Source organism: Garra rufa, chromosome 24, assembly GCF_049309525.1.
Source record: "Garra rufa chromosome 24, GarRuf1.0, whole genome shotgun sequence".
In the NCBI taxonomy this organism is placed as follows: Eukaryota; Metazoa; Chordata; class Actinopteri; order Cypriniformes; family Cyprinidae; genus Garra; species Garra rufa.
In genome coordinates this window covers 36,433,155-36,505,243 of record NC_133384.1, presented here as the reverse complement: position 1 = coordinate 36,505,243, position 72,089 = coordinate 36,433,155, and the positions used below count along the sequence as shown (strand labels likewise).

The 72,089-nt window shown below is 32.5% G+C and overlaps 6 protein-coding genes across 6 annotated transcripts; 2 read left to right on the top strand and 4 right to left on the bottom strand.

Annotated features, from left to right (window-relative positions):
- Window positions 1-555: 555 nt before the first annotated feature.
- Window positions 556-10,514, bottom strand: atp6v0cb (ATPase H+ transporting V0 subunit cb). The gene is made up of 3 exons (XM_073830996.1): window positions 10,266-10,514; window positions 2,784-2,967; window positions 556-839 (listed from the first exon to the last, which is right to left on the bottom strand). Exons 1-3 carry the CDS (start codon window positions 10,336-10,338, stop codon window positions 635-637), a joined length of 462 nt encoding a protein of 153 aa, XP_073687097.1. The 5' UTR covers window positions 10,339-10,514; the 3' UTR covers window positions 556-634.
- Window positions 10,515-15,591: 5,077 nt separating this feature from the next.
- On the bottom strand, window positions 15,592-27,076 carry LOC141300754 (TBC1 domain family member 24-like). Its single transcript, XM_073831052.1, has 6 exons — window positions 26,088-27,076; window positions 24,324-24,482; window positions 22,964-23,027; window positions 21,183-21,278; window positions 19,211-19,451; window positions 15,592-15,913 (listed from the first exon to the last, which is right to left on the bottom strand). Exons 1-6 carry the CDS (start codon window positions 27,065-27,067, stop codon window positions 15,759-15,761), a joined length of 1,695 nt encoding a protein of 564 aa, XP_073687153.1. The 5' UTR covers window positions 27,068-27,076; the 3' UTR covers window positions 15,592-15,758.
- A 6,802-nt stretch (window positions 27,077-33,878) lies between these two features.
- On the top strand, window positions 33,879-34,832 carry LOC141300337 (myeloid-associated differentiation marker-like protein 2). Its single transcript, XM_073830637.1, has one exon. The coding sequence runs from the start codon at window positions 33,879-33,881 to the stop codon at window positions 34,830-34,832; it is 954 nt and encodes a 317-aa protein (XP_073686738.1).
- A 1,898-nt stretch (window positions 34,833-36,730) lies between these two features.
- Window positions 36,731-37,582, top strand: LOC141300336 (myeloid-associated differentiation marker-like protein 2). Its single transcript, XM_073830636.1, has one exon. The coding sequence runs from the start codon at window positions 36,731-36,733 to the stop codon at window positions 37,580-37,582; it is 852 nt and encodes a 283-aa protein (XP_073686737.1).
- Window positions 37,583-39,960: 2,378 nt separating this feature from the next.
- On the bottom strand, window positions 39,961-47,210 carry LOC141300806 (putative protein MSS51 homolog, mitochondrial). Its single transcript, XM_073831102.1, has 6 exons — window positions 46,987-47,210; window positions 45,080-45,223; window positions 44,874-44,998; window positions 41,666-42,229; window positions 40,824-40,914; window positions 39,961-40,745 (listed from the first exon to the last, which is right to left on the bottom strand). Exons 1-6 carry the CDS (start codon window positions 47,001-47,003, stop codon window positions 40,547-40,549), a joined length of 1,140 nt encoding a protein of 379 aa, XP_073687203.1. The 5' UTR covers window positions 47,004-47,210; the 3' UTR covers window positions 39,961-40,546.
- Window positions 47,211-47,849: 639 nt separating this feature from the next.
- Window positions 47,850-67,839, bottom strand: LOC141300746 (putative protein MSS51 homolog, mitochondrial). The gene is made up of 7 exons (XM_073831044.1): window positions 67,749-67,839; window positions 64,657-64,826; window positions 63,539-63,685; window positions 59,753-59,877; window positions 56,932-57,495; window positions 51,884-51,977; window positions 47,850-49,800 (listed from the first exon to the last, which is right to left on the bottom strand). Exons 2-7 carry the CDS (start codon window positions 64,812-64,814, stop codon window positions 49,608-49,610), a joined length of 1,281 nt encoding a protein of 426 aa, XP_073687145.1. The 5' UTR covers window positions 64,815-64,826; window positions 67,749-67,839; the 3' UTR covers window positions 47,850-49,607.
- Window positions 67,840-72,089: the final 4,250 nt, after the last annotated feature.

Below are 72,089 nucleotides of genomic sequence, written 5' to 3'. Positions count from 1 at the left end.
TAGATTTATGTTTATATAAATATCAATTCGAAGGATCCGAGGAGCTTCAAGTACATTTTCATGAACAATAATCTTAATAAATAAAATCAGTGGGTCAACAAAAACTATTCCATTCCACATACAGATTCGTCAGTGCGTTTTTCCACTTCACAAACACTTCTTTGACACCAATGTGGAAATTTGTCAGACTCCCAGATCACGTGACAGGAAGAAACAGGAACCAGCGTTCGTGCGTTTCCCTCTCTTAACATGAAGGGAGCGAAAGAGAACGCGTGATTGGCTAACAGATCGATAGGCAGGAGGGGTGTGGAAACGAACAGAGAATGAGATCTATTACAGCATTATTATTATATCATAATATTTTTTTTCTTCACAGACACAGGACAAAATCACTATATATCGCATTTACAAGAAATCAAAACTATCAAACTGGGACGACTGTACACTTTCAGAGATAAAACCGAACGCAAAGCCCATTACAACGTGTAGGATTATTTCCCCACCTTTCAATTCATCTAGTTTTAGTTTAAGGTACTTTATTTATTTTTTCCCCCCTTTCCCCCTTCCCACTTTTTTTTTTTTGTTCCACGTGCCCCATCTTGCGTTTCCAGCAGCGCCGCATGCTGACTGCCAGTTATTTGGTTGAGAGAATCAGGGCTACGATGAGGCCGTAGAGACCCAGAACTTCAGCGAAGATCAGAATGAGGATCATGCCGACGAAGAGGCGCGGCTGCTGGGCGGTGCCACGGACGCCCGCGTCTCCCACGATGCCGATGGCAAAACCGGCCGCCAGCCCGCTCAGACCCACGCTCAGGCCCGCACCCAGATGCAAGAAACTCCTGCCACACGGACACAACAAATCAGATGATAGTAAAATAAATTCATATATGACATTTAAACAACAACAAAAATTGGGATAGTTTTAATTGTAAATGGAAATAATTCACATCATTAGTAGAGACCTAACCTTGTGCAAATTTAAGTAATTAACTTTTTTTTTTTTTTTTTTTTTTTAAATGGAAACATTTTCAAACACTGGAATTTATTTGCAGTGAATCAGTGAAAAGAGAAGCAATTAACATCAACAAAATAACATGAACTAAAAAAAGCAGTCTCATGTGGGTATATTTAAATACATTGTATGGGTCAAAATGATACATTTTTATTTTTTGCCAAAAATCATTAGGATATTAAATAAAGATCACGTTCCATGAAGACACTTTGTAAATTTCCTACCATAAATACATCAAAACGTTTTTATTAGTAATATGCGTTGCTAAGAACATCATTTGGACAACTTAAAAGGTGATTTTCTTAATATTTAGATTTTTTTTGCACCCTCAGATTACAGATATTTAAATTAAAAAAAAAAACATTTATATTATTTTTCTTTAAAAAACGTATTAATAAAAAATTATAATTTTAAAGAAATACATGAATGTGTTGAATAAAACAAACAATATCAGCAATATGGATAAAAATAGCAAAATACTACTGGAATCAACAACAGAAATTTTAGCGCTCCTATAATACAATATTAAATATATTATGATATAATGTAATATAATTAATGAGTGTTATTATCATAAATATATTAAATAATCATTTTATGAGTTTTTTTATTTTAAATGTTAGTAATTTAGTTTGTCTAATTTGTAGTTTTTTTTAAACAAACAAGTTTAGTTTTTCTATAGAATTTTTATTTCAGTACACCTACAATACCAGTAAAAGTTTTAATGTTTTAAAAAAAAAAGCCTCTTCTGCTCACCAAACCTGCATTTATTTGATCCAAAGTACAGCAAAAACAGTATTTTTTTAAATATTTTTACTATTTAAAATAACTGTTTTCTATTTGAATATATATTTAAACTGTAATTTATTGCTTTGATTTCAAAGCTGAATTTCTAGCATCATTACTCCAGTCCCATGATCTTTCAGAAATCACTCTTTTAAAACACTCTAAATGTCTTTATCATCACTTAATCAATTTAATGCATCCTTGCTAAGTAAAAATGTACTTAAAATGTATGTTTTTATTGATAATAATAATAAATGTTTCCTGAGCAGCAAATCATATGTGACCCTGGACCACAAAACTAGTCATAAGGTTAAATTTTACAAAACTGAGATCAATTTTTTGAAAATTGGGATTTACAAATCATCTGAAATTTAAATAAATAAGCTTTCTATTGATGTATGGTTTGTTAGGATAGGACAATATTTGGCCGAGATACAACTATTTGAAAATCTGGAATCTGAGGGTGGAAAAAAATCAAAATACTGAGAAAATCACCTTTAAAGTTGTCCAAATTAAGTTCTTAACAATGCATATTACTAATCAAAAATTACATTTTGATATATTTACAGTAGGAATTTTACAAAAACTCTTCATGGAACATGATCTTTACTTAATTTACTAATCAATAATTTTGACCCATACAATGTATTTTTGGCTATTGCTACAAATATACCCCAGCGACTTAAGACTGGTTTTGTGGTCCAGGGTCACATATTAGAATGATTTGTGAAGTGATCGTGTGACACTGAAGACTGGAGTAATGATGCTGAAAATTCAGCTTTGAAATCACAGAAATAAATCACTTTTTAAAACATTTTCAAATAGAAAACAGTTATTTTAAATAGTAAAAATATTTCAAATTTTTACTGTTTTTGCTGTACTTTGGATCAAATAAATGCAGGCTTGGCGAGCAGAAGAGACTTCTTTAAAAAACATTTTAAATCAGAATCAGTGTTTAATAGCAGTGCTGATCCGTTCAACTCACTTGTAGAGAGTGATCTTGTCTGAGATGCTGTTGGCGATGAGGACGGCCACCACCAGCCCGTATATAGCGATGATTCCCGCCATGACCACAGGAATGATGGACTTCATGATCAGCTCCGGACGCATCACAGACATGGCAGCGATACCCGTGCCGCTCTTCGCTGTGCCATACGCCGCACCCAACGCTGCACAAAGACACACACACATCCCGCTTACTCTTCATGCATGGTTTCCTTTATTACTGCAACAAAACTGCACTAAAAATATGAATGGAACATTAATAGTGCACTCTAACAGAGAGTAAATATAGTTCCATCTATATTCTCAGTCCAGCTCTAAAAGATGCAAAAACTATTCATTATACAGATTTCATGTATTTCATATATTCATTGTATGATTCATAAGATTGTATAATTTCTCAATGCCGACTCTGCAAAAACAGCATGAGTCACGTCTCCTGCAATATTTCTGTAGTGTTCAGTATTGAAACCAAAAGGGCAAAAACATGAATAAGCAAGATTTTTACACTTCTGAACAGACTGCCTGTGGAAAAACTCACTAAACTCGCTGTTGCTAGGGTGTTTTTAGAGCAGTGCTAAATAATTGCTTGGGCAAAGATGAAAATAAATGAATACAATGACAGCTTTGAAGTATAATCGCAGAACTCTTTAACAAAAGTTTAAAAGTAGTTTAAAAAAAACGAAATGTGACTCTGGACCACAAAACCAGTCATAAGTATATAAGCATGGGTATATTTGTAGCAAGAGCCAACAATACATTGCTTGGGACAAACTTATCAATGGATTTGATAGCTTTTAGATTATGTATAAAGTTCAATTAAAAAAACTACCCTTATGACTGGTTTTGTGGTCCAGGGTCACAAATGAGCAAAAGCAATAGTAAAGATGGATAGACAATAATAATACAATAATTCCATTATTAGTAATGAACTTACTTAATACTCACACAGGAAACAGAAATGTACCATGGAGAAAATATAATAATTTAAGCATCAGTAAATGAGTGGAACTGATCTCAGGTTTAAATCAGTGCTATTTTAGCATCACTGAGATACTATTATAGTTTTTATTTAGATTTTCCATTTTAATTTTAATGTTAATTTTAAATAAAATTATACATTTGCGTAAATAATACATTTGTTTTTATTAGTTTCACTTTTTATATCTACACTGTTTTTTTTTCTTCAGTTTTAGGTATTGGTACTTGATTGGTAATTGGTACTTCAGGTAAAACAAATTAGTTCTTTTAAACGATTAATTGCATCCAAAAGTGAACTGTACTGTGTATATCTTATTTATATATATATATATATATATATATATATATATATATATATATAAACAAACATACACATATACAGTATATATTTTTAATATTTAAATATTTATATTCATATAATTTATAATATATGGGTCAAAGACAAAAACGAGTTTAAGCATAAAAACAATAAGTGTAATACTGCTTTAAATTGTTGCTGTTTTAAAAAAAAAAATGTTTTCCGTTTCATTTAATTGCATATTTATTTTTGTTTTTCTGAGCAAAAATAATCATCACACATTTTTTCCTAATTTACAGAAGACACCCACTTAAAATGTCATTCAGTGTAACAATATTGTCAGGCATATTTACAACCAAAATCTATTTATGACATATTAAAAGAATAATCACAATCACCCCAAATACTAATTAGTTGTAATTCTACATTTTTAAAATTTGCCACTATCCTAGGTTTTGCCCATTTGTCAGTAAGAATATTTTACTCATTTAAAACGCTCATTTTTTACTCATTTAAAATAAAATTTCATATCCTCCCTTATTTTTTATATATATTTATATATAAGTCAGAATAAGCATGTTGTTTGAATTTTTACAGAAATATTGTGTCACACTGAATGACAATGCAACATCATTTTAAACAGATTTTGACATTTTAGTCTCAAAAAACTTATTTGAAACCTTAAAGGTAGACACTTTACGTACATTTAATGTGCTTTCTATGGACATAAAATCACTTTTGTAAATTTCTTTTGATGTGGACATCTTAACATCTTTGACCCATATATAAATATTTTTTAAAAAATATACATACATGTGTGTGTATTTATATAAACATAATAAATAATACACAGTGCAGACACCTATTAAGTAAAAACTTACATTTTGCAATTAATTGTTTGACAGCACTAATATAAATATTTAAATATGTTGCACTGGCATCTATCTGATCATTTTTATATTATTAATAATGTTTATTTTATTTCATTTAAAGTTTATTTTGTTTCAAGTAACTACATTTTTATTATTAGTTTATTTTATTTACTTGTTCAAACCAGGCAATTAAACCATGGGGGTGTTCCATAAAACAAGTTTACAAAATAAGCCAGGCTTATTTCAGTTAGTCTGACTTATTGTCACTTGATTTGGCACAAAATAAGTCAGACTAACTGAAATAAGACTTATTTGGTAAACTTGTTTTATGGAACACCCCCCATGTTAGAGGAGTTTTGTTTATTTTTTTAATTCATTAATGCATGAATCCTAAGTATTTTGCCTCTGGCTGTGATAGTCTTGGGAAACACATTGATGTGTGTAAAGATTCTGTTCACGGTTAACACACTGCTGTAAATTACAGCTGGTTCATTCAGGAATCTTAGTCTAATCTTAGTTTCTGGGATTAAAGGGTAACTCTGCTGCATTATCCATGATTACAACTACTACTGCAGCACAGAATCACCCAAACTAGCCAATAACTGTGTGTGTGTGTGTGTGTGTGTGTGTGTGTGTGTGTGTGTGTGTGTGTGTGTGTGTGTGTGTGTGCGGTAACAGATGGGCTCGTGCGATGAAGAGCAAAATCAATCCTTCAGTGTGCAGATGGCCACTGTCCAAACACTTCACACACACACTTATAAGACCAACTCTACTTGCTTTGGGAACAACACACACACAACGTCAGGTAAAACAATCTGAAAATGGATTCGATTTACAGCTTTTACAGCAGATGATTAGTTCAAAAATTGTAAGTAAAATAATTACTTACCTAATTAAATACATTAATTAATATTAAAAAATAAAAATTAAGATATTTAATGCCATTTCAGAAGCAGCTAAAGCTATTTTATGGCTATTTTATAAAGCTATTTTAAATTAGTTTAAGTAGTAGAAATTAAAATAACTATAATAACAGGGAAAAAACACAAGTAAATTATATAAAATAATTTAAAAATTTTTCCTGAACATTATAAAAATATATCTGTTTCATATTTGTGACCCTGGACCACAAAACCAGTCTTAAGTCGCTGGGGTATATTTGTAGCAATAGCCAAAAATACATTGTATGGGTCAAAATTATTGATTTTTCTTTTATGTCAAAAATCATTAGGAAATTAAGTAAAGATCATGTTCCATGAAGATTTTTTGTAAAATTCCTACTGTAAACCTATCCAAATGTAATTTTTGAATAGTAATATGCATTGTTAAGAACTTAATTTGGACAACTTTAAAGGTGATTTTCTCAGTATTTTGATTTTTTTGCACCCTTAGATTTCAGATTTTTAAATAGATGTATCTCGGCCAAATATTGTCCTATCCTAACAAACTATACATCAATAGAAAGCTTATTTATTGAGCTTTCATATGATGTATATATCTCAGTTTTGTAAAATTTAACCTTATGACTGGTTTTGTGATCCAGGGTCACATTTGACAGCAAATCTAATTTTTAAAGATTCTTTATAGAATTTAAAGCAGGACATTCTAATACAATCATTTAGATAAATCGAATGATTTTGTACAATCCTGAAGAATCAGAACAGACCCTCAATGGGATATGGACATATTAAATGAAGGACAAGACCTGATACCATATAACTATATGCAAAAGTAATCAAAATGGTCAGAATTGCCCTGTATGATGACTTATTTTTTATCTGACACGTCTTAAATATGCAATAATTCTAGCAAGATGCTCAAAACACCCAATTAAATGATCAAAAATGCATAGGATGACTTTAAAAGCACAGCTGAGATAAACTAGATAAACTACTAGTCCACTATTCTAATCCATCCCCAATGGCAATAATTAATAATTGTCATTTTTCAAAATCTTTTTGCCAATAACTAATATTGATGACTGATAAAAAAAAAATACTGGATATGATTTGCGCATTATAATAATATTCACCCAATTTGCACCATTTTTTTTTTTTTTTTTAAATAAGCTGAAGTTATTTACTTGCTTAAAATTTTAAAAAGGCCAAATAGTTTAATCAGCTTGCACCATACTAGTCCTGAAGATAGCCTACCAGGAACAACTGTATTCTGCTATTCTACCCTGCTTTACTAAACACATACATTTATTTAGTAGGCTCATCCTGAGAGACTTACAAATGAGCACAGGACAACATAGACTGAACTGGGACAGGATGCCAAGTCAGATGAAAGACTAACGTCTCAAATTAGCTCCAGCTCTTCCAAACACACAGTGGCATCAGAAATGAGCCTGTTAGTCACAACACTCATCAAATCAGATATTTCACGGGTAAATATAGTGTCGATCAGATCAGCTGAGCCTGAATGAAAGACCTTCACAAAAGAACAAACAACCATTCTGTCTGGATCAACATCTAATTTCTCTCCTGGACATTATAAAGAAATATTTTGGGGTTCTTTACAACATTACTCCATTGACAGCATTTGTGGCCTAATGCAGATTACAAATAAGTTCATCTAATAAAATAAATCAAGGTTACAGTAATGCATCCATAATGGAACGAAATGAGTCAGCACTAATAAGTGCATCTTTGAGCTAAAATAAAAACTCTATCATAGTCTAGACGAATTCAAAAGCCATTTTATTACAATGTGACATATTTATGGGTCAACAGGACATGTAATGTAGGGCGGAGCTTGTTTTATACAACCAGAATTGATTGGATCGTAGAAGAGGCGTTGCATACTGGAATAGAGCCAGATGGTCAGAGGGGAGGGGCTAAAAATAAAGGGCTTGATGATGTCACCAAAAGTGGAAAGTTGTTTGAGAGGCAGGGCAATTTATAAAGACAAACACGTTTTTATAAAAAATAATGTATTAAATGTGCACATTTGTTACTGTTTTAAGTGGCACAGGTATTTGTAGCAATAGCCAAAAATACATCATATACGTTAAATTTATTTGTTTATTGTATGCCAAAAATCATTAGGATATTATGTAAAGACCATGTTACGTGAAGACATTTTGTAAATTTCCTACCGTAAATATATGAAAACTTAATTTTTGAGTAGTTATATGCATTGCTAAGAACTTCATAGTCGATTTTTTTTAATATTTAGATTTTTTTGCACCCTCAGATTCCAGATTTTCAAATAGTTGCATCTCAGCCATTATATTGTCATATCCTAACAAACCATACATCAATGAAAATATTATTTATACAGCTTTCACATTATGTATAAATCTTAATTTCAAAAAATGTACTCTTGTAAATGGTTTTGTGGTCTAGGGTCACATTTAAGGATGGTTTGTGCAAAGAATGATATATGTAACTAAAGTGTATTTCAAAAAATGTCCTGTTAGAACTATAACAGCACACAGGATCAATATACAGGATACTAGTTTGATGAAGGTGGTGAACCAATTGGCAACCAATCAAAATCCATTCACCTTCTGAGCGCCAGATAATTTAAAGCAGTTATTTTTTTCGTAGTATAATAACGTTATGGACTGTTTGCGTGGATAATACAGTTGCTGTTATAGTCATCTTCATACTACAATTCTTGGTGCAAACAGGCCTTAAGAGCTATAACACGAATTCTGGAAGTAACTAAAGTTAATTCATGTTTATTTTAACGCTTTACAAGACGGCCGACAGCTTTTTTCTGCACTTCACATCTGAAGAAGCAGAATCCCTAAAATATATAAATAATAAATCGACTTCAGCTGTTTCTTCTCTGCATTTGGCTTTCATGTTCAGTGACAAAATCAATCTGGTCGCACACTGAAGAGGCCCTTCATTACTTCACTCACAAAAACACGGATGAGAGAGGCATTCTGCTGTTGGTGCCATCCTCATTAGCAAAGCCGTTCAATCGCAAATATACCTGTAAAATGGCCTGGCAAAGCAATTGCATCAGCTGACCTCACTATATAATAAAATACACTCTCTGGAGAGTGTATGTATTTTAGACAAACACACAGCAGCTGCTTTATTAGTTTGTTTGCATTACTGATACTGACATTAACAGGGATAACGTTACAGATAACAAAGGTAACCAGACCAAACAGGCCTGAAGTGTTGTTTAACAGTCCAGCGGAGAATAAACAGCATGACGCCTTGTGCTGGAAACACACACTCATTGCATTTGATGTCGTGATGTCCCTCGCTACTGTAATTTGCATGTACATTTCAGCTCGTCTCTATTTATGCACACAGTACAACCGGTTAAAATTGGTGGGAAATTAATGTCTGATTATTAAAAATGCATCTTTTTTATATTTATTTCTGAATAGTCTTTCATCTTCTTTGATGGATGATACGTGCATTCGGCCTACCGTCACTCACAGACACATTAAAGCTGTTAATGACTAAATAACGATCTTAATATAATATATGACGTTAATTGAATAAAACTTAACAAAAAAAATCAGTAAATATCATTTTGTTAATACAATTATCTAATGCACAACTACAGGCTGCTCCTTAAATTCAATAGTGCAGTCTCTAAAACCAATCAAACCTGAGTGATGATCAATACCTGTGGAAAAAGCAGTTTAACCTGTGAAATAAAACTAGTTTAACCTTGTAAATAATCCCTTGCCCTGAACAAAAAAACTATAATCTCTAAATCTACCAAACCAGGGAATGACTTGAATCCCATAGCTGGTTAAATCAAAGGCCGGTTGGATCCCTAAAGCTACATTTGCTGATATGTACAACATCTATAAAATAATTTCATATTTTATGACTTCAATTTAAAGTATGTGCATTGCAATAGTTTCACAAATGAATCATTTTAACAATAAATGCAGGAATTTTTCTAATAGGGCATAGTTGGATTATGATCACACGGAAATCATTATCTGACAGCAGATTTTATCAAATGTAAAATGTGTCATAGGACCGTATTTAATTATATTTTTAACAGTATTTCATATCAGACCAGGAGTAATAGAACCAGCACTGACAGGATTGGATTATAACGCAGCAGACATCTTTTTTTGATGTCAAATCTGAAGGTGATGATTAGTACGACTTAAAAAAATGTTTTAAATAACGTTAAATAGGTATCTTTTTTCCTAACACTAATGATTAATAATACCACATCATTATGACAGAATGACATTTCCTCAGATCAATGTAACCAACAAAGGGCGTTTTTATTAGAGTCTAAATATAATCATAATCAGATATAATTATGTCAATAGTGATTAATAAATGTTAAATAAATATATTTTAAATAAATTTACCGCTGAAGACCATCGCTGCTGATGCGCCCATCACTGCGAAGAACGACGAGTATTCAGGGCTTCCCGACGACATTATTCCTCTAATTTCACCTCAAAACCTATAACACCGAGCTAATGCTGCTGGACACAAGCAGAACCGTACAAACTGACGGGTACCGGGATCTGAAGGCAAACGGTTTGGTAAAGAACAATGGTTTTAAAGCCCAATCGAAAGATGGAAACTGCTCCTATCGGATCCTGTGCGATGAATCTGCGGTACAAAATGGCCGAAAACGTCACCTGACACACCGTGAAGAAAATCCCATCCGACTCCTGGAGGGGGAGGAGATCTTGAAAATGTCGGAATGCGCTGGTATACTTTTTCAAATACACTCCGAGATTGAGTAATAAATAAAAGCGTAATAAAATCATTCAACAGAAAGCATTTGGGTGCAACACAGATAGTGATTTAAAGGTTTTGTGGTTTACGGTCTCCCCTATTTTTAGAGATAATAGTGCGCTCCGCTGCGGGCTTTCCCTTTAATTCTAAAGATGTTCAAATCCTTAGAATAAAAATCGTGCGTTTATAATCTGGGTGTGAACATGTTATACTCTTAAAATACTCTTTATTTTATGTTTCGTTTTATTTAAATCATTTAATCTTTTATTGCTAAGCCTCAGTGGTAAATATAGTGCGGATATTTCCTTATCAAACAACACGGACGCAATCTAATGTGTTTTAAAAACCCTTGTATTAAGTATTTTTTAATAAAGATCAGAGGGTTTTATGCATTATGTAACTTCTAAATCATTATTTGCTATCTGTCTGCAAAAACACAGCCACTACTCATTCGAAATGTCTAACACTAATATGTATTTAATACATTATATACTCGTATTGCATCTCTTTTCCTCTGTATCTTGCTGAGGTATTCTTTATAAGGGCGTAGGTTTGCTTCACATTGCTTGAAGGCGACATATTTTAAGATATTTAATAATTCAGAAAGACCATTTTGATCTATTTAACGATATCTTATGCTGGTAATAATATCGTTCCTTTATAATGGAGTGATATTATGTCACCCACGCAGTGGAGTGTGATGCAGTGGATGAGGATTCCCGATATGAAGGTCATTCTAGGCAGTGACGTCAACGACAGGCCACGCCCACCACCCTCTGTCAGCAAGAATTTTAATAGACTTTACTATAGACACATAATATATGAACATGAGCTCATATAGTAATAGGGTCTTGCTGAGGATAATTTATTTTTAAATGTAAATACAACATTTTTTATTTGATATGCTATAACTGTATCTGTAATTGCATTGTATATGTATTCAGCTAGTGTAATTCTGCCATATTTATTTCAAGTGCCAGTCTCTGCATGCTTGGTGAACACATGTTGTTCAGGACACATGATGGAAGATCAATTAGTTGGCTCTCATTTAGCCAAAGGGAGAATCTGCATTATAAGGTCAACGATACACGCACGTATCATGACAGCAGAAGAGAGCTGAGAATGTCATTTCTATTAACAGAGGCAGTTTGTCTGTAATTTCTGAATGCAAATCATTTTATATGAATAGTGCACTCAAAAAATGTATTTATATTCAATGACACATTTAAGAGTATGACTAGAAAATGCATATTCACTATGACTTTTCCAGACATAGTTGAAGTCAAAAGTTTACATGCACCTTGCAGAATCTGCAAAATGTTAATTATTTTACCAAAATAAGAGGGATCATACAAAATGCATGTTATTTTTTGTTTAGTACTGACCTGGATAAGATTGCTCACATAAAAGAAGTTCACATACCATTTACAAGAGAAAATAATAGTTGAATTTATAGATATGATCCTGTTCAAAAGTTTACATGCATTTGATTCTTAATACTGTGTTGTTACCAGAATGATCCACAGCTGTTTCTTTGTTTAGTGACAGTAGTTTACGAGTCCAGTGTTTGACCTGAACAGTTAAACTGCCTGCTGTTCTTCAGAAAAATCCTTCAGGTCCCACAAAATCTGTTTTTTTTTTCCAGCATTTTTGTGTATTTGAACCCTTTCCAACAACAACTGTATGATTTTGAGATCCATCTTTTCACACTGAGAACTAAAAGACTCATATGCAACTATTACAGAAGGTTCAAACACTCACTGATGCTCCAGAAAGAAAAACCATGCATTAAGAGCAGGGGGTGAAAACTTTTGAACAGAATGAAGATGCCTAGATTTTTCTTATTTTGCTCAAATATTGTATTTGTTTCATTTAGTACTGCCTTTCAGAAGCGATTGAAGATACTTACATGATTTCCAGAAGACAAAATAAATTAAATTTACCCTGATCTCCAAATTCCAAAAGTTTTCACCCCCCTGGATCTTAATGCATCGTGTTTCCTTCTAAAGCATCAGTGAGTGTTTGAACCTTCTGTAATAGTTGCATATGAGTCCCTCAGTTGTACTCAGTGTGAAAAGCTGGATCTCAAAACCCTACAGTCATTGCTGGAAAGGGTTCAAATACACAAAAATGCTGAAAAACCAAAGAATCTGTGGGACCTGAATGATTTTTCTGAAGAACAGCAGGCAGTTTAACTGTTTAGGACAAACAAGAGGCTCATGAACAACTATCACTAAACAAAAAAACACAGTTGTGGATCATTCAGGAACAACACAGTATTAAGAATCAAGCGTGTGTGTTTTGAACAGGGTCATTTTTATAAATCCAGCTATTGCTTTCTCTTGTGGACTAAATTTTTTATTCAGGTCAGTACTAAATAAAAAATAACATGCATTTTGTACAATCCCTCTTATTTTTGTAAAATAATTAACATTTTGCAGATTCTCTAAGGTGACTTACAAGTTTTCCATGACTGTGGGGGACTTTGATGCATAAAATAGACACAAAAGACTGAACGAAAACTGTTTAATGACAGTTTGCAGTTTTTATTCTTCTATGAGCAGATACTAGACCACTACATGTTTGAGACTAAAGTTTAGGGTTGTTACCTAAATGTTTTGAATGTTTAAGACTTGAACTTCACTCTCCAAACACACATACACACTCAGGACGGCCTGTTCCATCTGAATGAGACACATAACACACAAACACACCACCTGATATGGTAACACTTCACGATGTACATGCACATTAAACACTCGTCAACAACCGGTTTTGATCACTGAACCTCCTAGTCAAAGATATAACGTTATGAGCTGAAGATATTCTAAACTGATACACAGAAACTTAAATCAAACACTATATTACTGATATTACTTCATAACATTCGGCAACTTAAAATACGTTTGATAAGTGCAAAGATAAAGATAAATCATAAAATGTAATACTTCCCACTTAAAATAGTGCTGATTATGCTTTCATACATAGACTTCAAGCAAAGACCATTGAATGATTAACAAAAAGCTTGATCTCTACTACACTTTACATTGTAATTCAACCTGAAAACAATAAACATTCACGTTTAACTCAATAAAAACATGTTGTGCATTTATGCATGGCTTTTTAGGATTTGGACAGGAAATAAAGAAATAAAAGATGATATGAGATGAGAAATAACTCACAATTTTAATTGTTTTTACTTCCCAGAATCATAATTCTGACACGTAATTGCAAGTTTATATCTCGCAAATCTGACTTTATACCGCAATTGTGAGGAAAAAGTCATAAGTGCAAGATATAAACATGCAATTCTGAGAAATAGTCAAAATTGTGAGATATAAACTTTGCGAGAAATGAACTTGCCGTTCTGAGATATAAACTCGCAATTGAGACATTTTTATTTCCCAGAATTGCTATTGTAATTTTATAACATGTAACTGTGAGTTTATCTCGCAATTCTGACACACACGCAAGTGTGAGAAAAAAGTCAAAAGTGCAAGGTATAAATGTGCAATTTCGAGAAATAAACTCACAATTCTGAGAAATTAAATTGCAATTCTGAGATATAAACTTATTTTTTCAGGTTTTATAACCTAACTGCAAGCAAAAAGTCAGAAGGGCAAGATATAAACATGCAATTCTGAGAAATAGTCAAAATTGTGAGATATAATCTTTGCCAGAAATGAACTTGCCGTTCTGAGATATAAACTCGCAATTGTGACATTTTGATTTCCCAGAATTGCTATTGTAATTTTATAACATGTAAGTGTGAGAAAAAAGTCAGAAGTGCATGGTATAAATGTGCAATTTCGAGAAATAAACTCACAATTCTGAGAAATTAAATTGCAATTCTGAGATATAAACTTATTTTTTCAGGTTTTATAACCTAACTGCAAGCAAAAAGTCAGAAGGGCAAGATATAAACATGCAATTCTGAGAAATAGTCAAAATTGTGAGATATAATCTTTGCCAGAAATGAACTTACCGTTCTGAGATATAAACTCGCAATTGTGACATTTTGATTTCCCAGAATTGCTATTGTAATTTTATAACATGTAAGTGTGAGAAAAAAGTCAGAAGTGCATGGTATAAATGTGCAATTTCGAGAAATAAACTCACAATTCTGAGAAATTAAATTGCAATTCTGAGATATAAACTTATTTTTTCAGGTTTTATAACATAACTGCAAGCAAAAAGTCAGAAGGGCAAGATATAAACATGCAATTCTGAAAAATAAACTCACAATTCTGAGAAATAAAGTCAGAACTGCAAGACACAAACGTGCAATTCTGAGAAATAAAGTTTCAAACTCGCAATTCTGACAAATAAACTTGCAATTCTGATATATCAACTCACAATGCTGACCTTTTTGTATTTCCCAGAAACACAATCCAGATTGTACAACACATAATAGAGAGTTTGTATCTCACAATTGTGATTTTAGAACACGCAGAGAAAAAAAGGCAGAATTTTGCATTGGAAAGTCGCAATTATGTCTTTTGTTTTTATTCAGTGGCGGAAACAAGTTTCCATAAAGAAGGGACTGGGACAGAGAAACTTTGATCGCTCTTGGCTGGGCAAGTCATTGAAAATGCCAGGGGTGATATTTCAACCCCATAATGAAAAGAAAAAAATTATATTTTGCATAAAAAACATTTTGATGACATTCAATTTCTCATAAGTGTAATGAGAAAACAATGATACATTGACAGAAAAGACGGTGACAAATATCTAACACTTTGCTGGAATCACATCGATTAAGACTTTTTTTTTTTTTATTTAACATGAAATTCTTCACTCTTCTGGTCCTCTTTTTATTTTTTAGATATGAATCAATATTGCAGTAAATGCAACATTTTAAATTCTTCAAAACTAAACCTTCCTGCATCAGAACCTTTCGATTCTTTGACTACATCAACATAGGCTTTCTGCTGATATGAAAAGATTTTAAATAAACCTTGAGATATGTTTTGAATGGATAAATATACACAATAAACATTAAACATCTTCACTGGAGCTCAGGGCGGATCACATCTCTGTTTCCGCCTACATGAAGGGACGTCTATCACAACACGATGGATCTTACAGCCACAGCATCTTCAGTCGTGGAGATCTTACGAAGCCATGGTGTCTTTGAAGCCCCAAACCTCCAGCAGAGCGATCTGGAAGCTCTCCGCGCACAGCGGCGGGTTGTCGAAGGTCAGGCAACGCTCCGTTCGGCCATGGTTCAGCTCTGAGTCGATGTACAGAGCGTTACCTTCACCTCCTCCTACATTAACAATGCAAAGCACCAGTTATAGAGAATCAAGGAGTCAAAATTTGATTAGGGATGCACCGAAATTAAAATTCTTGGCCGAAGCCCAAGCCAAACAAAATTAAACGCTGATTACCAAACACTTTTTTTTTTTACCATGTATTTGGCCAATCTTTTTTTCACCACTGCATGAATTAAAAATAGCCAAAATGTGCTTATTATATTTTTGTCTTGCTTAAAAAAAATTGTGACCCTGGACCACAAAACCAGTCTTAAGTCGCTGGGATATATTTGTAGCAATAGCCAAAAATACATTGAATGGGTCCAAATTTTTGATTTTTCTTTTATGCCAAAAATCATTAAGAAATTAAGTAAAGTTCATGTTCCATGAAGATTTTTTGTAAAATTCCTTCTGTAAACATATCAAAATGTAATTTTTGATTTGTAATATGCATTGTTAAGAACCTAATTTGGACAACTTTAAAGGTGATTTTCTCAGTCTTTTTGATTTTTTTGCATCCTCAGATTTCTGATTTCAAATAGATGTATCTCAGCCAAATATTGTCCTATCCTAACAAACCATACATCAATAGAAAGCTTATTTATTGAGCTTTCATATGATGTATACATCTCAGTTTTGTCAAATTTAACCTTATGACTGGTTTTGTGGTCCAGGGTCACAATTATCAATTACAAAACAACAATTTAAAAATATTTACTAAACAATGGACATTTTTAACATTCTTGTAGACATTACAGCCTACCAACAAAGCACAATTTAACTTAAAAATAATACGTTAGTCAAATAATATCCAATTTTTTTCGTCATTGGAAAAATTAAAAGCCAGATTTTCCCTGCGCTTTGGACTTGGAAACCCTGACTAAGGAGCTTGTGCAGCACTGTTACAATAAATACAATTTGTGTGTGTATAAGACGACATAACATCCTGTAGTTTATCCACTAATGGTTTAAGGCCATTTGGTGATTTCAGTTATCATACAGTAACCAGCTCTTTCTCTTCTCATCGAAGACATGCGATGGGTTTCTAAATAGTCTCTCGCTGTCGGTGCTTGTAATGATTCTTTCTCAGACAGTTTTAAATGCTTCCACACTGCCGACAAGTTTGCTGCATTAGTACACGCCTCTATTTGATTCCATCACGTCATTGTTCAGTATAATTTATTTGGCCTTTTCGCTTATTCTGCCTAACACCGCTTTTTTTGGCCGCATAATTTCGGTTGCCGTACATTTGGTGCATCCCTAAATTAGATTTTTGATCTTCTTTCTTTCTATACTACACCAAAGAAAACCAAGGCTAATCTGATTTAAGAGGAGACACTGCAGGCAAAAATGCTGCTTTTTCATGCACCTGTCAAATTTGAGATTTTGGGCTTTTTGGTTTTTCATTAAGTGTCTTTTTTAGACTAGTGGAAAGAAAACATCCAAACAACACTGTTAAGTGTTTCTTTTATAGCGCTTTATCTATTTGTGTCAATAGATTTCAATTACAATCCATATTTTTAAAGGCTGTTTTCTCAAAATGAGTTTTTTCTCCTACACTGAGCACTTACACACACCAAACTTTACAGTTTTATTCCTGTCTATATCATGGTTTTTACAGAGCGATTTGTACCTATATGATTTGCTTGATTATATACAACGTTTTATTCTCCAAAAAATTGTCAAAAACTGAGTGTTTCCTTTCTGTTCTAGTTTTTTTCTGAATAAGGGCATGACAAAATGAGATACCCAAAATTCCCTCAGTAAAAGTTTTGACTCTAATATGTCAAAAAAAAAAAAAAAAAAAAAATCGACAAGAATTTTGAAACTTACTTCATTCAGTTTTTAGATTTTTGTGCTAGAAATGTATGCAAATTAGTGCATATTTCATTAAATTAGGGGTCCCCAAACTTTTTTCTGAGACGGACACATTATTTTCTTTTCTTTAATGGGGGGCCATGTCGGTTTATAAAAGAAAATTCCATGGGCCTGACTGACTACTACTATTATTATTATTATTATTTTATTATAATTTTACCTGTATTTATTATACCTTTTAATGCTAGAATAGTTTATTATTTTTTATGCACCAGACAGACAAATGATCATTTATTTTCAAAGGATATCAGGTGCTTCTCAGTAAATTAGAATATAAATTTCAACTCAAATTGTGAAACTTGTGTATTAAATAAATTTAATGCATGCAGAGTGAAGTAGTTTAAGATGATTTGGCTCACATTTAACAAAAACCCACCAATTCGCTATCTCAACAAATTAGAATATGGTGACAAGCCAATCAGCTAATCAACTCAAAACACCTGCAAAGGTTTCCTGAGCATCACCTGTTCGATCGCGATGACACATTACGTTGAATGTACCATTCTGTTGATGAATTTAACAAATAATTAGGCTATGTTAATAACTAAGGGAAATTTTAGTTTTAAGCCAACCTTTATTATCAGATAACGACATGATATAAGTAAAACATATGTGACCATGGACCACAAAACCAGTCTTAAGTCGCTGGGGTATATTTGTAGCAATAGCCAAAAATACATTGTATGGGTCAAAATTATTGATTTTTCTTTTATGCCAAAAATCATTAGGAAATTAAGTAAAGATCATGTTCCATGAAGATTTTTTGTAAAATTCCTACTGTAAATATATCAAAATGTAATTTTTGATTAGTAATATGCATTGTTAAGAACTTAATTTGGACAACTTTAAAGGTGATTTTCTCAGTATTTTGATTTTTTTGCAGCCTCAGATTCCAGATTTTCAAATAGATGTATCTCAGCCAAATATTGTCCTATCCTAACAAACCATATATCAATAGAAAGCTTATTTACTGAGCTTTCATATGATGCATACATCTCAGTTTTGGAAAATTTAACCTTATGACTGGTTTTGTGGTCCAGGGTCACATATTTAAAATTACATTTTCAAAATATGTCTCTGGCATTGTTCAGAGGGCCGGTCCAAATGTGGGCCGCATTAGGCCCCCGGGCCTTAGTTTGGGGACCCCTGCATTAGATAATGCCTCCTTTACATATTTAAACCTTACATTTTGCAATTATCATATATGAGTATTTATGAGTAAGTAAGGTGATAACTATAAGTAAATTTTTTTACCCTATTCACCTGCAGTGTCTCGCCTTAAAAGGAAGTTTCAACTAGTGCTAAATAAACAATATCTCAGTTAGTTGTCACAACATTCAAAACAAACATTATTACTGTAAGAACTGGTGTTTGATTATTAAGTGAAGAGAAAAAAATACAATAAATATCCTATTTGTGAGAATCTCTCTCACCGATAATGATGGAGTCGATGTTTCCTGCCATAAACATGGATGTGTTCCTTGAGTTGAGGTTGAAGTGTCGCGCAGACAGGAAGGGGGACAGGTGAGACGGGTCTGTGGCGGGTTTCTCTAGAGACTGCGGCGCACCGTTGTCAGTCGCTCCGGTCTGATCATCATCTGTGGATTGAGAAGCGTTCGCCAGCTCTGGGTGTTTGATAATGACCCACTCGTAACGCTCCATTTCCGGCTTCATCTGAAACATGCAAGACACAAAATACACACATTTAACACAACGACAACAACCACACGGTTTCAGTGGTTAGTCTTGTGGTCAAAGCACAAGGAAAGACAGGAAGTGAAATCTAAATACATGCTGCGGTGGTTCAGTTGTGGTTAAAGGTCTGGACTGATAAAATCTACAAACATTGTGTCCTTATAGTGGCACTGTAAGTCACTTTAGATATACTACAGAATATGAAACCAATTCACAAGCTCATGGCAAAACAATTTACCATTTTAATAGCTTAACTGATGATCTATAGGAAAGAAATAGCTAAAGCTACATGTAATTTTATATATACATTTAAAATTATTAATTATTATTAGCCATAATTAATAATGTTTGTTATTTATCATTTTCATACATATTTATATAAATATGCTTATATATTATTGTAATATATAAGTAATATGTAAAACTTATAAACACATATTTATATTGTTACTCTGTATTTTCTATACATACAGTATGTGTCTTTTAATCACTTACTCTGTATGCATAAATATATATATACATTTGTATAAATTATTGTTTTATTATTATTAAATTATATTAAACAATTATATATATAATTTTTTTTATTATTTATCACTTTTCATACGTATTTTTTATAAATATGTATGCATTCGATAAATATGTAATATTTATTGTAATTTTTATTTATATATGTTAATTACATATTATTATAATATATATTCAAATGTTATATATATACACACAATTAATCTATATATATATATTATAAATATTTATAATAAATAAATATATATTTAATTTATCTTTATAAATTTATGCTGAATTGCTTACATTAAAAAAATCCTATATAAATATAAATATTTAAATATTTATAATATTTAAAAAATCCTATATAAATATAAATATTTTCATATTTATAATATAAAAAATATATTATTTTATTTATCTTTATAAATTTATTTATGTTGAATTGCTTATATATAAAAAATCCTATATAAATATAAAAAATATATTCACATACATATATATAATACGTCATAATCAATAATATTTATTATTTATAATCTTTCCTATTTATATAAATTTACACACACACACACACATAAATACACACTATTAATTTGTATATTATAAAATTATAAATATGTATTTGATTTTTTAAAATAAATGTATAAATTCTTACTTTTATTTTCTATCACGTACACTGCATGCATAATTATATTTACATTTGTTTAATGACTTAATTTTTTTTAAAGTAATTTATATAAATAAACTTGCTTTTCCTTACAAAATCAAGTCATCTGAGCTGCTATCTACATTAATTTTCTCTTTAACATCACAGTAAGATAACTATGATTAATCTGTGGCCGTTTTATCCCTACTAAGGAATCTGTCCAGAAACATCTTTTGACAAAATTCATTGTTAAAAGAAACATAACTAAGAATTCAATTGCCTCTTCTTGAGTTACCAAAGAGCTATAAAATATTCCTCTGAGAGAGTAAGAAGATAAAACGATGATGAATGAGAGTGAGAGCAACTCAACACACACTAATGCATAATCTAATCTAATACTCCAGAAAACAGTGCCGCCTAGTGGATAAACTCCATATGGATAATCCATAAAGAAGATCCCAATTTGACTATAAATACTTTAATTTTATTATTTATATCCCATATTATGATTTACCTATATTATTATGATAATAAATGATGTGAAAAGAACATACTCTGAAGACGAAACACTCTCCAGTGCCGAAGAAGCTCAGCTTGTTCCCGCCTCTTTTCCGCTCCTCCCAATCAGTGGACAGGAAGGCTCCACACACCTGGAATATGATTGGATGAGAGGCACGTCAATCACAGCCTGAGATCCTGAACAACTTCCCTGCGTCCAAGCTTGCTTACTATCCTACATAGTATGCAAGAATAACCACAGACCTTATTTCACTGACAAAAATTACAACCACCACTGCAAAACCCATGAAAAAAATTTCCAAAAAATAAATTAGTCTTCTGAAATTGGCCTGAACTGACTTAACGGCTCTAATAGAGCTGGCATATTTTTGGATTTCTGCCTATAAACAAAATTAGTTCATCATACATTTGCAGTTATTTTGGGAAAAACAGATTTCCTTCCCAGAATTGGTGCTAAATGATTAAAATTAAGTAAATATATTTGTTGTGGCACCTAAATACGTACTAAAAACAAACAAAATGACAGAAATAGAAATATCTACATATCCATTATAATTCTCTATAATACAATAATTATTATTAAAACTGTTTTCTATGTGAATATATTTTGTAATATAATTTATTCTTGTGATCAAAGCTGAATTTTCAGCATCACTACTCCACTAATGTCTAAAATAAATGAATAAAATAAATGAATAAGTAAAGTTATATTTGGCATTTTTAATCCACTTTTGTGTAATTTTGTGTAGTTTTTTAAATACCGTAAATCAAGCAGGAAACATTTACAATTACTTGTATTTCATGTAATTAATTTACAATAGAGAAATATAGAAAACACTTATTGAAAAGCTATAAGCGATTTATATTTCAATAAAATTAAAGTGATTTTTTTTTAATTATAAGTAAATAAATAAATGGATTAAAATAAATATAATTAAATAAACAAATAAATACATAATAAATGAAATAATGAAAACTAAATAAAAACATTTGAATAAAAGCATAAAAATAAAATAAATTTGATTTAAATACATAAACAAATAAAGTAATAAAAAATTAAAACATTTGAATAAAAATACATTAAATTTGATTTAAACACATAATAAACAAATTAATAATTAAATAAATAATTTAATTAAATAAACAAATAAATAATAAATGAAATAATAAAAACTAAATAAAAACATTTGAATAAAAGCATAAAAATAAAATACATTTTACTAAAATACATGAAGTAAATAATAAAAGTGAAAACAAAAAACATTTAAATAAAAATACATTAAATTTGATTTAAACATAATAAACAAAGAAATATTAAATAAAATAATGAAAACTAAATAAAAACATTTGAATAAAAGCATAAAAATAAAATACATTTTATTAAAATACATAATAAAGTAAATAAGTATTGAAAATGAAAACAAAAAACATTTGAATAAAATACATTATATTTGATTTAAACATCTAATAAACAAATAAAGAAATAATAAATAATGAAAACTAAATAAAAACATTTGAATAAAACAAAAATAAATTAAATTTGATTTATATACATAACAAACAAATAAGTAATAAATAAAATAACGAAAACAAAAAAACATTTGAATAAAAACAAAATAATGTAACTTAATTAATCAGTTTTTTGCTTGAAATGTAAATAATTTAAATAACCCTCTAACAGATTTCCTTCCCAGAGTTGGTGCTAAATTATTAAAACTAAGTACAAATGTATAAACATTTGTTGTGGCACCTTAATACATACTAAAACAAATAAAATCATATAAAAACAGAAATAAAGATTTAAGGGTTTTAGTACCTCTCTGTCTGTAGTTCTGATGAGCATTAATGTCGGCTCATATCCCTCACAATGGGAATAAAACCTGAATAAAACATCACAAACCATATTTACAAAACATTTACACAGTTTAAGACGTTTACTCAGATTTAAAGACTTCTGTAAACAGTCTGAGAAATATCTATTACTCAGAGGCAGCAACTATTACTCACTATGACGACTTCTTTAAGGCGAGACACTGCAGGTGAAGAGGGTAAAAAACAACAACTAATAGTTATCACTTTACTTACCCAGTTGATTGATTACATTGATAATTGTAAAAAAAAATTGTATCAAAGTTTTCTAAAATGTTAGGTTTAAATATGCAAATGAAAAATGTTTGCTAGTCTGTTTCGAAATTCTTGTTTAATTTTTTTTTGACATATAAGAGTCAAATGTTTCTACAGAGGGAATTTTGCATATCTCATTTTATCACTCCATAACTTAGAAAATACTTAGAGAGAAAACAATATATCTTTTAATTATTTGGGGCGAATAAAATGTATTTAATTTACTATAGAGAAATATAAAAAACACTGCTGGAGTGATACACTTTTTTTTTTTAATGAATTAGCACATTTGATTAAAATAAATACATGGATTAAAATAAATAAAATAATTAAATGAACAAATAAAAATAAATAATAAATGAAATAATAAAAACATTTTAATAAAAGCATAAAAATAATAAAATATTAAACAAATAAATAAGTAATAAATAAAATGAAAATAAAAACATTAAATTTGATTTAAACACAATAAACAAATAAATAAGTAATACAAAACAATGAAAACATTTGAATAAAACAAAAATAAATTAAATTTGATTTAAATACATAACAAATAAATAAGTAATACAAAATAATGAAAACATTTGAATAAAAACAAAATAATGTCATTTAATTAATCAGTTAAATAAAATGTATAAAATCAAGCAAATTATATATGAACAAATCCCTCAGTAAAAACCTTCAGGATATAGACAGGAATAAAAATGTAAAGTTTGGTGTGTGTAAGTGCTACCGAAGTGGAGATTTATGGCTCAGTGTAGAAGAAAAAACTCATTTTGAGAAAACAGCTTTTAAAAATATGTATTTTAATTGAAATCTATTGACAGAAACAGATAAAGTGCCACAAAATAAACACTTAACAGTGTCTTTTGGATGTTTTCTTACCACTAGTCTGAAAAAAAACAAGCCCAAAATCTCAAACTTGACAGGTGCATGAAAAAACAGTATTTTTGCCTGCAGTGTCTCCCCTTAAAATGAATGCAATAGGCTTTAATATTTTATTTTGGAGTGTTTTCCAGCCGCTGTATAAGCGTTCAGGTGTGTTTTTGTACCTGTTAAGGCTGCAACCATGTGTGGATGTGGTGAAAAGCAGCTGCGGCTGACATAAAGCGAATCGCTCCGGGATCCACGACCAGATATCTCTGATCTCTTTAGCGCTGACGATCTCAGAGCTGAAATTATCTGCGTTCACGGCTAACTGGACATTTTGTCTGGAGATAAAGGAGAAAATGCAAACATTATGCATATTTCACGGTGCAGAAATCTAAATGGGTCAGAAACAGTCAGAAAAACCAAAATGCATTAGGAGGAGGAGGAGGATGATGAGAGATGAAGATACCCACCTTTTGATGGAGCTAATAGAGAGCACAGAGTGTGGAGAGCAGGAGGAATGGAAAACAAATGAATAAACTGAGATGCAAAGTAAATAGAATGAAAAACAGGAATGAAAAACTAATGCAAATCAGTAGAAAGCTGCAGAACAGAGCCAAACAAAAGAGATATAAATAGACATAAATAGTAAACAAGGACTTTTTTTTAGATGAACAGACACTGCCCTGAGAAAATAAAAATAATGAGTTCTTTGTCATTGTTACTAATTAGTGTTAATTATATGTAGTGCCTACAATATCCTGCAGTACTGTATACTACTTACTATAAACGTAGCATGCTACATTGTTTACATTATACTACATTAATTATGTCTTATTTACTCCAAGGGAGTTTTTTATACAGGAGAAATAGTAATGTTGTGAAATATCTATACATCTATTATATTTCTATATAATTCACTAAAAATATTAAAACAGTTGTCTATATGAATATATTTTGAAATATAATTTATTCTTATGACCAAAGCTGAATTTTCACCATCACTACTCCACTAATGTCTAAAATAAATAAATTAGTAAGTTATATTTAGTATTTTTAATCCACTTGTGTTTTTTTTAAATACCGTAAATCAAGGAGACTTTTACAATTACTTGTATTTCATGCAATTAATTTACTATAGAGAAATATAGAAAACACTTATAGAAATGCTATAAGATTTAAATATAACATTAACGTGATTTTTTTTAATAATTAGTAAATTTGATTATAATAAATAAATGGATTAAAATAAATATTTTAATTAAATAAACAAATAAATAATAAAGGACATAATGAAATCAAATTAAATAAAATGAAAACAAAATAAATGAATAAAATAAAAATAAATAAAAATAAATTGCATTTGATTTAAACAGATAACAAATAAGTAATAAATAAAATAATGAAAACAAAAAACATTTGAATAAAACAAAATACATTTATTTAATTTAAATACATAAACAAATAAACAAATAAGTAAATAAAATAATTCTTTAAAAATAAAGAAAAGTTGATTTAAACACATAAATAAGTAATGAATAAAATCATGAAAACAAAAAATAATTTGAATAAAAACAAACACAAAACAAGTTCAATTTGTTTTGAAAACATAATAAACAAATAAATAATAAATAATGAAAACTAAATAAAAGATATGAATAAAACAAAAATAAATTACATTTTATTTGAAAACATAAGCAAAACTAAAAATAAATAGCAAAACAATGAAAACTAAATAAAAACATCTGAATAAAAACAAAACTAAATAATATGATTTAAATACATTATAAATAATAAATAAACTAATAAAAACTCAATTAAAGCATTAAAACAAATAAAATTTTATTTAAATAAATAAATAAATAAATAAATAAATAAATAAATAATCTAACAGTACAGTACTACAGTGAACAGAAAAAAAAAAACAATGTAACGTAATTGCATACCTCTTCTGTTTGACAGTAATGCCTTTCTGCTGAAGTGACTTCTCATTGGCCAGCTGGAGCAGCGTGATTTCCTTCCTGCTGAAGAGGCGAATAGAAAAGGCCTTTTCCAGCAGTTTCTCCGGTGTCACGCTTTTCCCAATGTTCTGCACGAACGCCTGTATATCGTTCCTGATCGTCGCCGAGTCTTGCTTGGTTAAAGCCGATCCTGCTGCGGCAGCGCGCTGCTTGCGATAGAACTTCAATATCGCCAGAGCCACGCGATAAAGAACCTTATACCCCTCCACCAAGAAGACATCCATCACACGTGCAGCAAAGCTGAAAGGCAGGTCGCCGAGAACCCATCGCTGCCAATCGGCATACACCTCCAGCACGTCTGTCGCAGTTGCAACCATAAGCTTATGTGCAGCCGGGCAGTATTTATGCACAAGGTCACCAAAGGTCATGCATGCTGACTGATATGCGAGGAAAGTCTGATCTAACAAGCGTCGCCCGGGTTCGTTGCAGGCTAGCATGCGACTGACGCTCTCGAAGCACTGTGCTTCATCCGCGCTCCAATGCAGCAGCAACGCAGTCACCGCCGGTAAAGACGGACAATATGAAATATCTGGGAACTGCCCTGCTATGCAGGAAATCACAGCATGCACCGATCCCACGGATTCGGCCTTTAGACAGTACTGTGGCACCGGCGTCCCATCCACAAACTCTGGCAGCGGATAGTTAGATGGGTTGCGCTTGGAGCTGGAATTGCCCACGATGTCCCGGTAGACCGCAGCGTCCGGTGTTACGGTACGACATGGGAGAGCTTTAAGCAGCTGCTGGTAAACGCCTGAACGCTGGCTGTGATTTTTCGCCCACTGGCCTGAGCGTGCATGCTGTTTTAGTTCCTTTAAGTCTTTATATTCAATCTTACCAGGAGCTGCGTCACGACTCACATCGCCCATCTGAGACCAGTCCACGAATACGCCACAATCCGCAGCCATGATCTCTGACCTCACGCGTCAAACGGGACAAAGAGAGGACAGAGAGAAACTAGCTGGTCATATTGCTTCAGGCTGTTGAGAGAAGAGAGACTGACAATATTAATGACAAGCCAAGCCAGTAAATATTAGGGATGCACAATATGACAATGACCAATGACCTAAATATACACTACCAGTTTTTTTTTTTTTTTAAAGAAGACTCTTTTGCTCACTGAGCCTGCATTTATTTGATTCAAAATATAGCAAAAAATTTAAAATTGTTAAATATCTGTTTAAAATAACTGTTTTCTATTTGAATGTATTTTAAAATGTAATTTATTTCTGTTATTTCAAAGCTGAATTTTTACCATCATTAATCCAGTCTTTAGTGTCACATGATCCTTCAGGAATCATTCCAATATGCTGATTTGCTGCAAAAGCATTTATTATTATTATTATTATTATTATTATTATGTTAAAAAGAGTTGAGTAGATTTTTTTCTGGTTTCTTTGATGAATAGAAAGTTCAAAAGACCAGCATTTATCTGGCATAAAAATATTTTTCTAACATTATAATGTTAATTATAATTATGTCTTTATCATCACTTCTGATCAATTTAAAGTATTTCTAAAATTTCTATTTACAAAAATACTGTATTTATACTATAGTGTATACTGTTACAAAATCATTTTATTTCAGATCAATGCTGTTCTTCAGACACCTGAAAAAAATTCTACTATAATAAATGTATTTTTGAGCAGCAAATCAGATTATTAGAATTATTTTTGAAGGATCATGTGACACTGAAGACTGGAATAATGGTGTTAAAAAATCTACTTTGAAATCACAAGAATAAATTATATTTTAAAATATATTCATTTAGAAAACATTTGTTTTAAATAGTAAAAAAAATGGTTTTGCTGTACTTTGGATCAAATAAATTCAGGCTTGGTGAGCAAAAGAGACTTCTTTAAAAAATATATACCATATTTTGACTCTTATGCTGATGATACAATGTTGCCGTCAATGGGCAGCCAGGTGTGATACAGGGCCCACAACTGAACTAAATTATCCAGATAGAAATTTGTTATCCATTTACAATGGGAAAGTGGCCAAGCAACATTGCTCAAAAAAAGTTGCCCATCAAAATTGCTCAAAAAGTTGCCCAGTGTATCATCAGCCTTAGAGTATATATTTTTTACTCTAGCTTTAAAATCTTTAGCCACTGGCTCAAGAAACCATTTTGTTTTGGGTATAATACATTTTTGCAATGCTGGATATTCAGGGTTACAAAATTTCAGTACTTTCTTTCTTTTCTTGATACAGTAAGTGAACCTTTTGAATTCACAATACAAAAATGTATTGGAAAATTAATATTTTAATAATAATTTCAAGTAAAAATACAAAATTATATGTCATTAAATACTTTAATAAATGTTTTTTTTTTTTTTATATAAATTACAGCATGTTTTACACAGAATTTAGTCATCTCAATATAATTCAATAAAAATAAAACTTACACCATAAGATACAAATTATGTCAGTATCGGCTTAAACTTTTCAGCTGTTGCATCCCTAACAAACACACACACATAAAGCATAAAAAACAGCCGAACAAAAACATAAAAGGGCCTTTTTTCAACTTAAATATAATGTTTTATAAAGAATTCATAAAGAATCACAAAAGAAAGAATCACAAAGAATCATTCAGATGAGTAAACATCTATACATACACTACCAGTCAAAAGTTTTTGAACAATAAGATTTGTAAAGTTAAGTCTCTTCTGCCCATCAAGCCTACATTTATTTGATCCAAAGTAAAAACAGTAAAACTTTATATATTTAATTTATATTCTTAATTATTTTTAGATTGATTTCAGATCAAGTTTTTTTTTTAATTGAAACTCTAGGTCAGACACAAGAGTAAAAGACAACATAACATCTATACATATATGTATATAACATTTAGTTTAGGTCCTATTTTCAAAAGCAGATCAATTTTAAATTTTAATTTAAAACAATTCCTTAGACATACAAATAGCTGAAGTTACCCTCAGAAGAATCACATCCAGTTGACTTTCAAGCCTCCTGAGAGTCTGTGTGTGTATTTGTGCCTTTCTGAATCCCAATTATACTTATTAGATTTCAACTGGAAAAAACAGGAATCTCCGCTTTCTCCCGTTTTCTTCTCTATTTATAAGCGTGTGCTCTGGACTCTTGTACTTTAGGGTTGCTGTGAGGTCAGAGCTCATCGAACATCTACAACACGAAACTATCAGAACAAAGCAGAAATACTCTATTGGAACGGCTGATGTAGGGCTATAGAATCAGTTCTCCAGAGGTCAAGGGTCAGGGGTCAAGGAGATATAATCCATTTATACCACGACAGGAGGACGTGCATCTGACGGTCTGTGTCTGTCATAATACGATATCATTTCGCTGTCAGTTGTTTTAGACATGATTTCATAGTGAAACATTGACTTTAGAGGAACATTTTAGGTAAAAATGTATGAAAGCACATCTACTGTTACCATGATATATTAGATTTTGGTCACGCTGCATAACCTTATCTCCGGAGTCAATGGAAAAGTTTAGAAAAAAGTTAATAAATAAATAAAACAATAAAAAATAAGCTAAAAATAGTAATACAAATTAATTAGAAATTGGTTAAAATATCAAAATTCCTCTATCAAATAAAATAGTTTTTAAATACATAATAAATAATTGAACAAAAACATTTGAATAAAAAAAAATTCATATTTTAATGAAAATAAGTAAATAAGTAATACATCTAACAGCACAGGTCTAGTGAGTCTATTCATTTTACACAACTTTTCAGTATTCAGTGTTTATACATAAAAAATATATATATATAAATTTTAGGATAAGGGGATTCCTCACAGGTGGATGAAAATGTTGAAATATTTGTACTATTTAAAATAACTGCTTTCTATTTGAATATATTTTAAAATGTTATTTATTCCTGTGATTTCAAAGCTGAATTTTTTGCAATATTAGTCTAGTCACACATTTTCCAGGTTTCTTTAATAAATCGAAAATTCAGAAGAACAGCATTTATCTAAAAATAAAAATCTTTTGTAACATTATAAATGTCTTTATCGTCACTTTTGATCATTTTAAAGCATCCTTGCTAAATAAAAGTGCTAATTTCTTTTCAAAAAAAAAAAAAATAAATAAAATAATAAAATTGTACTGACTCCAAGCTTTTGAATGCTATAGTGTTCAATGTTTCAAAAGTTTTTTGTTTGTTTGTTTGTTTTTTTTTCAGATAAATGCTGATCTTTGGATCATTGTATTCATCAAAGAATCCTGAAAAAAGCACTTAGCTGTTTTAAATATTGATAATAATAATAATATAAAATGTTTCTTGAGCAGCAAATCAGCATATTAGAATTATTTCTGAAGGGTCATGTGACACTGAAGACTGCAGTAATGATGCTTAAAATTCAGCTTTGAAATCACAGGAATAAATTACATTTTAACATACAGTCAAATAGAAAACAGTTATTTTAAATAGTAAAAATATTTACAAATTTTACCGTTTCTGCTGTATTTTGAATCAAATAAATGCAGGCTTGGTGAGCAGACTTCTTTAAAAAAAAATCTAACATTTTCTAAATATAGGCACGGTAAAATCAGAATAAATTTTGATCTTTTTAAAACAATGTAAGTACCTTCCAGAATCATTCTGTCAAAAAAACTAATAGTTTTACTAATAGTAGCTATAGCGAATTAACGCAACGTCGGCAGTCTGTCAGCCAATCAGCGAGCGAGAGAAACGCCTCATGAGCGCGACGTCAAACCCACCTGGCACGCGCTTTGTCGCTATTCTTATGCTTTAATGTCCACAAAGCGCTATTTATATTCCACATGTCAGCGTTCACTCACAGACATAAACATTATAACACCCGCACACACTTCCTAGCCCAAATCTACCTGATGTGTAACGTTACCTGACAGGCAGATAACGTTATAGACACTCACACTCACTAGTTTGCAAACATTACCGATGCATGCAGCGCGGTGACAGCTCTGTGGCGTATTCGGTATTATTATTATAAAGTGTCTTTAATACACGTAGCCGTGCAAACGAAACGGCGACGATTTAGATTAAGCTAGCGTGAATAGCTCTTGCAGCTAATGTGCAGACAGTGTAAAGGCACTCAGTGAACTAACGTTACATGCCGATGTCAAGGCATTTAAAAGTGTGAAATGCAGCACTTCAACTATAGGAATCGCTAAAGGATGCTTGGGTTTTAAAAAATATAGTAAATGGAATAATAATTTGAATGGACAGTCTTACCTGATTTGCTTTCGACTGTCTGTCAGGCAGCGGGCATATTTGTGATTGTGCGCGCATGCGCAGTGAGCTCTGCCGTCACACTACGACTCCACGCTGGGTGAAGAGATATACTGTAGAGTTATTATATATTAAACAGAGATATACAATTATGTTTGAATTCTATCTATCTACCTATCTATTTGGATATACACTACCAGTGAAAACTAGTATTGTTAATTTGTCTATTTATAAGTACCTATCTTTCTCAGAATTACAGGAATCCTTCTTGTTTTTCTTTGTGCATTGGCAGAAAAAGGAAAAGATCATCCTGTACTGTATCACCTGACTTGTTTACAGTTTTATAGTCATGTCACTGGCCAAAAGGGTGGGTTGCACTGGTAATGAGACAACGCCCGGCCTTGTGCACAACATCCGCCCGACACATGACAGTCATTAAGTTAACTTAATCAAGGTGGCATTGCTGCACAGGGAAAGTGTTTTTCTTCCTAGGGTTTATAGACTCACGCAATCCTTCAGCTTTGTTCAGCTTTTAATTTAGACCAGTCACATACAATAACAAGGAATAGGTGAGTCACTGCCTAGTTTACAATGATTCACTAAAACATCTACATAGCTTATAATGAAAGACTTATATTGGGTAAATGTGGTAAATAGGTAAAATACATGGATGCAGTTCACTAGCAGTTCATCCTGGTAATTTAATCCAGTATAGATGATGCAAAATGATTATGCATGATGATGCGTGATCATGCATGGCTAACGAGTCAGGAGGACAACAGGGAAGCTGCTTTACTCTTGAATACCTAATGATTAATATGTTAAACAGATCATCAAAAAATGAATGTTTTGTCATAATCTCTCATAACTAAGATATTTGGAAGAATATGGGTAACCAAAGAATTGCTGGAAGCCATCAACTTCCATAACAGGGGTAAAAAATATGGAAGACAATATGGAAGACAATGCCTACCAGCAACTATTTAGAAGCCACTATTCTTTAAAAAATATCTTCTTTATGTTTAGAAGAAAGAAACTCATACAAGTTTGGAACAACGTGAGCCTGAGTAAATGATGACAGAAGTTTCATTTTTTAAATGAAGTAATAAAACATTTATGTTTTTTAAAGTCATGAAAATGTACAAATTTACTGATTTCTTTGGATGCAAACATATGAAGCTGCTGTTATTCAGTGCATTCACTAGAGGGCAGATTTCTATGGAATCCCGTTTTCCGCCACTGAATAAAAAGTAAAAAAAATTAATTGCGATTTTTTCTCTCACAATTCTGACTTTTTTCTCACAATTTCGAGTTTACATCACACAATTCTTACCTTTTTTCTCAGAATTGCATCATATAAACGTGCAATTCTGACTTGTTTTATCAGAACTGTGAGATACAAATGGACAACTGCGAGTTATAGTCACAATTGTTAGATATAAATTAAATTCAGACTTTTTCATCAGCCATTACTCCAGTCTTTAGTGTCACATGATCCTTCAGAAATCATTCTAATATACTGATTTATTACTTTTATTATCAACGTTGGAAACAGTTTTGCTGTTTAAAGTTTTTTTCGAAGCTGTGATACTTTTTTCTTTGATTTTTTGATGAATAAAAAGTTAAAAAGAACAGCATGTATTTAAAATAGAAATCTTTTCTAACAATATATAAGTCTTTACTATCACTTTTTATCAATTTATCACATCATTGCTGAATAAAAATTGATTACTGACCCCAAACTTTGAACAAGGTGTTTATTGTTACAAAAATGTTTCATTTTAAATAAATGCTATTCTTTAATGTTTTATTTATCAAAGAATCCTGGTTCCAAAAAATATTAACCAGCACAAAATTATATTTTAAAATATATTAAAATAAAAAACACTATTTTAAATTGCATTAACATTTTACGATATTAGCTCTTTTCCAGTATTTTTAACCAAATAAATGCAACCTTGATGAGCAGAAAAGTCTCCTGTAAAAAGCATCGCTCTGATCCCAAACTTTAGTGTTATATAATATATATAATTTAATTGAGCTGAATAATTGCACTATTGTCTAGTGTAAAGCTGTTGAATTGCTGAACTGAATTTGGTTCACAACGAATAAACTTTGCAACACTAACAAATATTGAACCTAACTGAATCAACATAGAACTAAATTGAGCTAAATTTATTAAACTAAAGTTAATTCATAATTATTGGACTGAACCGAAACAGCTTAGAGTTAAAATGGCGCTATTGTCTGTAGAGCTGCTTTATAGAACTGAATTTATTTTATAACTGATGACTTTTGCAACCTTGACAGCTATTGATCTGAACTGAAACAATATAGTGACAACTGAGACTTGTCTTCTGTAGAGCTTCTAAACAGCCAAATTGAATTCGTTTCATAATTGGAGTAAAAAGCACTATAAATAAATGTGAATTGACCTTTTGAGTACGTTCCCCACTGATAACCACTAGGCTTGTAATGTGACGGTTGCAGTGTTATTTGCATGATCTAGCATGTCATACGTTTTTATCTTCATCCGAGAGCATCTCGTTTCCATAACGCCTTCAGACCTCTTGAAGAGCCACACTGCGCTAGTTATTTTCAAGATGGAAAAGCCCAAATTCTCTCTTTCGGCCCTGACAAGCACTCGCGGGGCCCTGCACATGGCACAGATCGTGATGTGTGTGGTGACGTTTGTGGTGAGCTGCGTCTGGGGTCACCCAGGTCACACCTATTGGATCTACTGCATGGTGGTGTGGGGTTTGTGTCCCATCATCTCGCTGGTCATCACCATAGTGGAGATGTTCCTCATCCACAAGCTGATCTTGGTTTTCTGCATGGACTGGGACGACTTCACGACCGGCATGGCCATGATGGCGTCGCTCTGCACGTTCTCCTGCACGGTGATGTTCGCCAACTTCTACATCTGCCGGAAGTGTATTTGGGGCTGGATGGTCACGATCCTCTCCGCGGTGTGTTGCGCTCTTTACTGCGTGGAGACATTCAGGGATAAATGCGATGCAACGCGCTCCGCGACGTATGTGGCTGTGCTTCCAGGCTTTATCAAGATTCTCGAGGCCTTCATTGCCTGCATCATCCTCATTTCCTTGATCGGTTATGTTGGTAAACCAGCTCTCCTGTGGTGCATCGCGGCCTATGTGATTCCTTTGCCTCTGACCCTCCTGACCATCATCACTAACATCTTGACCAAGTTAAAGAAATGTCTACCCATTGATCGTTTCACTATGCTTTTCCTGGTCATATCGGTTCTGCTTTACATTACTGCCGCCATCCTCTGGCCCACCTACAGCTTTAAAGGAAACCCACGGCCCAAAGACTGTCCGGGAAACAGCTGTATATGGAGCATCCAGTTTGTTGTGACCTTCATGACCTACGTTAACCTCGGCCTGTACGTCACTGACCTGGTCTTCACTTGCTGTGGTATCTGTGGATTCAGACGCTCTTAACTGTGATTTGAAAATAAACAGGGTTTTCAGTGATGCCTTGGAAGAACCATTTTTAAAGGGATAGTTCACCCAAAAACTAAAATTTGATGTTTATCTGCTTACCCCCAGAGCATCCAAGATGTAGGTGACTTAGTTTCTTTAGTTTAACACAAATGAAGATTTTTAAATGTTGCAATCTGTCAGTCATATAATGGAAGCCAATGGGCTCCAAGGATTTGATTGTCAAAAAAATGTACACAGGCAAAACTAAATCCCTGTGGCTCCTGATGATACATTCAGGTCTTAAGACACTAAACAATCAGCCTGTGCAAGAAACTGAACAGTATTTATTTTATCGGCTGTTGTGAACGCGCTCAGGACAGTTGGACACTGCCGCAGATCAGAGGTCATAAACAATATAATACTGTTTTGTGTTTCTTGCACAAAATGATTGTTTGGTGTCTTAAGACCTCAATGTATCGTCACAAGCCGTAGGGTTTAATTTGGTTTTGTCTGTGTATGTCTTTTGACTATTAAAGTCGTGGAGCCCACTGACTGCCATTATATGACTGACAGACTGCAACGCTTTGAGTTAAAAATCTTTGTTTGTGTTCTACTGAAGAAACAATTGGATGCCCTGGGGGTAAGCAGATAAACATCAAATTTTTATCTTTAGGTGAACTATCCCTTTAAATCAAACATTTAATGGATCAGTTATTAAAATTCTTGAAAATAAAAGTCCTTTCTGTGGACACTTCTTAAAATAAAGATTTGTTCTGTTTCGTATGAAGAACATTTTAATAATATAAAGAACCTTTTTCCAATATACAGAAGGTTTTGTGCAATGCAACACTTCAATGGTGATGGTAAATGTTCTTCGTGGAATATAGATATTGGAAATGTTTATGTATATTCTATTTCACTTTCATAAATGCTTGATTGTTCATAATAAATGATTTTATTTAACATCTGTGTTATTTTTGTTTTTATTAAAGCTATACATTTATGTGAAAATAATAAACAAATTTTAAAATTGTATTTGTTAACATTTAATAATATAATTAACATTTACTCTACCAGTCAAAAGTATTTGAACGGTAAGATTTTTAAGGTTTTTTTAAGAAGTCTCTTCTGCTTACCAAGCCTGCATTTATGTGATCCAAAGTACAGCAAAAACAGTCAAATTCTGAATTATTTTTACTATTTAAAATAACTGTTTTCTATTTGAATATATTTTGAAATGTAACTTATTCCTGTAATTTCAAAGCTGAATTTTTTAGCATCATTGCTCCAGCCACATGATCTCTCAGAAATTATTCTAATATTCTGATTTGCTGCTTAAAACATTTATTATTATGATGTTGAAAACAGCTGAGTAGATTTTTTCAGGTTTCTTTGATGAATAGAAAGTTCAGAAGAACAGCATGTATCTGAAATAGAAATCTTTTGTAACATTATAAACATCTTTATCATCACTTTTGATGAATTTAAAGCACCCTTGCTAAATGTTATTTAAGTACTAAGTATTACCTAAGTATTAATTTCTGTAATTTGTTTCCCCCAAAAAATGTTACAAAAGATTCAGCGTTGCATCAAAGGAATACATTTAATTTTAGAATATATTCAAATAGAAAATGTAATAATTTTTCACAATATTTCAGCTCGCACTGTATTTTTCGATCAAACAAATGCAGCCTTGGTGAACAGACAAGACTTTTTAAACTAACATTTTGCTTTTGAACCTGAACATGACATGAAGATATGAACATTAGAGAACAGAAGACTATGAACTCCCACACACTAGAAGTTGACAGTGTGTGTAAAGATTTCATCAGCATTGTAAATGTAAATCATGCAGTGTGGAGTAATGACTGTTAGAGCAGAGCTCACACTTCTCTGGCATCAGACGAAGAACAACGATGTTCGGCTTGAGCTTCTCTCAAAGTTTCCGAATCCTCGAGATGGTGTTCTGCGCACTGGCGCTGATCATCCCAATGTTTCGTGGCAGCATGTCTAGTCCATACGGGATCTGGTGTGAGTTTGTGTGGGTATTCGGACTCATCGTAGCTGTGGTGATCTTCGTAATCGAGAAGTGCCTGATGGTTGTACTGATCGAGACCTTCCTGCTCAAGCACTCTTGGAATGATCTCTCCTGCGGATTGAGTCTTCTGTCGTCCCTCATGCTGTTGTCCGCGTCTCTCATGTACTGCACCGTGTTTGTGTGCGCAACATGCATCGCAGACATTATCTGCGCCATCGCCTCCATTCTGGCGTTCGGCGCGTACGTGGTCGACGCTGTGAAGTTAAAACTCAAGTGTCCTGAAGGTTACCTGTCCAGCGTGCGAGGCATCCTGCGCTTCAGCCAGGCGTTTGTAGCCTGCCTCATCTTTACCGCGGTATACAGCTTCTTCAAAGGAGTGGAAAACCAGTTCCGGCCTCTAGGTTTGATCTTGTGCATTGTGGTCTACGTGGTGTGTTTTCCTCCAACCGTGGTGGTCATACCGTCGCACCTGCAGAAGTGCGTGGATCTACTGCGATGCTGCAATCTCAATAAATTGGAATTGTGGCTTGACGTTGCCGCTGTTGCTCTGTATGTTTCTGCTGCCATCCTTTGGCCTGTTTACGGCTATAAATACTATAAAAGAGACTCCAAAACCCACGATTATCGCTTTCATGACCTTAACTTGGTCACAGTCCTGACATATGTGAACTTGGGGCTTTACCTTGCAGACCTCATTTGGACTTTAATTGAACTTTGTAAAAAAAGGTAATATTCAGATTTGCTCAAAAACATGTATTATGTTGAACACAGCTGGGTAGATTTTTTTCAGGTTTCTATGATGAACATAAAGTTCAGAAAAACATCATTTATGTGAAATAGAAATCTTTTGTAACATTATAAACATCTTTATCATCAGTGTTGTGGAAAGTTACTATTAAAAGTAATGCATTACAATATTGAGTTGCTGCCTAAAAAAGTAACTAATTATGTTACTATTTACTTTTTATGGAAAGTAATGCGTTACGTTACTTTTGCGTTACTTTTTAAATCTGGGCAGGGCTTGCTTGTTTGTTTTTAATATAAAAAGTTCTATTTTTGGCAAATGTAAAAGCCTTTTCACACCAAAAGCCTCAGGCTTAGAGAAAAGTAAATTCACGTCTGTATAGTAGACCGCAGACGATAAAATATCAACTCTTCAGCAATAAAAAAAGGAAAACAAATGTTAGATTATCTTGTGTCATTTTTGCTTATTAGTATGGATGGATCATGGAAGGTCGGCAGCAAAGACATTGGTTAATAAAATAGGATTAAATACATAAAGGATATTTGTATTATTTAACATATTTAATTGTTGCAGGTTTGCATTGAATTTCACTGTTTTTTTTATTTATTTTTTAGTGAGTGAGATTATTTTTTTGTATGTTCACATTTATTCTAGAACTAAAGTAACATCTTACCCACAATTTCTCTCAACATGGGGACAGGAGAGCTTTTAATCAATAAATGCTGGAAAAAGTAACTGGCGTTACTTATTTGAAAAAGTAACTCAGATATTTTCTTGTCACTCTTCTAGTTACTTGGAAAAAGTAATATTATTATGTTACTTGTAATGCATTACCCCCGACACTGTTTATCATCCCTTTTTTATCAATTTACAGCATCCTTGGTAATTAAAAGTATTTTTTTTCTGTAATTTCTTTCCCCCAAAAATGTTACAAAAGCTTTTATTTCATCTAAATGCTGATCTTTGGATCTTTCTATTAATCAAAGAATCCTAAAAATGAAATTAAATATCGATAATAGTAATAAAAAATGTTTCTTGAAGAAGCAAATCAGCATATTAGAATGATTTCTGAAACATCGCGTGACACTGAAAAACTGGGGTAATGATGCTGAAAATGTAGCTTTGATCACAGGAATAAATTACATATTAAAATATATTAATATAGAAAACTGTTATTTTAAAAAGTACAAATATTTTACTTTATAGTCAGATGTTCCACAAACATTGCAAGAATGTAAAGCTGTATTCATGTCTTAAACACTAGTTTTGTGGGGAAGGGGGTCTTTTTATTTAAAGAAAATAATAAATGGAAGCAAATTAAAGTAGTTAAGAAAAGGATAATAAAGAATATCATATTTAACAGGCTAGATTATCACATCACATTCACTCATAATCGTATGGATAATATTTCGAAAACGGCTTTGTTAACATTCAGTAACGAATTTAAGATAGTTAAGCAATGATTACGTATATTTTCAATTCAAAAAGGCTAAATTTGACAAACACGAATAGTTTTGAATTATTGTATACTACTATGGTTCGTTTAACATTTCTATCGTAAAACAATTGTCGAATATTAAATGTTTAGACATCTTACCTCACATAACCGCTAAAAACTGAAGCGTCGCCGCAGCGCTGGGATTGTTCGAAATCTGTGAAGTTAAGCCCCGCCTCCTTTGATTTGATTGGCTATCTCAATCATTTTGAAATTGATGAGCGTTTTTAGAGCGTTGTAAATTTCCTACCGTAAATATATCAGAACTTAATTTCTGATTGATTAGTAATGTGCATTGCTAAGAACTTCAATTGGACAACTTTAAAGGCGATTTTCTCAATATTTAGATTTTTTTTTTTTTTGCACCGTCATATTCCAGATTTTCAAATAGTTGTATCTTGTCCAGATATTGTCCTATAGCTCCAAATAGCTTGTTTATTAAGCTTTTAGATGATGTATAAGTCTCCATTTCGAAACATGTACACTCATGGTCCAGGGTCAGATGTTTTATACTCATTCCTTAAAAAAAAAAAAAAAAAAAAATCTATCAAATTAATATTTTAATAAAATAATAGAGCATCTCCTAATATTTAAAGCTCCTGACAGTTGAAAACTGTTATAAAATGATAGTAAAATAAATGTGGTTATGTTTAAACTGCACCGTCATTTGTATGCTAAGCTGAGTTTCTCCAAACTCCCTTTATATCTATACAGTCTATCTATAGTCTTTGGTTTATCTTAAAACGACAAGTTGATTTATCAGTTTATTTGCATGATTTTGCATAACTGCTGAAGGGCTTAAGGCACACCGAATCAATGAGGTAAAAAATAAAAGCGCCTGCGTTTCAATCCATACAGAGACAGCTGGAAACGTAAACAATAATATATTTTAATAAATTGAACTCATTGATCCCATATTTTCACATCACATGTATTTTTTTTTATATCTGCATTGAAAAAAGTGACCCTGGACCACAAAACCAGTCATTAGGGGATTTATTTTTAGATTCTGAGAAATTGAGATTTATACATCATCTGAAGGATAAATAAGCTTTACATTGATGTATTGATGTACTATTTGAAAATATGGAATTTGGTGCAAAAAATCTAAATATTGAGAAAATCGCCTTTAAAGTTGTCCAAATAAAGTTCTTAGCAATGCATATTACTAAGTTTTGATATATTTACAGTAGGAAATTTACTAAATATCTTCATGGAACATGATATTTACTTAATATGCTAATGATTTTTGGCATAAAAGAAAAATCAATAATTTTGACCCATACAATGTATACCAAAGCTGCTTACGACTGGTTTTGTGGTCCAGGGTCACAAATGTCACATAACATTTCAATACTTATAAGCACTAATTAAACTACTCAAGTCTATCCTTTGCAGCCACTAGCATTATCTTTATTGAGACTGAGGGCAGAGTTGAGTTGAAATATCCAGTGTTAATTCTGTTCTTCCTCTTCTTTCACCTCCAGCAGTCCATGGAAAGAAACATAGTGAGCATTGGCATAAATAGGTGCTTTGTTAGGGCTTTTTGGCAGTTGTTCAGGTTTCAAAGAGCTGAAGGGGTTTGAGCCGGTGTCCTTAACATCCATCTCCAACTCCATGAACATATGAAGAGTACTCTGCAGCTCTTCATTACTGAATCATAGATAGACAGCAATAAGTAAAACAGTGGTCATTCTCATATATGCTGTTGTATACATATGTATAACATACTTGATCATGGTGAATAACGTCGGGATATTGTAATCTCGTAGCAGCAGGAGTGTCGGCAACCAATCCTGATTCACTTCCTGTCCCTCAAACCCTGCAAATAAAGTTCAGAATCAATGAGGACTCAATTTCAGCATTAAGTTTAAAGGTATAATCGGCAAAATCAATGTTTATATACACAGGTAGAGGTCCTTATTGTTTATGAAAAACACAAATTCTGCTCTGATTATACTAAATCTCATAAAATTATATATAAGGCATCATAAATTGCAGTAAGCTTTTTTGAACTAATTGTTTACACCATTGCTAATAATCAAAAAATACTTCTTGAATAGCAAATCAGCATATTAGAATAAGTTCTGAAGGATCATGTGACATTGAAAACTATGATGCTAAAGATTCAGCTTAGATCACAGAAATTTTTTTTTTTTTTAAACATTCACATAGAAGACAGTTACTTTAAATGTGCAATAATATTAACCATTTTACTGTATTTTTATCAAATAAGTGCAGCCTTGTTGAGCATAAAAATTGAAATCTTCAAATGTTATGGTGGTTTGTTTGTACCTGGATGAAATCCAACCACTAGATTTGGTAAGTAGACTCAAAAGTTTGCAGTAAGCTTTTTAAACAAATTGTTTACGCCATTGCTAGTCATTACAAATGTTTCTTGAGCAGCAAATCAGCATATTAGAATGATTTCTGAAGAAGAATCATGTGAAACTGAAAACTGAGTAATGATGCTTAAAATCTTACTATTTTACTGTATTTTTGATCAAATAAGTGCAGCACTGGTGAGCATAACAATTGAAATCTTCAAATGTTCTATGGTGGTTTGTTTGTACCTGGATGAAATCCAACCACTAGATTTGGTTTGGCCGCTTCTCCTTTCTCTACAACTTCCTCCCAGAACTGATGATAGAGGCCCTTGTAAGCACTAATGTAAACTTTTCCCCGAGGTCCGAACGCCCTCAGCGGGGGCCTCATGATGGGCCCCTGAACCACCTCGGGCCCTACCATCACCACCTCCAGCCCCTGGTGGCCTGGAAACATGCGGCCGAGCTCATCCATGTCTGTGATTCTGGCTCCCAGGGTCTCGCTGTGAGCGGCTCCCACCACGTGAATAGTGAGCGGCCGTGAATACGGATCCAGGTTAAACATCCTCACTCCCATTCCGATCGTAAGAGGCCGGGAGAGAAACTCACTGCAAACCCGCCACACTGACTCACGAAGCTCCGCCTCCTCCGGCCGCGGCCTGCAGGCATTGGTCCAGAGGTCTGTCATGTTTTGTCCGGACAGGATGGGCTCCAGACGGGGTGTCAGATCTCCCTGCATGGACAACCAATCTTTCCAACAGCTGACTTTGTTAGCAGGACGAGACCACGCCTCCGTAGGGAAAGGAAGATCCCCTATGTAAATAAATATATTTATACATTTATTATATATACACTATATACAGGGCTCGTACTGATACTGTAAAAGGAAGCAAATGATTCGCCATAAACGCTCAGAAGTCCCAATCTGAATCAAATGATTCACGAACCCACACCAAAGTCCCAATTTTGAATCAAATGATTCACAATCCATGCTCCAAGTTCCAATCTGAATAATGATTCGCGAACCATCATTTTAGATCGGGGCTTCAAATCCCATTTGACTTTTTGCGTATCGCAAAATCACTTGCTTGGAATCAAGACTTCAAATCACATATCACAAATCATCTGATTCAGACTTCAGAACGTGTGTTGCAAACAATTTGATTTAGATCAGACCTTTGCATGTAGCAAATAATTGGATTCGGATCGGGACTTTGGAGATGATTCGCAAATCATTTGTTTCAGATCGGGGCTTTAAATTTCGTATCACGAATCATTTAATTCAGATTAGAACTTTGCGCGTAGCAAATCATTTGATTCATATCGGAACTTTATTTATAGCGAATCATTTGAGACAGATTGGGAGTTCAGAGATGGTTTGCGAATCATTTGTTTCAGATCAGGGCTTCAAATCGCAAATCATTTGATTCATATGTGAACTTTGCGTATAGGGAATCATTTGATACAGATTGGGACTTCAGAGATGGTTTGCGAATCATTTGTTTCAGATCAGGGCTTCAAATCGCAAATCATTTGATTCATATGTGAACTTTGCGTATAGGGAATCATTTGAGACAGATCGGGAGTTCAGAGATGGTTTGCGAATCATTTGTTTCAGATCAGGGCTTCAAATCGCAAATCATTTGATTCATATGTGAACTTTGCGTATAGGGAATCATTTGAGACAGATCGGGAGTTCAGAGATGGTTTGCGAATCATTTGTTTCAGATCAGGGCTTCAAATCGCAAATCATTTGATTCATATGTGAACTTTGCGTATAGGGAATCATTTGAGACAGATCGGGAGTTCAGAGATGGTTTGCGAATCATTTGTTTCAGATCAGGGCTTCAAATCGCAAATCATTTGATTCATATGTGAACTTTGCGTATAGGGAATCATTTGAGACAGATTGGGAGTTCAGAGATGGTTTGCGAATCATTTGTTTCAGATCAGGGCTTCAAATCGCAAATCATTTGATTCATATGTGAACTTTGCGTATAGGGAATCATTTGATACAGATTGGGAGTTCAGAGATGGTTTGCGAATCATTTGTTTCAGATCAGGGCTTCAAATCGCAAATCATTTGATTCATATGTGAACTTTGCGTATAGGGAATCATTTGAGACAGATCGGGAGTTCAGAGATGGTTTGCGAATCATTTGTTTCAGATCAGGGCTTCAAATCGCAAATCATTTGATTCATATGTGAACTTTGCGTATAGGGAATCATTTGAGACAGATTGGGACTTCAGAGATGGTTTGCGAATCATTTGTTTCAGATCAGGGCTTCAAATCGCAAATCATTTGATTCATATGTGAACTTTGCGTATAGGGAATCATTTGAGACAGATCGGGAGTTCAGAGATGGTTTGCGAATCATTTGTTTCAGATCAGGGCTTCAAATCGCAAATCATTTGATTCATATGTGAACTTTGCGTATAGGGAATCATTTGATACAGATTGGGAGTTCAGAGATGGTTTGCGAATCATTTGTTTCAGATCAGGGCTTCAAATCGCAAATCATTTGATTCATATGTGAACTTTGCGTATAGGGAATCATTTGAGACAGATTGGGACTTCAGAGATGGTTTGCGAATCATTTGTTTCAGATCAGGGCTTCAAATCGCAAATCATTTGATTCATATGTGAACTTTGCGTATAGGGAATCATTTGATACAGATTGGGACTTCAGAGATGGTTTGCGAATCATTTGTTTCAGATCAGGGCTTCAAATCGCAAATCATTTGATTCATATGTGAACTTTGCGTATAGGGAATCATTTGAGACAGATTGGGAGTTCAGAGATGGTTTGCGAATCATTTGTTTCAGATCAGGGCTTCAAATCGCAAATCATTTGATTCAGATTGGTACTTCAGAGCATTTATTGCGAATCATTTGTTTCAGATCGGGCCTTCAAATCATGTATCGTGAATCATTTAGCGAATTGCATAAAAAGCAAAAATCGTGATGTCGAAATTCAAAAATAAATGGCATTTTAACTTTGATCTGGCTTTTGCTAGTAAATTGTTTGATTGAAGACACGACTTTGAATCAATCAGAGCGGTTTTGGTGTAAACGACTCAATTTATTTGGTTAATCTGTTCCTTTTTCACATCTTCCGTCATGTTTACACGACATTGTCAGTACTACTACTGGCTTAGGTCGCTAGTTTTACTGTAGTAAGCAGAAAAAAGTATGTTGTTTTTTGAATTGTGTGAATTTTGCATGAAAAAAGATGTGCTAATTGGAAAAATTAAACACTTATTTCATAGATGCATTGTCTTTCAGTAACTCAAGCACTTCTTCAAGTAGCCTTCAGGAATATTGCCATTTTCAAGGGTTTTCCAGGCCTTAAATTTCAAAAAGTAAATTCCAAGTATTTCAAGCACTTTAAGCACCTTTTTTGAACTCTGTATATAAAACTTATACTCCTCATACTGCATCTTCATCATCCTCACCTTTATAAACAAGCCACTCGACACGTCTGTCCACCGCCGCCATGCGTAGTTTGTTGCAGTACAGCTTATGGTGAGGCCAGTCTTTCTTCTGACACTCTTTGCTGCAGTAATACACATTCAGACAGCTGTAGAAAACAGAGAGAGATGTTATAAATGTGAGATATAGCAGTTATTCTCATCTCATCTGAATCATCCCGTCAAGGTACCGTGTGCATCTCTTCAGCGAGCCTTTGACCTGTGATGGAAGTCTCTCACAATGCGCACATATTTTGAACGATTCCTCCATTTTCTCAAACATCTCCTTCGCCGAGCGGAATGTAAGAGGCTTGTCGGCCTTACTGTCTGAAACACTGAAGAAAGAGAGAAAAAGGGATGTTAAGCAGCATTTGTGACAAAAAAAGGTGCCTAGTCTCCTCTGATAGAGAGAAAATAAACAATAGTAAAATGTGTTTTAAATGTATATTGTGGATAGTTTGGAGAGTAATATCTTTATATGTCATTCAGAAGTTTTTGAGTCAGAATGACTTTTTGGAATAACTTTATTCAGCAAGGATGCATTAAATTGATGAAAAGTAACAGTAAAGACATTTATAATGTTACAAAAGTTTTCTATTTCAAATAAATGCTGTTTTATAACTTTCTATTAATCAAATGATCCTGAAAAAACAAATGTTTAATGGATTTATATACGATGTGAATATATGAAGATATGAAGCAGCATAACTGTTCTTATCATTTATATCAAAACAGCATATTAGAATGATTTATGAAGGATTTTGTGACCCTGAAGACTGAGTAATGATGCTAAAAATTCAGCTTTGATCACAGAAATAATTTATGTTTTAAAATATATTCACAAAGAAAACGGCTATTTAAAAAAAAATGCAATTTCAGTACTTTACCTTTTTGTATTACCTTATTGTTAACGTATTTACCTTTTTTTTTATATATAAATGCAGCCTTGGTGAGCAGAAAGGTCTTCTAAAATATAAAAAATCGTACACACCCCACACTTTTGTAGAGTAGTGTATCTTCAGTCATTTATGTGTGATCCAGTCAATTCCGATAGTATTTTTGGCAAAAAATTGAGCTGTTATCTAAAATCAGATTAAATAGATATAACATGGACATGTTATGAAATGCTCAAAAAAAAAAAAAAAAAATAGATAAATAACTATGCAATATCAAATAAAACAAAACATTAAACACAGGTTTGCATGCAGTAAGATGATAAACATGGGTTTGTTTTATGCTGTGAATTATTAAAAAGCATAAAACTGTTGAAATGTAGAAGACATAAAGAAACCAAACATTCAATGTTGCTTTTGGAAAGTACTTTACTAATGATATAGTTACTATTGCTGTAGGTGTTGTTGACAAAAGCATGACTGATTATAAAAAAACAAATGTTAATTTGATTTTGAGAACAATTCAGTGATTATTTAGCATTAGTCTATTCTTGGGCTCATGATCAGGCCTCATTTCGGCCCAACAAACGCCCTGCTCGGGATTCACCCAGTCACACCCCTACCATTTATTAATGAATACTAAAAATGACATGAGAATGAAGCAGCGTGGAAAAACAGGAACTCAGGCATTAATGTAGTAAACAGCAGATTGTCCTGTACTTGATCTAATTACTAAACAATAATTGAGAGGCTTCATGAGGCCTGAGTGAATGAACAGAGGCACAGACAGCTGCTGGGATATTTATATCCCCTCTCAAAATACAACACACCCAGCATGCAGTGAGACAGCTGAGACAACTGGAGTTAAAACCATGGTTAAAACTTAAAACACACACATCTTAAATGAACGTGTAAGTGCGTGAATACAAGCTTTATGCTATTAAATGCCGGTCAATAAATAGGAAATACATTTTAATAATTTTTAAATACATTTTCTAAACTCAGGAACCATTTCGATACAGATAATAATAATAATAAAGTATATTTTAATACACTCAATAACTTTTAATCATATCTGCTTAGTTACTAAAATCTTTTAAAATGCGCGTCACAGCGTTTAAAAAGTACATCAGTGATCTCCTCTGTATTCGCGGTAACGCGCACACTCTTAAATAACAGTAAAATCACAGAAACGTGGGTCTTACCTGTTGGAGTTGTTCATTGTTCGTGGTCACGCGTTTACAGAATAAGTCAGACTGAACGGCTGTTCTGTTCTTGCGGGTGTCCGATGGGTGTCTAGGGGGGTTTATACCCGCGCGCCGCCGCGCCAGTGTTTTCTCGAGGCTTCTGTGATGATTCTCGGGTGTCTAATGTACACTTTCACACAGAGATCAGCAACTTCTGACAGTCCTTTAAAAGTGTCATTGACCATTTTAAAAAGAAAAAAACTGAGTAATCTTATCAATCCAACACAATAGATTAAAATAAATAACATCCTAAATAATACAACAATAAGTAAACTAGATTAAAAAAAAAACGACAAACTTTGAAGTTGGCCCTCAGAAAGTCTGACCAGAAAGTTTAAAAAAGTTTTTAAAAGTTTGACTCTTTTCAGTTTGAAATAGTTTAAAGTTTTAAGTAGTTTTAAAGCTTTAAGTTTGATAGATAGATAGGTATTTGGGGTGATTGCTAGGGTGTTGCTATGTGATTGTTAGGGTAACCAGGGTGGTTAAGAGGTTGCTAGGTTACTTGGGGTTTTTGCTAGGCTACCTGGGGTCGTTCCTAAGGTGTTATGTGGTTTCTAGGGTACCCGGGGGTGGTGGCTATGCTGTTGCTAGGGTACCCGGGGTGGTTGCTAGGGTGTTGCTATGTAGTTGCTAGGGTACCCAGGGTGGTTACTAGCATGCTTTTGCATGTTGCTGGCATAATTAGCAGGTTACAAGCATGTTTCTAGTATGACTAGTATGTCACTAGCAAGTTTTTAAAAGTTTGACTCTTTTCAGTCTGAAATAGTTTGAAGTTTTAAGTAGTTTTAAAGCTTTAAGTTTGATAGATAGATAGATAGATAGATAGATAGATAGATAGATAGATAGATAGATAGATAGATAGATAGATAGATAGGTATTTGGGGTGATTACTAGGGTTTTGCTATGTGATTGCTAGGGCACCCAGGGTGGTTAAGAGGTTGCTAGGGTACTTGGGGTTGTTGCTAGGCTACCTGGGGTCTTTCCTAAGGTGTTATGTGGTTTCTAGGGTACCCGGGGGTGGTTGCTATGCTGTTGCTAGGGTACCCTGGGTGGTTGCTAGGGTGTTGCTATGCAGTTGCTAGGGTACCCTGGGTGGTTACTAGCATGTTTTTGCATGTTGCTGGCATAATTAGCAGGTTACAAGCATGTTTCTAGTATGACTAGTATGTCACTAGCATGACTTTAGCATAATTATCAAGTTACTAGCATTTTTTTCTTTACTGTTTGAGCTATAGCATGTAACTTATTATAAATGAATAATGTCCATTATTAAACGTGTAAGTAAGCTGTTTTCAGCGAATTTGCGCGACTTCTGGTTCAATAGCTGCGGTAAGGAAATAAGAGAAGAATAACAACGTGCAGTAAACGTAAAACTGTCCACTACAAACAAATGTGTTCGTAATTAACGTAATACGTTAAAATTTTATAGTAAAACACACAAGTTTGCTATATCAAGCAGCCAAACGAGTTTTATACAGCTAAAAATAGCAAGCGGATGACACCTGAAGACAAACACATTAAATTTAGACTACAAAAGCCCGTTCTTGTGTGAAAAATAAGGTGGATAGAAGAATAAATATAGACAAATTTTTTAGTTTGCTTATATAAATGTATTTATTAACTGTATAAAGCCTTTTCTATATCAAATAAATAATAATCACTGAAGTAAAAACTAAAACATAAATAATCTGACACAAGTTCTGATTTAGGAATCAAAATAAACCGTTTGGTTTAAAATGAAAAATGAATGAATATAAAGATTATTTATAATATAATATACCAGTCAAAAGTTTTTGAACAGTAAGATTTTTATTGTTTTTTTAAAAAGTCTCTTCTGCTCGTCAAGCCTGCATTTATTTGATCCGAAGTACAGCAAAAACAGCTAAATTATAATATTCTGATTTGCTGCTCAAAAAAACATTTTTATTATTATCTTAAAAAAATTTTCAGTCAAAATTTTTGTAGGTTTTTTTTGCACATTCAGAAGAACAGCATTTATCTGATACGGAAATATTCTGTCGCTTTTGATCAATTTAAAGCATCATTTCTAAATGAAAGCATTAATTTCTATCATTTCTTTCCCCCCCAAAAAAACTGACTCCAAGATTTTGAATGGTATAGTGTATAATGTTACAAAAGCTCAACTGTTTTAAATATTGATAACTGACACTGAAGACTGGAGTAATGATGCTGAAAATTCAGCTTTGCATCACAGAAATAAATTACATTTTAAAATATATTCAAATAGAAAACAGCTATTTTAAATAGTAAAAATATTTCAAAATTTTACTGTTTTTGCTGCACTTTGGATCAAATAAATGCATGCTTGGTGAACATTAAAAATCTTACTGTTCAAAAACTTTTGACTGGTAGTGTATAACTTTTTAAAAAGCAAATAAAGAAACTGTCATGGCAGGTTTCAACACTAGGGAGCGCTAAATGTTCACTAAATTGAAAAAAGCAAACTTTTTTCCTTAAATAACTATTAAACTGTAATAGCAAGTGACATAATTAAGGGGTTATTTGCAGGGTTTTCTTTAAAAGAAAGCAAGTGAATGAAAGCAAAGGTCTGTGTGAATCTATTCATCCTCCTGTTGTGTCTCCAGCAGACCCTGAAAGTAAATATAAAAGGCATTGCAGTAACTGGGGGCATTGTTTGGGCTCGACTGGACCTGCTCGGGTTTCTGGGAGCTGAAGGGGTTGGCTCCGGTGTCTTTAATGTCCATCTCAAGCTCTATGAGAATCTGCAGGGAATTTTGGAGCTCCGCATCACTGAAACACAGACACAGAGACGTAATTTAATTTATACATACAGTGTATAGAAAATATACAGTGTAAAGACTTAAAGGAGAAGTTCACTTCAAGAAAAAAAAATTGCAGATAATTAAGTTACGCCCTTGTCATCTAAGATGTTTATGTCTTTCTTTCTTCAGTCGTAAAGAAATGTTTTTTGAGGAAAACATTCAGGATTTCTCTCCATATAGTGGACTTCTATGGTGCCCACGAGTTTGAATTTCCAAAATGCAGTTTAAATGCAGCTTTAAAGGGCTCTAAACGATCCCAGCCAAGGAAGAAGGGTCTTATCTAGCAAAATAATCAGCTATTTAAAAAAAAAAAACAGCAATTTATATACTTTTTTAACCTGAAAAGCTTGTCTTGTCTAGCTCTGTGTGAATTCTGTATATTCTGGTTTAAGACAGTTAGGGTATGTGGGAAAACTCACATTTTCTTCTCCAACTTCTTCAACAAAATCATCCTACATCACTGTTTTACCTTTTTTTTGTGAAGGGCGTTTGATCCTCTTTGCACGTTCACTTTGTAAACACTGGGTCGGTACTTCTGCAGCAATGTAGGATGATTTTGAAGTTGGAGGAGAAAATGAGATGGGAGTTTTTCGACATACCCTAACTGTCTTGAGCCGGAGTACACAGAGTACACATCGCAGAGCTAGATAAGACGAGCATTTGAGCATAAAAAGTATATTAATTGTCAACTGTTGTGGAAAATAACTGATTGTTTCACCATATAAGACCCTACTTCCTTGGCTGGGATCGAAATAATTTCAGGATTTCTCTCCATATAGTGGACTTCAATGGTGCCCGTGAGTTTGAACTTCCAAAATGCAGCTTCAAAGGGCTCTAAATGATCCCAGCCGAGGAAGAAGGGTCTTATCTAGTGAAACGATTGGTTATTTTCTGAAAAACCTGACAATTTATATACTTTTTAACCTCTAACATTCAATCTTGTCAAGCTTAGCGTCAACTCTGTGTATTCCGGTTTATTAGGGTATGTCAAAAAAACTCCCATCTCATTTTCTTCTCCAACTTCAACAAAATCATCCTACATTGCTGTTTTACCTTTTTTGTAAAGGGCGTTTGATCTTCTTTGCACGTTCACTCCGTAAACACTGGGTCGGTACTTCTGCAGCAATGTAGGATGATTTTGAAGTTGGAGGAGAAAATGAGATGGGAGTTTGTCGACATACCCTAACTGTCTTAAACCGGAATACACAGAGTTGATGCATAGACAAGATGAGCATTTGAGGTTAAAAAGTACATAAATTGTCCATTTTTAAAAAAAAATAACCGATTGTTTCGCTAGATAAGACCCTACTTCCTTGGCTGGGATCGAAATAATTTCAGGATTTCTCTCCATATAGTGGACTTCAATGGTGCCCATGAGTTTGAACTTCCAAAATGTAGCTTCAAAGGGCTCTAAATGATCCCAGCCAAGGAAGAAGGGTCTTATCTAGTGAAACGATTGGTTATTTTCTGAAAAACCTGGCAATTTATATACTTTTTAACCTGAAATGCTTGTCTTGTCTAGCTCTGTGTGAACTCTGTGTATTCCGGTTTAAGACAGTTAGGGTATGTCAAAAAATTTTCTTCTCCAACAAAGTCGCCCTGCATCGCTGGTTTACCTTTTTTTGTAAAAGGCATTTGATTTTCTTTGCACGTTTACTTTGTAAACACGGGGTCAGTACTTCAGCAGCGATGTAGGATGATTCTGAAGTTGGAGGAGAAAATGAGATGGGAGTTTTTTGACATACCCTAACTGTACTAAACTGTACTAAACAATTGTTTCGTTAGATAAGACCCTTCTTCCTCGGCTGGGATTGTTTAGAGCCCTTAAAGCTGCTTTTAAACTGCATTTTGGAAGTTCAAAGTCATGGGCACCATTGAAGTCCACTATATGGAGAGAAATCCTGAAACGTTTTCCTCAAAAAACAATTTGTTATCAACTAAAGAAAGAAAGACATGAGCATCTTGGATATCAAAGGGGTGAGTAAATTATCTGTAATTTTTGCTTCTGGAAGTGAACTTCTTCTTTAATGTAAGTTTTTGGTGTCACTTACTTGAACATGGTGAAGATAGATGGGATGTCATAGTCTCTGAGCAGCAATAATGTGGGCAGCCATCCCTCTCCTAACCCCTGACATGCGTGGAACCCTGAAACAGACCACAAACAACAAAACCCGGCTCATCAGAGACACATGCTCACAAACAATGAGAGGACAGAAGCTGACAGGTGCAGAGCAGAAGATCCATCAAAACACAGACTGAGAGAGTGTAGCTGGATAATCTCACTCTTTGTTTGTTTGTCTCCACTTTATGATTGATAGCGTGTATATCCCTCTTTCCAGATTAGATGTGTTGTCACCAGTGTCTGGATATGAGGAGATTTAAGCATTCAGGGAGCCAGAAAAACAACAGTGCTATAAAGAGATCTTGCCCCTGGGTGAGAAATGATGGAGCTGTGTGTTCGCAATGTGTTTGTGGAGGAATTTCCCTTGGTTTTCAGTTATTTGAACCTTGTTTGGATGAAAAACAAGCTCCAAAATCAATTAAAGTTTAGTATCAATGATATACTATTATAGTTTTTATTAATATTTAATTAGACTTTATTTATATGATATATATTTTTTTATTTATTTAGTTTCTGTATTTAGACTTTTTTTTATATTTTCTTGTTTATTTATTTTAATTTTAGTTACACTTTTAGTCATTTTGTTGTGTGTTTTTGTCATATTTATTAGTTTTATTGTTTTTTTTAAATGTCTATATTTTTATTTTATTTCAGTTAACATTTATTTTTATGTATCGATTTTAGATTTAGTTTTATTTAACCCTGCATAGAAGCCATTTGTATTTAAATAAAATAATTTTTTATTATCCCTAATTTAAAGCAGAATGTAAAAAGTGAATTTATTCATTTTATTAATTTTGAACACTAAGCATTATATCTTGTTTTTTTTTTGTAGTGAAATACTTAATTACTGCTAATTATTTTAATTTACATGAATTACTGTGATTGAACGTAAATTAGATATATGTATAGAAGTTTGATGTTGTAAGCCCAAATTAAGGTCATCAATGCTTTTGAACGTAAAACAATTAAAAATTAGTTTTCATTCATTTAAATCAAGTAATAAAACAATAAAATAAAATAAAGCGTAAAAAGTTGATTAAATAAATGAAATTAGAAAAATAAAAAATGAATAAAACTAATAAAAATTAGTTTTTATTAATTGAAATAAAATAAAATGTATAAAGTGAATGAAATGAAATGAAATTAAAAATAAAACAAAAATATAATTACAACAATTAAAAATGAGATTTTATTAATTGAAATAAAATAAAACATAAAAAATATAAAAAGTGAATTAAATAAATTAAATTTTTTTTTTATTAAAAAAATAAAATAAAACAAATAAAATAAATACCTCTAATTTCAACAATTAAAAATGAGTTTTCATTAATTGAAATAAAATAAAATGTAAAAAATGAATTAAATAAATGAAATAAAATAAAAATAAAATAAAAATCTACTTACAACAATTAAAAATTAGTTTTCTTTAATTGAAATAAAATAAAATAATAAAACAATAAAATAAAATAAAATAAAATGTAAAAAGTTAATTTAAAAAATGAAATTAACTTTAAAAATAAAATAATACAAATAAAATAAATAAATAAATAATCTAATTCCAAAAATTAAACATGAGTTTTAATTCATTGAAATAAAATAAAATAAAATGTAAAAAGTGAATTAAATAAATGAAATTAAATTAAAAAATAAAATAATACAAATAAAATAAATAAATAATCTAATTCCAACAATTAAAAATGAGTTTTCATTAATTGAAATAAAAAAACAACAATAATAAAACAATAAAATGAAATGTAAAAGGTAAATTAAATAAATGAAATTAAATTTAAAAATAAAACAATACAAATAAAATAATAAAAAACATTTTTTTTTTGTATATTTTCTTTTAAACACTAAGCATGGATTTTTTTGCGGGGTTTTTTGTGGTGAAATATTTAATTTATTACTACAAACTATTTTAATTTAAATAAATAAAAAAAGTTTTCATTAATTAAAATAAAATAAAAAAAATTATAAAATGTAAAAAGTGAACTAAATAAATACAATTAAATTAAAAAAATAAAATAAAAATCTAATTGTCTCACAATATACTGAGTGCACTGAGACCTGACAGGATTTTCTGTTTATTTTCTTCTGAACGCTAAGCATGGATTTCTTTTTGAGACTTACAGTGGAATTAAAGCTCCCAAGCTAAACATTTTCTGATAAAAAATAAAAAAAAAGTAAAAAGTGAATTAAATAAATTAAATTAAATTAAAAAAAAAAACAAAATAATACAAATAAAATTATAAATAAAAATTTAATTGTCACTCACAATATCCTGAATCCATTGACACCCGTCAGGATTTTCGGTATATTTTCTTTTGAACACTAAGCATGAATTTCTTTTCTTTTTTTTTCTTTTTTTTTTGTGTAGTGAAATATTTAGTTTATTTCTGCAAATTATTTTCGTTTAAATAAATAACAGCATGGATTTCTTGAGTTTTTGAGACTTACAGTGGAAATAAGCTCCCAAGCTAAACATTTGCTGATATATTTTTCACAATTATAAAGGTTAAAGACAAAGTGTGTCACCAAGCCAGTTTTGCCAGTGGCACTTGTCTAGTGTTACTTTTAACCGCTAAGTAAATAAGTAACTTGCCAATTAGCAGATGCTTTGATTCAAAGTTATTACAGCTCATCTTACATCCAGGATTAGAAGCAAGCCTCTGCTGACCAGCATAGGATTTAACCACTACACCACCACAGACAGCTAAAATACAAATGCTACTAACAAAATGAAGTTGTTTAGTCTTGTTTAGTCTACTATGCACGTTCACATGTGGCTGGTTTGCTGATGGATCTCCTGACGTCTTAAACTCTCAGCTGTTACCATGAATCACTGCTAGTTAAAGTCAGACAGCGAAGCCCAGATGGATGAATTATAGCTCTGGTGAAGTGGCACCTGTCTCCACAGAGCGAATCCCTCCTTAAAAGAATCTGTCTCAATCTATAGATGGAAAACAACCCCCACTGGAGCTCGAAGGGTTAAATGTCATCAGATGGCAGTGAAAGTCAGCTCTTTAACCTAGTTAACTCCTAAACACCTCACATTGTAGAACTGAGCTCACTTTATAAACCAGTGCTACTCTTTTTTATTGAACTGGTTCAAAAAGTGACTTGCTGATTCTTCTTCTAACTGACTTTTTTTTTGTAGTAAAATATTTAGGTAATTACTGTGTGAATTTATTAGTATATAGCGTGTTTTGATGTTAATTCGTTATATGTTATAGAGGTTTGATGTTGTGAGCATAAGCTTTTGAAACTAAAACCATTAAATTTTTTTGGTAATAAAAAAAAAAAAATGTAAATAAATAAAATAAAATAAAGTATTGGATGATAAAATTAAACTTATGAACTGAAAGAAAAAATTAGAACTGAAAATTATATTTAAATTTAAAATTAAATAAAAAAAAAAGTTGTTAAGTTGAAGTACCACAATTTCCAAAATGAAAATTTAAAAAATCTAAATTAAAGCTAAAGAGAAATATACATAAAATAATAAAAATAATAAAATTACTTTCAACAAAAAAATATTAAATTTACAAATAAAAGCTAATTAAATATTTAGAAATACATTCATAGTAAATAAATAATACTAAAAATATAATTAAAAACTAAAAATACTCAATTATAAAAAATATTACAGTATTTAGTAATTAAAAAAAAAACCTTTTTAATTTAATTAAATTTTGTATTTATTTATTTAAATAACTTACAAATAAAAAATACGGTATTTATTAATTTAATAAATAAAATAAAATAAAATAAAAGTATTAGATGATAAAACTAAAACTAAGAACTTGTTGCCTTGGCCACTAAAATTAAATAAAAAAAGTTGAAGTACTACAATTACTAAAAGTAAAACTGAAAAAATATAAATTAAAGCTAAAGAGAAATATACAAAAAAAAAATAATACTTTTAATGTGTGTTTATTCATTAATTTAAATAACTTAAAAATAATACATTATAAATAAAAAATTGCAGTATTTAATAATTTAAGAAATAAAATAAAATAAAAGAATTAGATCATAAAACTAAACTTAAGCAAAAATGAGAAATGTGGCCTTGGCCACTAAAATTAAATTAAAAAAAAATTACGTTAAAGTACTATGATTACCAAAACTAAAGCGGAAAAAATATAAATTAAAGCTAAAGAGAAATGTACAAAAATAAAAATAAATAAATAGTTAGTAGTAGTTAGTAGTAGTTAGTATTTATTTAAGAATGAACATTTAAAAAAAATTTTTTTTAATTTATTTATTTAAATGACTTAAAAAATAATAAATGATAAATAAAAAATTGCAGTATTTAAGAAATAAAATGAAATAAAAAATAGTTCATAAAACTAAAAATAACTAACTAAACTAAAATAAAAAACGAATAAATAAATAAATCACACTATTTAGTATTTTTTAAGAATAAACATTTTAAGGATTACTTTTATTTTATAAAATTTACTAAAGAAAATGTTAATCCTAATATTTTAGGTTATTTTCAGTTTACTCATTGATTTTAATTTAATTGACCTTTTTGTCATTTTGTTGTTCTATTTTTAGTTGTATTATTTATATACACTGTAAAAAGTGAACAGTTGGATCAACTTAAAAAAATTACTTCAATTGCTAACACCTAAAAAAATTAAGTTGATTGAACTAATATTATCTAAGTCTGGTCAATCACACTTAAATAATCTTAGTTCAATCAACTTAAATTTTTTAGGTGTTACCAATTGAAGTAATTTTTTTAAGTTGATCCAACTGTTCACTTTTTACTGTTTTTACTTTATGTTTTAATTTTTGTACTTTTAGTACATTAATTGAAACTTTTAATTACATAAGTTAAATTTTTTCATCAAATACTTATATTTTATTTTATTTTATTTTATTTCAGCTGCACCTCAATTACCAAAAATTATTTTTAATAGTTTTAATTTTATGTATGGTTAATATTTTGCATGTGTTTGTTTGTACCTGGATGAAATCCGACCACTAGATCTGGTTTGGCGGCTTCTCCTTTCTCCACAACTTCCTCCCAAAACTGATGGTAGAGGCCCTTGTAACCACTAATGTAAACTTTTCCCCGGGGTCCGAACGCTCTCAGCGGGGGCCTCATGATGGGCCCCTGAACCACCTCGGGCCCCACCATCACCACCTCCAGCCCTTGGTGGCCTGGAAACATACGGCTGAGCTCATCCATGTCAGTGGTTCTGGCTCCCAGGGTCTCGTTGTGACCGGCCCCGACTAGATGTACGGTCAGAGGACGGGAATACGGGTCCAGACGGGCCATCTGAATCCCGAGGCCCACCGTCAGTGACCGAGAGAACAATTCGCTGCAAACCCGCCACACAGACTTGCGAAGCTCCGCCTCCTCCGGCCTCGGCCTGCAGACATTGGTCCAGAGGTCTGTCATGTTTTGTCCAGACAAAATGGTGTCCAGACGAGGCGTCAGATCTCCCTGCATGGAGACCCAGTCGTCCCAACACCTGACGTCTTTAGCGGGACGAGACCACACCTCCGTAGGGAAAGGAAGATCTCCTATTGGAGCACAGGATGATTGACAGAATGGTAACTTAGCAACATCTTTCAACCCCAAACACATAGAGACAGAGTGCATTTAGGCCACGCCCACACTGGGGGGAAAACAATCCAGTGCTCTCCATTGACTTTGTATTGCTGGAAGCGGACTCCTTGTCATTTCTGACTTATAACAAAAAACAGAACAATGTCTAAAAGCTGCTATGAGACAAGGTGTACAGTAAACAAGCTAACAAATACAGAACTATGTTTTTATAAGCTGTTGACCCAAAAAACGAGTGTTCAAGGACACAAATAGTTGTAGATGGTATTTCACGTTGGGCCATTCAGTTGGATCATTTCTCCAACAAAAGGAAGGTAAAGAAAAGGAGTTCTGACATAGACTAATAAAATTTAGTTTCTCAATATATCTCCTCCTTTCAGGGTGGTGAAATAATCCTTTGACATGGTTAAAAATAATGAATGTTTACTGTCGCTGATACATTTCCCCAGTGGGCGTAATTCTCAGAGTAATACGATGCGTTGCACTTTACTTTTGTGTCCTTAAACGCTCGTTTTTTAGGTCGACAGCTTATAAAAACGTAGTTCTGTGTTTTTTTTTAGCTTTTTTACTGTACACCTTGTTACATACAGTGGTGTGAAAAAGTGTTGGCCCCCTTCCTGATATTTTATTTTTTTGAATGTTTGTCACACTTTAATGTTTCAGATCATCAAACTAATTTAAATATTAATCAAAGATAACACAAGTAAACACAACATGCAGTTTTTGAATGAAGTTTTTTATTATGAAGGGAAAACAAAATCTAAACCCACATGGCCCTGTGTGAAAAAGTGGGCCACCCTTAGCAACAACTGCAATCAAGCGTTTGCCATAACTTGCAATGAGTCTGTTACAGCGCTGTACAGGAATTTTGGCCACTCATCTCAGCAGAATTCATGTAATTCAACCACACTGGAGGGTTTTCGAGCATGAACCGCCTTTTTAAGGTCATGCCAAAGCATCTCAATAGGATTCAGGCCAGGACTTTGACTAGGCCACTCCAAAGTCTTCATTTTGTTTTTCTTCAGCCATTCAGAGGTGGATTTGCTGGTGTGTTTTGGATCATTGTCCTGCTGCAGAACCCAAGTTCGCTTCAGCTTGAGGTCACAAACAGATGGCCAGACATTGTCCTTCAGGATTTTTTGGTAGACAGCAGAATTCATGGTTCCTTTTATCACAGCAAGTCTTCCAGGTCCAGAAGCAGTAAAACAGCCCCAGACCATCACACTACCACCACCAGATTTTACTGTTGCTATGATGTTCTTTTTCTGAAATGCTGTGTTACTTTTATGCCAGATGTAATGGGACACACACCTTCCAAAAAGTTCAACTTTTGTCTCATCAGTCCACAGAGTATTTTCCCAAAAGTCTTGGGGATCATCAAGATGTTTTCTGGCAAAACTGAGACGAGCCTTTATGTTCTTTTTACTCAGCAGCAAACTCTGGCATGCAGAGCCATTTTTGCCCAGTCTCTTTCTTATGGTGGAGTCATGAACACTGACCTTAACTGAGGCAAGAGAGGCCTGCAGTTCTTTAGATGTTGTTGTGGGGTCTTTTGTGACCTCTTGGATGAATCGTCGCTGCACTCTTGGGGTAATTTTGGTCAGCTGGCCACTCCTGGGAAGGTTCACCACCGTTCCATGTTTTCGCCATTTGTGGATAATGGCTCTCACTGTGGTTTGCTGGAGTCCCAAAGTTTTAGAAATGGCTTTATAACCTTTTCCAGACTGATAGATCTCAATTACTTGCATTCTCATTTGTTCCTGAATTTCTTTGGATCTCAACATGATGTGTAGCTTTTGAGGATCTTCACTTTGTCAGTCAGGTCCTATTTAAGTGATTTCTTGATTGCGAACAGGTGGGGCAGTAATCAGATCTGGCTGTGGCTACAGAAACTGAACTCAGTTGTGATAAACCACAGTTATGTTTTAACGGGGGCAAACACTTTTTCACACAGGGCCACGTGGGTTTGGCTTTTGTAATGCCTTCATAAAAAAAAACTTAATTTAAAAACTGCATGTTGTGTTTACTTGTGTTATTTGATTAATATTTACATTTGTTTGATGATCTGAAACATTAAAGTGTGACAAATATGCAGGAAGAGGGCCAACACTTTTTCACACCACTGTAGCTGCTTTTAGACATTTTTCTGTTTTTTGTTGTAAGTCAGAAATGACAAGGAGTCGCTCTGTCTCTATACGAACAGTTTCCTCTGACCTGTGTGAATGAGCCACTCCACCAGCCTGTCCATGGACACCTTATGGAGCATCTTGCAGAACTTTTTATGCAAAGACCAGTCCTTTTTCTGACAGTCTTTACTGCAGTAATAGACGTTCAGACACCTGGGAGTACAAAATGAGACGATGAAGAGTTAATACAAAGCTAGTGCTAAGCATGTTGCGTAATATCAGCACTTCAACACGTATGAGTCGAGGCTTCAACAGAAGGATAAAAGGTCTGTGCCATTTTTAGAAGCTGCTCTCATCATTTTAGTACTTTAAGTTTTTATTGTGCCGTCGACATCATGCGGTGTGTGTGACTCTGTCGTAAACGTTTCCCCTTTGCACAAAGGCTAAAAATTGGTATCGGGTTTTAAGAGAACAGCTGGCAAAGACAAAAGGGACATAAGCAACTATGATAAGATGATATGTAATACATAAAAAAGGTAAAAAAAAAAAAAAATAAATTCGAATATATATATATATTTGATATTTTATATAAATATATACATTAATAAAATGTATAATTAAATTTATATTATATTTAGTGTTATATTTATATATTATAAATATATGAATTTAAATACTAAATATAATTTATAATGTTTATATAATTTATTTATTTGATACATACACACACACACACACACACACACACACACACACACACACACAAACACACAATATAGCATAATTTATATATATATATTATTTATTTAATATTTTTATATATATATTTTTAAAAATACTTATATGAAATATATTTATTTAATATTTTTATATAAATATATTATCATTTATAAAATTAAGTGACATGTAGCCTAGTATGTTATACAGTATCTATATGTTATAAAGTAAAAAGACCTATAAAAACCTATAAAAAGATATGCGCTTATTGAAAAAAATTAAACACTTACTTCATACTACTTTCTGGGGTTTTCCAGGCCTAAAATTTCAAAGAGTCAATTTCAAGGCCTACTTTAAATCATCTTCCTGCAAATAAATATTTAAAAGACCGTGGTTGCAGTGGTTTAACTACAATTTACCACAGTTCAACTGTTCTTCCTGTAGAAAACAGATTCAAAATAAATGGATTGTTTTCATAAGGCCATAAGGTTGACATGGTTTTACTATAGTTAATGTTGGCTGTACCACATGATTTATTAATCGTTTAATGCTTTATGATAAGCAATGCGGGTTGGGACAGAACATGGGTGAGAGGTGTTAGCATTAGCACGTTAGCACACAGCATTATCTGCTGCTGTTCAGACAGAAGTGTTAAAATCCTGCATTAGTTCTGCATGCTAATAAGCGGGTGATAATGTTCTGAAGGGCAGAACCCTACAAGAGGACTGTGATACGACCTTCACCCGCCACAGGAGAGACAGCGCCAGCTGGGACAACGGGTTTGGACTTCGTCTCATTAATATATCAGATGATTATATCAACTGTTTTCCCCTAAAATTGCAAGCTTATATCTCAGAATTGTGGCATAAAATTAAATTGTGAGGTAATTAATTCTGACTTAAAAAAGGAAATTCATGATTGTTTATATCTCAAAATGTGAATTATAAACTCACAATTCTGACTCTATATATATAATGATAAAACAGACATATTCTCTTCTATTGCAATAAAATTGTAAAATATTATTGAAATTTAAAATAGCTGTTTCTATGTCAATATATATTAAAATGTAATTTATTCCTGTGATGCAAAACTGAATTTTCAGCATCATTACTCTTTCTAATATGCTGATTTGCTGCTTATTATTTTTTAGGATCCTTTGATGAATAAAAATGTAAAAAAAAAAAAAAAAAAAAAAAAAAACAGCATTTATTTTAAATATAAATCTTTTGTAACATTATAAATGTCATTTTGATCAATTTAATGCATCCTTATGGAATAAAAATATAACATATAAACTTATATTCTGAGATTGTCACTTACAATAAACATCAATTACAATTAAAATATTAGATTTGTATAAAGAACATAATTTATGCTCAAAATGAGATATGGATAGTGAAGATCCACTTCCAAAAACATAAAATAACAAGTGAAAATTTTTTTTATTACTGTATAAAAAAATATTAAATACAATTAGAGAATGTTAATTTATATTGTGTTTAAAGTTTTATTTTAAGTTTTTTTCAAATTTATTTTGGTGTTGCAATTGTGGTTTCCAAAAGTTTTGTTTTGTTTGTATTTGCTATTTTTCATTTCATGTTTGCTATTTTTTCATCCATTTAAACAATTAGAAAACTGAAATGAGATTTCAGTCATATTTTGTCCTTGGAGCTATAGGAAATGTGTTTTATATTCAGTAACCTGCTGACATTAAAGGAACACTCCACTTTTTTTGGAAATTGTAAAACAGAAAAAGATGCATGTTTCAGTGAGAACCTCAAAGCCTCAAATGTAAAATCTTTGTAATTTTACTGGTAAAACAATTTAAATGCCACAGTAGAAACCTTTTTAATTGGTTAACTGGTGGTTAAAGGAACACTCCACTTTTTTTGGAAATAGGCTCATTCTCCAACTCCCCCCGAGTTAATAAGTTGAGTTTTACCGTTTTGAAATCCATTCAGCCGTTCTCCTGTTCTGGCGATATCACTTTTAGCATAGCTTAGCATAGATCATTGAATCCTATTAGACCGATAGCATCGCGTTCAAAAATGACCAACGAGTTTCCATATTTGTCCTATTTAAAACTTGACTCTTCTGTAGTTATATCATGAACTAATACCGGCGGAAAATGTAAAGCTGCGATTTTCTAGGGTAATTAAGAGGTAATTGTGAGGTAATTAATTCTGACTCAGAATTCTGAATAATTCAGAATTTAAAAAAAAAGGAAATTCATGATTGTTTATATCTCAAAATGTGAATTATAAACTCACAATTCTGACTCTATATATATAATGATAAAACAGACATATTCTCTTCTATTATAATAAAATTGTAAAATATTATTACAATTTAAAATAGCTGTTTCTATGTCAATATATGTTAAAATGTAATTTATTCCTGTGATGCAAAGCTGAATTTTCAGCATCATTACTCCAGTCTTAAGTGTCACATGACCCTTCAGAAATAATTCTAATATGCTGATTTGCTGCTTATTTGCTGCTTTTTATTCATACATTAGCAGATCATTGAATCCTATTAGACCAATAGCATCGCGTTCAAAAATGACCAACGAGTTTCCATATTTGTCCTATTTAAAACTTGACTCTTCTGTAGTTATATCTAAAACCGGCGGAAAATGTAAAGCTGCGATTTTCTAGGCTGATAAGATTAGGAACTACACTCCCATTCCGGCGTAATATTCAAGAAAGTTTGCTGCCGTAATATGGCCGAAGCAGGCAGAGTAATATCACGCATTTTACTGCTCCAGCTTCAGCCATATTACAGCAGCAAACTTCCTTGACTATTACGCCGGAATGGGAGTGTAGTTCCTAATCTTATCAGCCTAGAAAATCGCATCTTTACATTTTCCACTGGTCTTAGTACACGATATAACTACAGAAGAGTCACGTTTTAAATAGGACAAATATGGAAACTCGTTGGTCATTTTTGAACGTGATGCTACTGGTCTCATAGGATTCAATGATCTATGCTAAGCTATGCTAAAAGTGATATCGCCAGAACAGGAGAGCGGCTGAATGGATTTCAAAACGGTAAAACTCAACTTATTAACTCGGGGGGAGTTGGAGAATGAGCCTATTTCCAAAAAAAGTGGAGTGTTCCTTTAACAGAGATATTGTGATGGGTTTCTACTCACTTAATGCAGCGTTTGAGTGCTTTCGGGTCTGGAAGGTTGGACGGTAGTTTGGAGCAGCAGGCGCAGAATTTGAACGTTTCTTCTAGATTCTGAAACATCTCTTTGTGAGAACGAAACTTCACCTTTCCTTTGCCCTCCAGCGCTGCCCTGAGAGAGAGAGAGAGAGAGAGAGAGAGAGAGAGAGAGAGAGTGGCCTCATCTGAACCCAGTGTTGCCAGATCGGGTTGACGATTTCCAGCCCAAAAGCTCACCAAAACCCGCCCACTTCAACAAAAACCAGCCCAAATTTTAACTGCCAAAATAATGAGAATTTTATTGCCATGTCAAGGTTGATAAGGACCATTTTTATCTCTTTAAAAAAAGAATAATGACAAAATAAAATAAAGATAAATCAATTTCACAGGAATATGGATCAAAACAGTCCGAAAATATGCATAAAAAGTCTTCTTTTCAAAGTGGAAATTAACCGATGACTTTAACCCTTGGAAAAACACATGCATCATTTTCAATGTCCACAGTAAAAATATGCTAATTTCTGTGCAAAAAGTGCACAATAAAGTGATGAGAAACAAATGTAATGTAGCTGGCATTTACGTTCATGCACACACCCACGTTTTCTTATTTCAGTTACAATTATATTTAGAAGTCTTCTATTCATCTCTCACCACGTGTAATCCACTTAGACTTTTTATCGTGTAACTTATATTTAGGCCACTTTGCCATCGCAATTACTTAAAATGAATAAATGAATAAGCTGCATATTCACAACTCACAAGTTATCACATCTCACTAACGTTAAAGACGTAAATTGATTGACAGGTCTCTGTTAAACTAAACCAGTAAGGGTTGCGTTAAGCAAAAATGAGTTGATGACTGCACTACACATTATATTACTGTGATACTTTGAGCTCGAAGGTATTAAAATAACAATGACTAATGATAAGAGCGAAGAAAAAAGCAGCTGATTGGGCGGCTTTTATTTTTTTAAAGCAGCCCCAATTTTGTCTACCCGCCCAATGCGTTATTCTCCGGTCCAAGCCGATCAAAAGAAGCCCAATCTGGCAACACTGTCTGAACCACCACAAACTGGTTCTCCACTAGGAGTGTGAGTTTCTCACCTGTATTCTTTGTAGTCTTTCATGTTGAGTTTGTCTAGGATGACTTTAGAAAGACCAGGAACGTGACTATCCAGAGAGTAAAAGCCAAACTGATCTGAGTAAACGCTGTCCGGACTCGGAGTAAAAGAGTCTGGGAGTGCTGGAACTGGACCGGCCATTCTGGATGAGCTCTTCAGACACACACACACACACACACACACACACACACACACACACACACACACACACACACACACACACACACACACACACACACACACACACACACACAGAGTTCATTAAGTGTTGACAACAGGAGATTTCGGTTCATTTGTGACCTTTTTTTGATTCAAGTATGTGTTTCTTTTGATTCACGGCCTAAATCTGAAATAGCTCACATCTCAGTCCAGCTTCATGAGCTCAGAAGTAGAAATACGCACACTGTGACTACATAACAACATATATTTTGGGTCATATTTCAACCTAAAATTTAAAAACTTTGCATAAAGAAAATGCTCTTTATCTGATGACCAGTAAGCGTTGAGCAATTTATTTTAATGACAGTTAAGGACATGTATAATTGTTGATAGCGTACTGTAAACATATCATTACTACAATGCAAATAAATTCTAACATTTTTGAAGAAAGACTTTTCTGCTCACCAAAGCTGCATTTGTTTGATAAAAATACAGTAAAATTGTTAAATATTATTATGAGCTAAAACAAGTGTTTTCTATGTCAATATATTGTTAATCACAATTTATTTTTGTGATTAGCTAGCATGTTGCTAGCATGATTAGCGAGTTACTAGCATGTTTCTAGCATGATTAGCGATTAACTACCAACTACCAAGCATTATTAGCGTGTTGTTAGCATGTTTAGCATGATAAGCATGTTTCTAGCATGACAAGCAAGTTGCTAGCATGTTTCTAACATGATTAACAAGTTATTAGCATGTTTCTAGCATGATTAGCAAGTTACTAGCATGTTTCTAGCATTTTTTAGCATAACTAGCATGTTGTTAGCACATGTCTAGAATGATTAGCAAGTTACTTGCAGGATGCTAGCATGTTTCTATAACATTAACAAGTTACTAGCATGTTTTCACATGATTAGCATGTTTCAACATCATTAGCATGTATCTAACATGATTAACATGTTGTTAGCATGTTTCTAGCATGATTAGCAAGTAACTAGCATGTTGCTTGCATGATTCGCATGTTTTAACATGATTAACATGTTGTTAACATGTTTTTAACATGATTAGCATGTTGTTAGCATGTTTTAACATGATTAGCATGTTTTAACATGTTTCTAGCATGATTAGCAAGTTACTAGCATGTTGCTTCCATGATTAGCATGTTTTAACATGATTAGCATGTTGTTAGCATGTTTTAACATGATTACCATGTTGCTAGCACATGTCTAGAATGATTAGCAAGTTGCTAGCATGTTGCTTGCATGATTAGCAGGTTTTAACATGATTAGCATGTTGTTAGCATGTTTTAACATGATTACCATGTTGCTAGCATGTGTCTAGAATGATTAGAAAGTTACTAGCATGTTTCTAGCATGATGAACATGTTGCTATCATGTTTTTAACATGATTTACAAGTTATTAGCATTGTTGTTAGCAATGTTTCTAGCATGATTCGCAAGTTACTAGCATGATTAGCATGTTGTATCATGATTAACAAGTTACTAGCATGCTGCTAGTTTGTTACTAGCATGTTGTTAGCATGATTAGCATTTTGTAGCATGATTAACATGTTGTTAGCATGTTTCTAGCATGATTAAATGCTAATTTTGTCAGCATCATTACTCCAGTCTAGTCTTCAGTGTCACATGATCCTTCAGAAATCATTCTAATATTTTGGTTTGCTGCTTAAAACAGTCGTGCCGCTTTATATTTCTGTGTAAATCGTGATACATTTCAGGATTCTTTGATGAACAGAAAGTTTAAAAGAACAGCATTTATTTGAAATAGAAATCTTTAGTAGCATTATAAATGTCGTAACTGTCATTTTTGATCAATTTAATGCATCCATATGAAATAAAAGTATAATTTTCCTCTTAAAATGTCTTACTGATCTCAACCTTAACATTGTTTGATTTTAGGGCATCATATAAAGAAATAATCTGAACAAACATGATGAGAAAACACGTCAGGAGCGTATTTGACATCCAAGATACTCACAAACAAAGCCATCAATCTTTAAAACCATAAAAAGTGCACTGTAAAAAAAAAATCCGTAAAATTTACGGTAAAAAACTGGCAGCTGTGGTTGCCAGAATTTTACCGTAAAAAATACGGTAGCAATGTTTTACATTTTAAGGTTTTCACTTAAATTTACAGGTAAATACCGTAATTTCATTCTAAAAACCGTAACTCAAATAATGGTAATGTACCAACTTTTTGAAGCACTGAAATCTGTTTTGTACCTTTGTAATACAATGATAACCACCAAAAGCAGGTGGTGATGACAACATCACATGATAATCCAAAGCCCATCGCACGGAGGTTTTAAATAACAACATATATAGAAGGTGCACAGTGTCATTCACACAAACACTAAACACCATCATGGTAACACACATAAAACTGAAATAATGCAAAAAACATTAATTTATCAACATTAGATGTAACATACAACCCTAATGTACAAAATTAAGATGAAGTTATTTCAACAAAAAAAAAAATCAAATAAAAAATGAAATTCAGGGAATTCTGGGAATGTCAATGTACGGTTATTCACTGTAAATCTTACCTTCTTTTTCACTTCCAAAAACGGTATACTACCGTAAAATTAAATACAATGTCCAACACAGTTTTTCACTGTATATAGAAGGGGAACTTACCGTTAACCATTTCACAGGTTTTTACCGTAGCATTTTTACAGTTTTTTACCATTAAATTCACTGTCATTTTTACAGTGTGAAAGAAGGCAACATAGGTCTGTTATATATGAAGTAAAACCACAGCAGATATTTAACACTCAAATCAGCTGATTGGAAAATTATTTCTAATATATTTCAACCTTCACACTCAAGACCCTATAAACTAACAAGTGATCACTACCGAAAAATATAACAGCTTGAGATATAATACTCACAGTCAAACAGCAATCTGTAAATGTTCAGCTCTCAGAAGCAGAAACTTCATGAAATCCAGATCCAGTCCCAATGTGCTGCTGAGCTTCTCCTCAGTAACTCCACCTCTCGTTGTCATCCCTCTCTCCTTTTTTGGGACGAACATTCGTCCAGGTCCAGGTCTCTGGGAACATGTTCAAATTACTCAAAAGATTTTCCTTACCCTGCAGAATCCCGTTCCCCAGAGCACTTCAGCAGCTCTAGAGTTACGCAGAGACCTCCAGCAGATACAGACACCCACTGGCTATTTATTACTACTAATTTTACTTCATTCAGCGTACCCAAATTTCAGTCACCAGTTCAGTTCAGTTTTGCTTTTTTTATACTATATAACCCAAAAAAATTTTGACATTCTATTAAAACAACATTTAACAAACAGCATTTAAAATTAATGTTTGCATTTCACAAAACAGAGAATTACACGCACATTGAATTGGTTGTATTGTATCAACCTTATTTTCCCAGAAGTCTCACTTATTGACGTACTTGCACATTTAAGAATAAGGTGGATAGTTAAAAAAAAGTTAATTTACCTATAATTGCAGTAATTGAGATTAAAACATACTTTCACTTATTCAATTTAATTCAGAGAAAATGCAGAAACAGTTGGCCTAACTGTTTAAAAAGTGCACAGAATTGAGGATTAAGTGATTTTTATCACACAGTTTACATCTTGCAATTCTGACTTTTTTTTCTCAGAATTGAGATAGTGTCATAGTCGAATTTGCGAGATATAAACTCCCAATTCTGATAAATAAAGTCACAATTTGGACTTTTTTCTCAGACTTGCATGATAAAAATGTGCAATTCTGACTTTTTTTCTCAGAATTGAGAGTTTATATCTTGCAATTCTGAGAAAAAAGTGAGAACTGCAAGAAACAAAGTGAGAACTGAGATATAATCTTGAAATTGCAAGAAAAAAACTATTCAGAGAAAAAACGTCAGACTTGATATCTTGCATTTCTGACTTTATAACTCACAATTGTGTTCATGTCGCACAATTCTGACTTTATTTCTTGCAATTGTGAGTTTATATCATGCAATTGTGAGAAAAAAGTCAGAATTGTGTCTATATCTCACATTTTTTACTTTATAACTCAAAATTGTGAGTTTATACCTTGCAATTCTGAGAAAAAAAAGTGAGAATTGAAAGAAAAAAAGTGAGAATTGTGAGATATAATCTTGCAATTGCAAGAAAAAAACAATTCAGAGAAAAAAACAGACTTGATATCTTGCATTTTTGACTTTATAACTCACAATTGTGAGTTTACATTGCACAATTCTGACTTTATTTCTTGCAGTTGTGAGTTTATATCATGCAATTCTGAGAAAAAAGTCAGAATTGTGACTATATCTCACATTTTTGACTTTATAACTCACAACTGTGTTTATATCTGGCAATTCTGAGAAAAAAGTGAGAATTGCAAGAAAAAAGTGAAAATTGTGAGATATAATCTTGCAATTGCAAGAAAAAAGTCAGAATTGTGAGTTTTTATCTTGCAATTCTGACTTTATTTCTTGCATTTGTGAGTTTATATCTCACAATTTTGACAAAAAGAGTCAGAATTCTGACTATATCTCACAAATCTGACTTTTTCTCAGAATTGTAAGTTTATATCTTACAATATATATATATAAATTCTGACTTTACTTCTCGCAATTTTGAGTTTGTATCGCAATTCTTGTGACTTTACATCTCACATTTCTTTATAACTCACAATTGTGCCTATATCTCACAATTCTGACTTTATAATACTCAACTGCAAGTTAAGTCAAAACTGTCAAACTTGCAAATTTTTTTCACCTTAAAATTGGACTTTAAGACTCGCAATTGTGAGAAGTGTCACAAAAAGTCAGAATTGAGATATAAACTTGCAATTGCAAGAAAAAAAGTCAAAATTGCAGGTTTTATCTCACAATTCTGAGGAAAAAAAAAGTCAGTCTTGCGACTATATCTCGCATTTTTGACTTTATAACACCCAATTGCAAGTTTATATCTCGCAATTCTAACTTTATAAAATGCAATTGCAAGTTTATTTCTCACAATTCTGATAAAAAAGAATTGTGAGACAAAAAGTTGCAATCACCTTTTTTTATTCAGTGGCAGAAACGGGCTTCTGAAGTGAACTTTGCATCTATCGAATCCTCCCAAATTTGTAAAAAAAAATTTGGGAAAAAAAAGTATTAAAAGTGTGTGTTTATATATATATATATATATATATATCATTTTGACTTAATCTCACAATTTTGACTATAACACTCAACTGCGAGTTAAGTCAAAATTGTGATGTAAACTCAGTTTTTTTTACCTTAAAATTGGACTTTATAACTCGCAATTGCGAGTTTATATCTCACAATTCTGATAAAAAAGGTCACAAAAAGTCAGAATTGAGATATAAACTTAATAGGACACAATTCTGATAAAAAAAGTCAGAATTGTGAGACCAAAAGTCACAATCATCTTTTTTTTTTATTCAGTGGCAGAAACAGGCTTCTAAAATGAACTTTGTCTCTATCCAGTCCTCCCAAATTTGCAAATTTTGGGAAAAAAATTAAAATAATAAAAATCAATTCTGACTTTTATATCTCTCGCAATTGTGTTTATATCCCAATTCTGAAAAAAAAAAAACTGTCAGCATTGTGACTTTATAACTCACAATTGTGAGTCTATATATCATGCAATTCTGAATTTATAACATGCAACTGCAGGTTATTAAATCAGAATTGTGAGATATAAACTCAAAATTGAACTTATAACTCGTAATTGCGAGTTTCTATCTCATAATTCTGAGAAAAAAAGTCACAATTGCAAGAAAAAGGTGAGAATTGAGATATAAACTTGCAAGTGCAAGGAAAAAAGTGAAAACTGCAGGTTTTAATCTCACAATTCTGACTTTATTTCTTACAATTGTCAGTTTATCATGGAAATCTGAGAAAAAGTCAGAATTGTGACTCTATCTCGCATTTTGACTTTATAACTCGCAATTCCGAGTCTATATCTCACAATTCTGACTTTATAATACTCAACTGCAAGTTAAGTCAAAATTGAGACAAATTTGCAATTGTGAGTTTACATTGCACAATTCTGACTTTATTTCTCGCAATTGTGAGTTTATATCTTGCAATTCTGAGAAAAAAGTGAGAATTGCAAGAAAAAAGTGAGAATTGTGAGATATAATCTTGCAATTCTGAGAAAAAAAGTCTTAGAAAAAAAAAGTCTTGCGACTATATCTCGCATTTTTGACTTTATAACACCCAATTGCAAGTTTATATCTCGCAATTCTAACTTAAAATGCAATTGCAAGTTTATTTCTCACAATTCTGATAAAAAAGTCAGAATTGTGAGACCAAAAGTCACAATCACCTTTTTTTTTTTATTCAGTGGCAGAAACAGGCTTCTAAAATGAACTTTGTCTCTATCCAGTCCTCCCAAATTTGCAAATTTTGGGAAAAAAATTCAAATAATAAAAATCAATTCTGACTTTTATATCTCTCGCAATTGTGTTTATATCCCAATTCTGAAAAAAAACCCCGTCAGCATTGTGACTTTATAACTCACAATTGTGAGTCTATATATCATGCAATTCTGAATTTATAACATGCAACTGCAGGTTATTAAATCAGAATTGTGAGATATAAACTCAAAATTGAACTTATAACTCGTAATTGCGAGTTTCTATCTCATAATTCTGAGAAAAAAAGTCACAATTGCAAGAAACTTGCAAGCGCAAGGAAAAAAAGTGAAAAGTGCAGGTTTTTATCTCGCAATTCTGACTTTATTTCTTACAATTGTTTATCTTACAATTGAGTTTATTCATGGAAACGTGAGAAAAAGTCAAAATTGTGACTCTTTCGCATTTTGACTTTAAAACTCGGAATTCCGAGTCTATATCTCACAATTCTGACTTTATAATACTCAACTGCAAGTTAAGTCAAAATTGCGACAAACTTGCAATTTTTTTCCACCTTAAAATTGGACTTTATAACTTGCAATTGCAAGTTTATGTCTCACAATTCTAAGAAAAAAGTCACAATTCTAAGAAAAAAGTCAGAATTGAGATATAAACTTGCAATTGCAAGAAAAAAAGTCACAATTGCAGGTTATTTCTTGCAATTGTGAGTTTATCACAAGTCAGAATTGTGATTGTATCTCGCATTTTTGACTTTATAATTTGCAATTGCAAGTTTATATCTCACAATTCAGAGAAAAAAAAGTCAGAATTGTGAGACAAAAAGTCGCAAGCACCTTTAAAAAAACAAAAAACAAAAACAAATCAATGGCAGAAACAGGCTTCTAAAGTGAA

What these genes read in the sequence shown, in the direction of transcription:
- atp6v0cb (XM_073830996.1), bottom strand. Translation starts at nt 10,338, where the DNA reads ATGTCGTCGGGAAGCCCTGAATACTCGTCGTTCTTCGCAGTGATGGGC. An exon ending in AGCAGCGATGGTCTTCAGCG is followed by an intron (nt 2,968 to 10,265) that starts GTAAATTTATTT and finishes GTCTTTGTGCAG; the next exon opens with CGTTGGGTGCGGCGTATGGC. An exon ending in GACAAGATCACTCTCTACAA is followed by an intron (nt 840 to 2,783) that starts GTGAGTTGAACG and finishes TCCGTGTGGCAG; the next exon opens with GAGTTTCTTGCATCTGGGTG.
- LOC141300754 (XM_073831052.1), bottom strand. Translation starts at nt 27,067, where the DNA reads ATGGCTGCGGATTGTGGCGTATTCGTGGACTGGTCTCAGATGGGCGAT. An exon ending in TCAGAACTACAGACAGAGAG is followed by an intron (nt 21,279 to 22,963) that starts GTACTAAAACCC and finishes ATCATATTCCAG; the next exon opens with GTGTGTGGAGCCTTCCTGTC. An exon ending in GAGAGTGTTTCGTCTTCAGA is followed by an intron (nt 19,452 to 21,182) that starts GTATGTTCTTTT and finishes TGCATGTTTCAG; the next exon opens with ATGAAGCCGGAAATGGAGCG.
- LOC141300337 (XM_073830637.1), top strand. Translation starts at nt 33,879, where the DNA reads ATGTCATACGTTTTTATCTTCATCCGAGAGCATCTCGTTTCCATAACG.
- LOC141300336 (XM_073830636.1), top strand. Translation starts at nt 36,731, where the DNA reads ATGTTCGGCTTGAGCTTCTCTCAAAGTTTCCGAATCCTCGAGATGGTG.
- LOC141300806 (XM_073831102.1), bottom strand. An exon ending in AGTGGTTGGATTTCATCCAG is followed by an intron (nt 40,915 to 41,665) that starts GTACAAACAAAC and finishes CTTTATTTGCAG; the next exon opens with GGTTTGAGGGACAGGAAGTG. An exon ending in ACGTTATTCACCATGATCAA is followed by an intron (nt 40,746 to 40,823) that starts GTATGTTATACA and finishes TCTATGATTCAG; the next exon opens with TAATGAAGAGCTGCAGAGTA.
- LOC141300746 (XM_073831044.1), bottom strand. Translation starts at nt 64,814, where the DNA reads ATGGCCGGTCCAGTTCCAGCACTCCCAGACTCTTTTACTCCGAGTCCG. An exon ending in GGAGTGGCTCATTCACACAG is followed by an intron (nt 57,496 to 59,752) that starts GTCAGAGGAAAC and finishes GTGCTCCAATAG; the next exon opens with GAGATCTTCCTTTCCCTACG. An exon ending in AGTGGTCGGATTTCATCCAG is followed by an intron (nt 51,978 to 56,931) that starts GTACAAACAAAC and finishes GGTCTGTTTCAG; the next exon opens with GGTTCCACGCATGTCAGGGG.